The sequence below is a fragment of the Sciurus carolinensis genome, unplaced genomic scaffold, assembly GCF_902686445.1.
Source record: "Sciurus carolinensis unplaced genomic scaffold, mSciCar1.2, whole genome shotgun sequence".
NCBI classification, from domain to species: domain Eukaryota; kingdom Metazoa; phylum Chordata; class Mammalia; order Rodentia; family Sciuridae; genus Sciurus; species Sciurus carolinensis.
Window position 1 is genome coordinate 488902 of NW_025920187.1, and position 70422 is coordinate 559323.

Below are 70422 nucleotides of genomic sequence, written 5' to 3' on the forward strand. Positions count from 1 at the left end.
CCTGGGTGATCGGAGTGGATGACATCAGCTAACAGGATGCGACCTGGGTGATCGGAGTGGATGACATCAGCTAACAGGATGGGACCTGATGATCAGAGCGGATGACATCGAGTCTCTGTGGTGGCCGTCCTCATGCACTGGCACTGGCGAGACTGCTGTTGGGCCCCGAGCACCTCACGTTGGAAGGCCTCATGGTCACGTCTGAACCCTCATGACCTCTGGCGTGCCTGCCCTCTCTGGCTCACTCCATTTCCCAGGGGAACTCTGACTCCCACATCGGATGGCCCCTACCCCCACCCATTTTGGACCCCTTTCCACCCCTGGGCCCTGATGCCACCATGACCAGCCCTGACTCCCTGTTGCTGTCCTCTGAATTACTCAGGCAGGGCAGGTGGGATGGAGGAGCAGGGAAGAGCCCAGACTGTCTCTCTGCCACCCTGCCAACAGGCCATCCTTGCACATGGGTCCCACTTGGTCAGGAGGGTGCTGAGGCCAGAGTCGTGTCCTCTCCATGCCGCGGCCCAGAGGCCAGGCTTGGAGCCAGCACTGCTGATGCTGGTGGGCAGTGGATGACCAGGCGCCTGCTCTAATCCCCACCCAGATCCCCTCTTCAGGGCCGTCCTGGGCTGAGTGTCAGAGCCCCAGATGGCTCTGCCCAGGACGACTCCCTGGGGCCAGATGGGGAGGCAGGGCAGCCCTGATCCCTCCCAGCTGGGTGGAGGCCCCCAGCTGTCACAGCTGGAGAAGCAGGCACGGAGCAGGGAGCGGCCCAGAGAGGCAGGAGAGCCGGCCCAGGGCTGAGCAGCAGGAGGCTGGGCTGCCAGGCGGGCAGCAGGGCTGCCTGGAGAGGGGAGCCTGAGCCTGCTGCCCCATGCAGCTCCCCTCGGGCCCCGCCTGCATCTTCCTGAGGAAGGGCATCGCGGAGAAGCAGCGGGTGAGGCGGGCGGGCAGTGGTGCAGGGGAGAAGTGGGCAGCGAGGGCAGGAGCAGAGGCTCGGAACCCAGGGTGGCGCAGGATGAAGGCGGCAGTAAACTCAGGAGCAGGGGCTGAGGAGAGCAAACGGGACTGGGATGGGGTCGTGTTCCTTGCTCTGGACACGAGAGGCGGGTGAAGGTGACAGGGATGACGATGCTGGCCGCTTACGAAGTCCCTGCCATGTGCCCACTCTGTGCAAAGGCCTTTGTGCTCCTGCGTCATTTAATTCTCAGAACTGCTCCCGAGGCCCTCGAGACTCATCCCCTTTACAGGTGAAGAAAGGGAGGCTGAGTCATAAGCTCACCCAGGAGGAAGTGGCAGGGCAGGTGTGTCCATTCCTGGCTTGTGACCGTCAGGCAGGAAGGGGAGGAGGGGCAGGGCGGACAGAGAGGAGACTGCACGGAGGACGGCTGGAGACGCTGGGGGACGCAGGCAAAGGGACCTAGAGGGTGGCGGCCAGCTTGGGGGAGACTCCCAGGGTCTCTGCAGGTGTCCAGGCCTGGCCTGCAGCCTCGTCCAGCAGCAGGGAGGGCAGTGTGGAAGACATGCTCTCAGAGGGACAGGAACTGGTCCTGCTGGCACTCCTCAATGGCCTTCCTGACGGCACTGAGCTCTGTTCCCACCTCAAGGGATCCTCCCTCTTGGGAGGAAGGGGAGGCAGGTGGAGACAGCCAGTGGGGTGCCCTGGAAAGAGCTCTGACCTGGAGTCGGGAGCCCAGGACTCGCGCCCCGGTGCTGGACCTGAGTGGCCATGCCACCGCTCCTGGTCAGGGATCTCGTTTACGAGCTGTGTGACCTTCAGCAGCTCCCTTGACCTCCCTGTTCCTGAGCGTCTTCATGGGTGAGATGGGAATGACACTCAGCAGTTCTGAGGTCTAAATGAAGGAGCAGCCGGCAGAGCCAGCCTGACGTGAGCTGCGACAGTACGTGGCGCCTCCTCCTCTGGGGAGGCTCGGACACCGTGGCTGTTAGTACACGGGATGCGTCTGGGAAGGGGCAGATCAGGGTTCAATACGGGAAAGAGGAAATGAGAGGGGATGGGAAGGAAAGAGAGCAGAGAGCTGAGGAATGGGGGTCGGGACGGAAGGAGGCTGAGGGACAGAGGCCTGGAGGACGGCTGTGGGGACGGGGGCCTGCCTGGAGGAGCGCTGGATCCTGACCATCTCTCCGCCTTCCCTCCCCTGCATGGTTCCCAGGAGAGGCCCCTGGGACAGGACGAGATCGAAGGTAACGTCTGCCCCCCAAATGCCCTCAAGGCCCCCACGCTCCAGCTCTGTGCGTGCAGACCTCACACCCTTCCTGTCCCCTCAGCTGCAAATCCTTCTCATGGCAGTTGAGTGCCCGCGGGGTACTCGGCACATGCCAGGCCCGGCTCAGAAACCCGGGGTGAGACAGGAGTCCTCGTGAGGCCAAAGCTGGAGGTCCTTCTCCTGGGTTCTGAGACCCCTCCACCCCGCTGAGCATCGGGGTCAGCGAGCAGCTCGGGAGCCGCTCCCCTCGTGACGCGGGTCACACTGGCCGCCTTTGCAGGGTTTGGTTTTCCAGGGTGCCTTCCCCTTGAGTCTCTCACTGCCTCACTGATAGTTTCAAGGGCTGCCTCTCTTCCCCACTGGCTGTTTCAAGTTCCTCCACAGTTCTTCTTTCTTCACTTTCAGAGCTCCGGGAAGCATTTCTAGAGTTTGACAAGGACCGAGATGGGTTCATCTCCCATAAGGATTTGGGGAATCTCATGAGGACAATGGGTTACATGCCCACAGAGATGGAATTGACCGAACTGGGCCAGCAAGTCCGCATGAACTGTGAGACCAGGGATTGAATGGAATGACTGGGCTGGGGGTTGCTGAGGGAGAGACTGGGAAGCATAGGCAGGCAGACAGTCTATTTGGGGGTAGAGAGGTGGCACTGAGGGATTGGAGGTCTGAGGAGAATTGTCCAGACTGCACATAGGGAGGCAGCATTTGAAATAGTTGAAGGGAACTTTGGGAGACAGATCTTGGTTCAAGTCCCAGTTCTATTATTTATCAATGAAGGTCAGCTTGAGAAGTGAAGAGACTCTTGGGTTTCAGTTTCCTGGTCTTTGAGTGACAATATGACCCTCCTTACCTCATGGCACCATGGGAAGCGGATAAGGATACTCGGGCAGACAAAGTCGTAGTCTACAGCAAATTCTTATTAAGTGTGGCTTATCACTATCTCCATTAAAGTCTATCTGAGCAGTGCCATTTTGGAGCTGTGTTAGATGTTGGAAATGGACCTGGAGTTGGACCTAATGGTGGTGAACAGATTTGAAAAAAGGATGGATCTTTAGATGGAGGCCAAAACTGATTTTTGAGATTGAAATTGGAGTAAAAATGCTATTGGTTTGCTTCTGGGCCTGTAACTAAGTTAAGATTGAATTTAAGGTGACGATGGTGGGGTCAGCCCTGTGTGTCTGCAGTCAAGCAACTGCAGGTGGAAAAATAATTGTGTCTGTACTGAACGTGTTCAGGTTTTTTTTTTTTTTTCTTGTCCTTGTTCCCTAAACACCAAAGTATAACAATTACTGAGCATTTCTACTGTATCGGGGACTATAAGTCACTAGAGATGAGGCACAGAATATGGGAAGCTTGCATAGGTTACATGCAAATACTGCAAATAAACGGGACTTGAGCATCCACAGATTTTGATATCCATGGGGATTCCTGGTACCAAGCCCCAGTGGATACCAAAGGATGACTGTATTCAGATATGGAAGAGCCTCTGGGACACATTTAATTCATACTCCCTCTTGACAGATGTGTAGATGAGGGAACGTGGATCCTAACCATACTAAACCTTGTATGGACAACCAGTTCCTTTGCTACACACACCCTGCCCACCAGGTCCAGGTTAGGGGGACACAGGGCTTGAGTTGAGTGAGTAAAAGATAAGGGGTGGGTTCACTCACACAGAGAAGAATGAGGCTCTGGCATTCACTGGTAAATGGAGGGAACCGGAGGACACTGTGCTAAGTGAAAAAAGCCAGACTCAGAAAGTCAGGCAGCAAATGTTTTCTCTCATGGGGGGAAATGAGTGGGGTGCGGAACCATGAAAATAAAAGGGACATCAGTAGCATGGGGGGTTAGGGGAGAGGGAAGAGGAACGGGAAAAGGGAGGACCCAAGGAATGAAAATGACCAGATTACGCTATGCGTCTATGTGCACAGACCACCCTGAGTTCCACCTAAGACCATAGAGCACCAACCTAAGAAAAGGCAATAGGTACGTAGAAGAAAGACCAGTGGAGGAAAGGGAACAGGAGGAAGGAGGAGGGGAGGAGAGAGGAAGCTCTGGGGACCTAAAAGGAGCAAGTTCTATCCCATGCATGCATGACTATGTTGAAGCGAACCCCACTAGTATGTCTAACTCTAAGCCACTAACAAAAATACAACACAGAAAACCCTTGGAAGGCAGGGGTCTGGGGGCCGCCCTATTCCCTGAACTGACTGGAAGGGTGACCTGAGGGATTGGAAGGTCAAGGCTATGGAGTCCTGCTGACCCCTCCTTTTCTGCCTCAGTGGGGGGCCGTGTGGACTTCGAGGACTTTGTGGAGCTGATGACCCCCAAGTTGCTTGCAGAAACGGCTGGGATGATTGGTGTCCAGGAGATGCGAGACGCCTTCAAGGAGGTCAGTGAAAGGGTCCATGGTGCTGGGCATGATTCAGGGAGACCCAGGGGTCTGTCACAAGTCAGTACCATGGACAGAACCCAGCAAAGCTGTCTTTCTTTCTTTCTTTCTTTCTTTCTTTCTTTCTTTCTTTCTTTCTTTCTTTCTTTCTTTCTCTTTCTTTCTTTTTTTTTTTTTTTTTTTGTCTAACCGTAGTGGGATGGATAGGGCAGGGAAATAACACTTGAAATGGGTCAGGGCCTCTCCATATGTTATGATTTAACCCACAAACAGCAAGAATAAGCAGTCACTCATCATACAGATGAGGAAACTAAGACTCTTGGAGATCATAAATCTTGGAGATCAGAATCATGTATTCTCCCCCAAAATGTTAGGGTCTCTAATCTTGGAGCCTATGATAGGAAGGAACAGTTGAAAAATTTGAGATTGCCAGGAGGGATCTCAAAGAAATCATCTGATTTAAGTCACTTATTATAAAAGTGCTTAAAAGAGATGCTGGAAAGGTAAGAGGATTGCTTATAACCCCTGATAAAATAATTTCCTTACTAGGAGAGCTTTCAACTACATAAGACAAAAATGAAAAATATTGTAGCAGTTAGAAGCAAAGACTTTGGAACCAGCCCATTGTGTGCTCAAATCCTGGGAGATCTCCACCGACTAGTTTGTATGTTTCTCTCCCAGCTTGGTGTAAAGATTGACAGGTGCACCATTCAGATAGAACTTTCTGGAACCACAGAAGAGCTCTGTCTACAACAGTAACCGCTGGCCACATGTGGCAGCAGCTCTGGAGATGTGGCCAGTGTGACTGAAAACTGAATTTTTAATTCTATTTAATTTCAATGGGGCTGAGGCTGTGGCTCAGTGGTGTGGCGCTTGCCGAGCCTGTTCGAGGCCCCGGGTTCCACTCCCATTACCACTCACACCAATGATTACTTTCAGTGGATTTCAATTAAGTTCTTTGTTTAATCTCATTTATATTCAATTGACTGCCAGGCCAAGTATTGAAATACAATCCGTTTAAATGTACAGCATGAAGAGTCAATTCAATTACTGGAAAACTTTCATTTGGAACGACTTGGGTGTGAAAACCTGCCTTTTCAACCGTAAATTCATAATAAAACTTAATGCAGACTGAATATTTGTGATAGAAATTTAGTGTCCGAGTTGACAAATGCTGAGTGTGTACAAGGTGCCCTGGATCAAGACCTGTAAACTGGTGTAAGTGTATGTGTATAATTAAGTACACCTCTAAGCTCAGTATGTGAACTAGGTATATTCTAAGTACTTAGTAGGCTAAGTCTTAAGAAGTCCAGTGTGCATACAAATAAGTAAACGGCAGGTAGCTTATTAATGATTTTTAAATAGACTACATGCTGAAATGAGTTGGGATACATTGGGCTAAATAAAATTGATTATTTAAAATTAATTTCATATGGTTCTTTTAACTTTTTTGGTGCTGGGGATGGAACAGGGCCTGCTGCATGCTAAGCAAGCCCTCCCCTGCGCTGCTCCCCGAGCCCCTACATTTTTCTTTAGCGTGGCTACGAGAAAACTTTAAATCACCTGGGAGGCTTGCCATGCATTTCCCCTGGACAGAGCTGCTCTCATCCCGGTGAGGACGTTGCAGACAGCTGCATGCTCGCGCTCGGAGCAGCGAGGGCTGGAAGGGGCACAGCAGGGCACAGATGTGGTGGAGACCTCTGATCTGTGGCGGGCAGGGCCAAACCTTGGGGATGGACTGGGGTCAGCATTTGGTTCCCAGTGGACAGGAAACCACTGGAGGATTCTCGCTGAGGGAGTGATAAGATCTGACTTATCCCTTAAGTGACTGTGAACATGGAGCCTGATGTGTAGAGAAGAGACCTTTGCAGGAGTAGGATGGGAGCCAGGGGACCCGCGGAGACGGCCCCTGACTGGAGCCAGGTCAGTGTCGGCAGAGCTACGGACAGTTACTGGCCCCTCCGTGTGCTCTGGAGAGAGGATGCACTAGACTTTCTGGGAGATCGGTTAAGGATGGGCAGGAGAAGTACTGGAGGTCATTTATTAATTTGACAAACATGCATCAAGCGCCTGCCCTGTTGAAATGCTTGTCCTTGTGTGCCTGGGTTATCTCACCAGCACTGTGTCCTCTGGGTTGGCCACGTTGTTGCGTGTCAGCATTTCCTTAAGGCAGAACAACATTCCACCGTCCGTCTGTACCGCACAGGAGAGGTGTGCATGACTCCACGGACAGGAGGTCTCCAAAATGAACTCACAGGCGCAGGCTCTAGTGGGCTGGTTGCCAGGGACTGGGCAGAGGGACAGGTGGGCTGTCCTTCAATGGGTTTAAAAGTCTCATTTATGGAGATGACTGAGTCCCAGGGACCTAGAGATTAACAACCTGCATTGGGCACTCAAAAACTTAAAAGAGAGCAGATATCATGTTCATCAGACAACGAACAAAAAACAAAGCGGCACAGGGAATCTCTTGGAGGCGACGTCATATTCACTGTGCTGATCAGGCGATGGTTCCATGAAGGCATGTGTATGTTCTAAGTCCTCAGGCTGCAGGTGTTAAGCTTGCACAGCTGTCTGTACATCAGTTCTACCTCCATAATGCTGTTTAAACAGTCGTAAAGATGTGTGCGAGTCTTGGAAGAACCCTGGACCTCCAGGTGCTGATATTCTCCAGCACCGTGTGCCCGAAGCCCTCGGCTTGGCTCCTGTGGTCCGTGAACACTGTTGTCTTTGCTGCCAAGGTTGGTGCTACTCATCCAGCCCCTCTGCTTCTGTTCAGTTTGACACCAATGGAGACGGGGAGATCACGCTGGCGGAACTGCAGCAGGCCATGCAGAGGCTTCTGGGAGAAAGGCTCACCCCCCGGGAGATCTCCGAGTTTGTCCAGGAGGCCGACGTCAATGGAGATGGCACCGTTGACTTCGAAGGTGATGCACTGGGGTGGGCTCAGCTGGGATCTGCTTCTAACTCCCCGTGTGGTCTTCCAAGGAGGGTGTGCTTCCCCTCCTCTCCGGGTGTGGGCTGGGAGGTGGGCTGACCATGTCAGTCCTGGGACTCTGTGGAGTCCCTTGTCCAGAGGCCCTTTCCCCCATGCTCAGGACTTGCTGCCTCCTCTCCTGTTCCTCCCTGGCTCCCTGAGCACCTTGTGTCATGGGAAAGACGTGTCCCAGCAGGAGACGGACGGGCTAACTAGTAGCAGATATTCCTGACTCAAGACTCCTGAACTTCAAATTCAGGATTCTGTTTACGTCTGACCTTATCTGGTCTCTTACTCTCTTTACATGTGAATTTTCACATCTGTGTAATGAGGATAATGACAGCTTTCCCTCAAAGTCTTGGAGAAAACCAAAAGAAATCATGCACTAAATGCCACCATTTAAAAATAAATCATTACTCTTTTCCATCATTGCCCATGTTCTTCTTTCTGTCCTGAGCACCACCTCCTCTGTCCTGTGGCTCAGAGTTGGGCCCCTGCAATGTGCCTCCTGCCCGTCTTGCTGGGTTGTATCCCTCCTCTGGGCGCCCCCTCACACAGGGTGCATTTCTCTGATGTCACGAAAGCTCAAAGGACTTATCTCCATTTCCTCTGAGACCGTGTACTAAATCTCTCATCATTATAACCTCAGGTCCTAGCACAGAGCTCAACATGTGTGTCTTTAGTAATCGGTAAGTGAGAAGGATCGAGCCTCACGTGGTTGGGAATGGGGATCATTTCTGTGGAGGGCATGTTGGGCTCATGAGTTATAACGAGACACTCCCTCGTTCAAAGAGTTCAGAATCTAGGTGCCCGTAGAGAAAACCTTTCAGCCTGATATTCACGTGTTATTCAGCTCCAGTCCCCAGGAGCGTCCTCACATCCACACTCGAATGCTCTGGTGCAAACACCCACCTGCTGTGCGTCCTCCCCTATCTGCTCCTTTGCAGCTGATGCTGTGCCCACTGACCACACTTTAACCTTCCGCGCCTCCAGGGACACCTGCCAATTCATCCTTGCTAGAGGTTTCCCTTCACCTTAGCTGGCGGCATGACTCCCAGGCTTCCAGGAGTCTTTCTGCCCCTCTCCGTGGAAGCTCTCTTGTACTTTTCTCCAGGGTTGCGTCTCCTCCATCCAGGAGGCAGCGGAGGGCTTTTCTGTACCCACCTCTGCTGTATGAGTCTTCCTGCGGGTCTAAGAAGCCTCAGCCTGCAGCGGACATCAGTGAAACGGGGGAAAGATGGAGGACCAGGGTGGGAAACAGATCTGCAGGCCAACCATAGGCAAGAGGACAGGGTGACCTCAAAGCAGGGCAAGGCCCACAAGTTCTTCTGGGATCGATTCACTGTGAGGTCAGGTGCAAACCGTATCCTCTCCAGGGTTCTCCAGTCACTGTCCACCTGACTCGGGCTCAGGGGCTCCCTCATGTCCCCCTTCCTTATCTGTAAGAGGACTCCCTCTGAGACAGCAGAGTTTGAAATAATCAGACACTAACCATGGCTCTTCATGGAACACAGACTGTCCTACGAGCACTGTGTCATTCAACCCTCTTAACATAGGAAAAACTGTGATCCTACCACTCCCATCTTACAGATGAGAAAATGGAGGGTAGAGGGGTTAAGTAATTTCTCAAAGATCAGCACAGAAAGGACTCAAAAGCCCAATGTGGCTGTTTTTACAAAGAGGCGCCTCACCGCAGTTTTTCTTTGCAGAGTTTGTGAAGATGATGTCCCGCTGAGGATGTCCCTGGGGACCCAGATGCTCCCCACCGGGCCAACGTGGATTCAGTGCTTGCTGAGGACCCAATCCCTACGACCCCTTGAAGGATGGAGGGTGGGAGGGTGGGTAGTCAATGGCCTTGCAGCTGTATGGGTGGAGGTTAGACTGAAAGCAGCAGCAGAAATTCCAGAGGGTGACGACATCTTTTCCTTACACATAGTCCTAAATCCCTGTGACCTGCCAGAGTCTCTTCCCTAGTTTCTCCCTGGGCTAAGCAGCTTTCTTTCCTGTTGGGTTGTCCTCCCACCCCTCCCACCCTTCCGACTTCAACTTCAGAAGCCCTCATTCTGTGAGAGGGAGACATGTCAGTCGTGGGGCTAGAAACTGGCCTGTTGATGAGGCCGGGTGTGAGAGCGTGCCTTAGGGGGCACTCCCGGTGAATTCACGAGTTCCTGGAAGCACAGTTGGTTTTATTCCCCTCTGATCTCCCACATCCCCCTCCTGGTGTAAGATACTCTAGGGAACTGAATTAAATCACAAATCTGGATTATGGAGGTTTAGGCAAGCAGATCCCTGGGGAATTAATCCCCCACCAAATATCCAGAGAGAAAGAGAAAGAGGATCCCCCAAATCCCCTGCTCAGCCAGGTGACTGCAAAGCCATCTCTGGAAGCCCCCTGCCTCCTCGCCAGTCTCCATCCTCGAGTCCTGGCATCCGTCTGTCCGTGACACTGAGGACAGGATTCCCCTTCGCCTCCACCTGGGAACAGCTCACCTCCAGCAGCACCAAGGTCCTCAAAATAAAGGTTTCATGTCCAAGATTTTCTCGCTTTGACGTTTGTTGAGCAGATGCATGGAACGGGTTGTTCAAAAGCCTCCATTTATCCCATTGAAGAGGAAGTGGAGCCAGGCACCGTGTTTCCTGCCTGCTTACCTGTGTCTGCTTCCTCTCCCGTGACTTTGAAGCTTTCTGACCTCTCTTTCTGTCTTCCCACTGCCCCTCTCTTCTTTCTTTCCTCCTATTCTTCATATTTTCAGTAGCAATGTAGCCAGTGCTTGCTGCCTGCAGGTTGCCTTGGCAGGCGTGCAGCTAGAGCATCAGTAAAACAGACAAAATCGCCATGCCCCGGGAGCTTGCGTGAGAGCAACCCACCCGGCAGGAAGGCGGCACAGAGGAGCTGTGTGGGGAGGTGCCGCCACTCTCCCTGGGGACTTCGGGGCATTTGCTGAGCAGGAGGGACACGTCCGAGGGAGGAGTGTTGGAGACCCAGCGTGCGGCCCAGCGGAGGTCTGAGGTGGGAACAGCAAGGAGAGAGGAGTGACCCTGGGGGTCCGCGGGAGGGCTCAGTGGATCAGGGTGGAGTCAGGCAAGGATGTTCCTGGAGACCCGTTTAAGGACCTGGAGTGAAGGACCCAGCTCCCCTCCCTCCTGGGCACCTCCCCCTCCCATTGACTCACGGGGCACCTCTCACTGTTCTAGACAGATTGCTGGGCCCCTCTGTGCCCCGCGTTGTCCCTGGTGATAGGGTCAGAACGACAGGGCACTGACCCGCAGCAGCTGACATCCTAGAGGTCTGCAGTGCAACAGGGGCGTTGCCACCATGGAAATGCTCCAGATCTGCCCCATCCATCACGGCGGCCACTAGCCATGGGTGGCCACTGAGGGTTAAGCATGGGGCTGAGAACTGAGTTTCATTTCTTGTTTATTAAGTAAATAAGATTTCATTAATAAATAATCGATCTTATTACTTAAGTTGAATTTAAATAGCCCCATGCGGCTACTGTACTGGTCAGCTCAGATTCACAGTTAACCCGGCTTATTCTTGGGTCCTGGAAAGAGCTCAGGGATAAGATTTTTGCTTTCAGGGGAGTGACATTCCAGTTTGTGCGGAGAAGAAATCACTTAAGAGAATCTCATGCTGGGATGAATCCGTCCAGAAAGATAAAGGGGGGCGGTCAAATACACAGAGAGTTTGGGGACGGGGAAGAGTGGCTTATTAGAACAGCTGGAAGGGGTGTGTCTTGTAGATGGAGCATTTCAAGATGGGTTTCTGGGACTCCTTCCCCCTCTAAGGTGGGCCAGCATGTGGAAGCTCCCTCAGGGGTCTCCTTGGGATCAGAACCGTGAAGGGAAGGGAAGGAGATCGGGTGGGATGGAAGGAGCAGCTGAGCTACAGTGCAGGCTCCTGGGCCTTGGCAGAGCCCACGAGAGCTCCAGACACAGCTCTGCCGAGTCTCCACACCTGGTCTCAGCCAGGCTATGGACTGCCTAGGGAAAGGCACGTCTCTGGATGGGTGGGGTCACTTAGAAGCTGAGGACACCTGATTTGACTGACAACCAAGGCTGCACTTCCCAGAGCTGGGAAGAGGTTCTCTCTTAAAAGGGAGGTGGCCTAGCCCACCTCCTTCCCCATCACAGGGTATTGCAACCAGGACCAGATGCAGTAGGGAGGGGGGCTGCAGAAGACCAGGGCAGAGCATCCAGCACACGCAAAGGCCCAGAGGCTGGGTGAGCTTGGTGTGTTCAAGAGCAGAGGCAGGAAAGGTGGTAAGGAAGGCCTTAATTAAGCAAGGGACGGCCGTGTAGAACCAGGAGCAGAAGAGCGCTTACTAAGGCATTTCTGCATGCAGTCGGTGAAGATTTATCCTCTGCTTGCTCTTGAGCTAAAGAGAAACAGATCTCCCCTTCAATCTGCCCGCTTCTTGCCCATCTGTGCAACACCACTGTTATTAGACTATCAGGTAGGTAGAAAAGAGACTGAACAGCAAAAATCTACCACTGATACCTGGGTGCAGTGGTAGCAGTTGCTCAGGGTACTCTAGAAGGAGGGGAAGAAAGAGAAGGAGAGGGAGGAGAAAAAGAACAATATCCATTTGCATCTGGGTCACGAGGGATTCATCTGGATTCTGCAATCAGTTATTGATGTCTGCCATGGGCGTGGGGAAGGGACAGTGAGGCGTCTGCAATGAAATTCCTTCCCTTCATTTACTGATTTATTTATTAATAATCTAATAAATGCCTACAAATGCTCTGTCTAAAGCTGTGATTACCCAGAAAGAGAGAGAAGGCCACAAGTACTTCTAAGAGTCCCTGGACAGAGACTCTGATTCCCCCACCAATGAAATTCACCAACCTAGCCATCAACTTTTCCTTCCACCAAAACACATTGAGAAAACAGGAAAGGCAGGCCCCCAGGTAGATTCAGGATCCCTTGTGGGTTGACTAGGCCACATTTTTCCTCTGTTCTTCTCGAAGAACCGTGTGATTTAGCAGGATGATGAAGAGGCTGTTTTTAAAGGTGATTATCTAAGTTTGAAAGACGTGGTGGGAAAAACATGAAGCAGGTTTCAGCCTCAGTGTGGAGTCTTCCTCGGAAGATGCTTTTCTTCTCCTTAAAAATGGAATCAAAGGACAGAGTTCAGGGGATAAGTATGTACTGGCACAAAATAGGTTATGAATAAAAAATGACTTTGCATTGATATATATATGTGTGTGTGTGTGTGTGTGTGTGTGTGTGTGTGTGAACTGGGGATGGAACCCAGGGTGCTTAATCACTGAGCCACATCCCCAGCTCTTTTTAATGTTTTTATTTAGAGACAGGGTCTTATTGAGTTGCTTAGGGCCTTACTAAGTTGCTGAGGCTGGATTTGAACTTGCCATCCTCTTGCCTCGGCTTCCTGAGCTGCTGGGGTTGCATTGATTTTGAGACTTAGGTGGGAAGAAGGGGGAGACAGCTGAGCTGAGAGTAGTTAGACAAGACCAACCCCTTGCTTGCGAGAGCCCTGGGCCTTGGCTCTATGGCAATAGGTTTAGTGGAGGAAGAAGAACCTAAAAGAACCATAGTCCTGCCGTGATGGAAAGAAGGAGGACCTAGGAGGGGAAGGAAGAGGAGATGGAGTAACTGCAGCCACAAGCAACTGGAATTTTCATCTGGGGTTAGAGGGAACTAGATCCTGTAATCAATCATTGGTGTCCGCTGTGGGCATGGAGAAGGAATAGTTAGGCAACTGTAATAAATTGTGGAGTCTGGGTACTAAAAATATTCTTGGACCTAGCGGTAGACAGGAGACCACTGTGGGTGTTTCTTAATATCCACCCTGTTAAGATGGTACCGAGAGGCCCAACCCATTCCTTCTCCTCTCCTCTGTTCAGGATAGATGGTTCTTGCTGCCAAGCCATGACTCCAGAAGAGTCACGATTTTGGCATCATCCGTGATCCATGTGCATCATGAGGACAAACACTGCTAGCACCACCAGAATTTCCCTCCCTGGAGGGAGGGTAATGAATGGAGTCTTGTCCACACGTGGATGAAAGGGCTTTTCTTTAATTCTAGATTCCAGAATAATTAGGTCAGCCAATCCCTGCAGGAGATCCAGGGAGAATTTCCACAGGATGGAGAACCCTGAGGTGAGGCCAGGTGGTCAGGCAAGAAGAAAAAAGCACACTAGAAGAGATGGATGCATAAAGTTGGTCCTGTGGGGGTTGATGACCGCGGGCTGAGGTTGTGACCAAGGGAAGGGAAGCCAACTCCGCCTTTTCCTTGGCTATTCAGTGAGGGGTAATGCAGGAGCAATGTGAAGTCATGGCTTCTGGGGACCAGGAAATTAGGTTCCCCTTTGCTAGGTTGTCTCTTCCTACTGACTTCAGCTTGAGAAACCCCACTTTCCTTACCTTGCTTACCCAAAGTGCTCCAGTCTGCAGCTCGGAATGACACCTCTCAGTGTTTGAAAAAAAAAAAATCCCCCTCCATGCTGCCCCACTGATTTTCTCTCGCCAGTTTCCCCCAACCCTTCCACCGTGGGGAGTCTTCCAGTCCTCCTCCCACCCCACCTTATTTTGGAAAGCAGAGCCCGCCTCGCTGGGGGCCTCGGTCGCTGAGGTCCCTCCCACCTGGACGCACCCGGCGCGCACCCCTCCGGCCTGGGCATCGGCCGGCGCCCCGATTGCTCCCGGCCTCACCGCAGCCTCACCGCAACCTCAGCAGTACACCCAGGTGTGGTCCTGGTCGTAGTTGTGAGAAGTGGCGCACCACACGCGGTTGTTCTTGGATCCCTTCTTGGTGCAGTTGAAGTAGTTCTTGTTTTTATAGTTGAATGGGAAGTGGCAGGGGAAGCCCGGAGCCAAGGAGGAAATTCCTGGGAGAAGTGAGACACAGGTCATTCCTGGGCTCCACCCTGCGGCCGAGCAGAGCTTAGGATCGGGAACTGGTGAATGAAGAATGAGGCCTGGGTGGATCTTCATCACCAGGGCAGCACCCTGTCCACCCTGCTCCTCACCCTTCCCCAGTGCCCAGTGGGCTGTCTCAGGTGTCAGGCGTCCCCGGAGGCCGGAAGCCACCCCCGCCCACCCGCGCCTTGCCCAGCTTACTGCTGTCCGCACAGAGGCTCCACTTCCGGTCCTTGTCCATGTTCTCAGTGGTGGGGCACCAGAGCCTGTTGCTGTCATCCTCCAGGCAGGCGGAGACCACCTTATTTCTGTAGACCGAGGGGAAGATGCAGGGCTTGCCGAAAGAATTGCCCCCATACTCTGAAAAAGGATCCCAGAAAGGGGACGGAAAGGTCAAGAGGAGGCGGCAAAGGGCGTGTCCACTGTCCACACATGTGCTCTCTCTGCTGGCACCGAACCCGCGCAGGACCTTCTCTGTGATGCCATTACCAGTCCGCGGTAAGCGAGGACCGCAGCCGTGCACGCCCACAGCCCCGCCGCCCACGTTCACGCCCTGCTGTTAATCTAGGACATTCTGGCCTGGGAAAAACTACAAGTTGCAAATAGCTTTATCGTTGATTCCGAGAACTTCCTGAAAAACTATTAGCATACTGGGCCTGGCGTATTTCACCTCGCTTATCATACTGTCCTCTGGGTGCACCCGCGTGGTCACAAACGACAGCGTTCCCTGCTCCTTCAGGCTGCGTGGCCCTCTCTCCTGTACCTAGACCACATGGTAAGGATCGTTCATCCTTCCCGTTGTTTCCACAGCTTTGACTGTTGGAACTGTGCTGCGGGGAATGTTCCTATGGATATCTACTCAGAAGTGGGAATGCTGGGTCCCGAGGGAATTCTGTCCTCTGTTTTTTGAGGAATCTCCACACTATTTTCCAGAACAGCTGATTGTCCAGATGTATTGATTTACGTTTCGGGTGCAGTGCACAAGGGATCCCCTTCCTCCACATCCTTCCCAATGCTGGTTATCTTTTATCTTTTTGATGACAACCCATCTAATAGGTGTGAAGTGACATCTTGCTGTGTTTTTCTTTTCTTTCTTTCTTTTTTCTTTTGGTGCCAGGGATTGAACACAGGGGTGCTTAACCAATGAACCACATCCCCAGCCCCTGTTTGTATTTGATTTAAAGACAGGGTCTCCCTGAGTTGCTTAGGGCCTCACTAAGTTGCTGAGGCTGGCTTTGAACTTGCAATTCTACTGCCTCAGCCTCCCGAGCTGCTGGATCATTTTAATATGATAAAAATCAATTCATAAAGTAAAAAATGAAAGAAAATCAGACCACTTGATTTCTCAGGAGATGGTAGATTTTGGTAGATCACTTACTTTTAAGATTTTTGAACCCCTCTCTCAGCTTCCCACAACCACCAACCCTGCATGACTCTAGCCCAACACAAATCACATCCACACACTGGAAAACCTTAGGCAAGACCCCTGGACCTGTGCAATTTCCTGACTTTGCCCTCACGGCTCCGAGATGCCATCACAACTGTCAAAGCCGTCATCCCTCTTACTTCAATAAGCAATAGGCTCAGTGGTGCCTCACAGGTGGGCTTTTTCTGCTGGTATTACAGGGAGACTGGAATTTGGTTAAGGGGCAGGGGTTTCGAGGCAGTAGGACTAGTGATCCACAACACTGCTCTGAAGGACGACAGGCTTCCTGGGCTCAAGTCACAACTCGGCCACTTGGCAACTGAATTTCCGTGAGCCTCATTTTCCCCATCTATAAAATGGGGCTGCCAGTCAGACTTCCCTCAGAGCGGCTGTGGAGAGGGTCCATGTCATTTCGTGCGACGCTCCTAGGGTGCTGCCGGAAATGAGCAGTGCTTCCTCAGTGCTCCTGATGTTACGATCATTACTTGTATTATCTAAGACCACACCGCTGGTAAGTGGCCACAGCATGATTCCAACTCAAGTCCAACTCCAAGCCCACCTTTTGACTGGTGTCTCAGACCGTGGCAACAGCGAACTCCCATTTCTTAGGTACTTGGTATGGAATCATGGAAGGACCCAGGTGAAGTTCAGTGCCAATCCTTACAACACCCCGTGGAGCCAGCCTTACCCTTCTCCTTTTGCAGATAAAGTGACCAAGAGATTGAACAACTTTTGCTGTGTGATGGGGAAGCCAGAGCTGACGGGATCTTTTAGTGATTTATGCAGATTCTTACGTTACCCCCTCTGCTACCTTCTGGAGGGCCTGGGAGCATGGAGAGCATCAGGGATAAACAGAAGTTCAGTGTTAAGGTCCAAGTTGCAGCAAGAGGTGACTCACACCGAGAACTATGCACAACTTCATGACATTATCATAAAACTGTTTGCTCTATCAGTCCATCGACTTGTTTTAGGGTTTAAATATGATGAAGGTCGTGGGTGTGTGAATGACAGACTTCAGAGTCAAGGGTGGAGGTGGAGTTGAACGTGCATGAAGAGTTAGATTCAGCTTTAGGACAGAGTTACGGTGGGATTTAAGGGTGAGGCTGGCGTCGAGTTATGGACTCAGTGATGCGTAGCCAGGCTAGGAGAAATGAAGGTTTTATATGGGATTTGTGTGAATGCCGAGGGAAGAACATAGTTAAGATTTTCATGCAAAAATGAGTGTGCCTGTGGGCAAGTGCCTTGCGTGCATTTAATGAGAAAGCACGGACTTTGGAACCATCTGGACTTGATTCAAGTTCTAACTTCAACATAGCCTGTGAGCAGGACCACGGGAGATCTTAATTTTATGTGGACCATTTATTGAGCAGATGGGATGGGAAGTAGCATCTTCTATAGCTGCCATGGAAAGATTCAATAGAGGTTGTATATAAAGCTCTGAGGTCAGAGGCTAGTGCAGAGAGGCGCTGAGTGAATGTCGCCCATTTCCAAGTTGGGCTTAGGTGTGAAATTAAGATCCAGTGTTAAACTGCTTTGAAATACAGGCAGGATCAGTCAGGGAATCTGGTTATTGCCAGTTCGAGAAACAGAAACTCTCGACAAGCAACATCAGGACCACAGCCACCGTTTCAGTAGGGATACCTTCAGGCTGGCACTGGGGACCTGGGGGGACCCAGCTTTGGGACATCCCTGTCTCTGGTGGTTGTCACGGTGTCCTCTACGAAAAGACACTGGGTTCCTAGAAGCACTTCCCCTGGATGCCCAGCATCCCCTCGGCTGCCCACCCTCCTCCCTCTGCGCCGCCCAGCCCTCCTGCATGGCGTGGCTCACCACTCATCTCACAGTACTTCCACTGACGTATCTCATCGAAGTTGGAGGTGACTGAGCACCACATCCTGCTCAGCAAGCTTCCATCTGTGATGCAGCTGTTGTAGGGGATCCCATGAAAGATGAAGGGGAAGACACATCGAGGGTAATCTGCACAGAGAGGAGTTCGCAGGTGGCTCCACTTTCTCCAGCCAGTTAAAGGACAATCAATCCATTAAAGCACAGGACAAACACTGAAAGACGTCATGCGTTCCTTTCAGCAGGCATTTAATGAGGCCTGCCCCACCTTTATCCTCAAAGCCTCTCCAGTAGGACTGCCAGTCTCCACCCAGGGTGTCCCCCTGTTGAGCAACACTCCCCAGTCCTCACTGAGTGTCCTGTTGGTTATGATCACCCACAGACCCACAGGACAACATTAAGATTAAGAATCATGATGACCGGGCTGGGGAGAGAGCTCAGTCGGTAGAATGCTTGCCTTGCAGGCACAAGGCCCTGGGTTCGATCCCCAGCACCGCAAAAAAAAAAAAAAAAAAAAAAAAAAAAATCACGATGACCAACAGATAAAGTCAAGATCTTGATCTACCAAAAAATGTTGAGGTTATTAAAAAAAAAAAAAAAAAGGTCAGGGAAGTAAAATACAGTTATCATCTGAAGGCTGGTGAGTCTGAATTTCCCAGCCCAGAGGCACACCGTCCCTGACCACATATTGGTAGTGAGGGACATGTTTGGGGAGCGATGGAGGGGCTGACACCGGTGACACCAGCTGAGAGGAGCCAGTTCTAGAGAGGGAATAAAGGCGTGAGGAGTTCAGAGGCAGAAGGAGTTAGGGGTATTCGGGGAACAGGATGGTGACCACCAGAGCGGGAACTCACCAGGTAGACGGGAGCCGTCCACACAGGACAGCCAGATGCAGGCTCAGGAGAGCTCTGCGGACCCAGGTGAGGGGTTCTCAGGGTTCTCAGTTCCCAGGGCTGTGGGCTGGGAAGACACCCACCTTCATGTTCCAGAAGGGGCTCTGGCTGACAGTGAGGATGGACTGGAGGGGTGGAAACTGGACCGAGGGAGACCAGTTAGCAAATCGTGTGGCAAAGAGTTGAGGTGTTTGGGAAGGGTGGGAGGAGGCCAGGGTTTGAGTCTATTTTGAAGGCAGAGCTAACAGGTTATTTCGTAGATTAGAGGGAAGCAAGAATCAGGAATGACTTGTTTATCTGGTTTGTGCAATGGTTTCATCTCTACTGAGGAAGCTTACAAATCAGCAAAGGCCTCGCCTGTGCACACCGCTCTATTTCTAGTTATGTAAATGTCTTAATTTAACACTTGTGGAGATCGTCCAAGAGCGACCTGTCTCTGAATCTCATTATTACACTCGTGAAGTAAGTCTGGGAGAAGCAAGCACGGCCTGAGTTAGGACCTACTGGTGCCTCTGCAAGGCTAAGGGGAAATCATCCCACCTCTTCTCGAAAGTCGATGGAACCTGAGTTTGCATTTTTCTTCCTATCTTTCTTTTTTTAACTTTTATGTTATCGGGACATTTTGAAAGCACCATTCTGTTTCCACTATTTAAATGAATATTTTTATAATTAAAAGGGGCTCTTCAAAATCTGTTTTGAACTGGAAAGTATTTCAAAATGCAAAAGAGCATGTTTAAAAAAAAAACAAAATACCAAATTTACAATAAAGAAAGGAGGAAGAAAAACATGAAAAAGAAAGAAAGAAACAAACAAACAAACAAATCACGGGGGGAAAGGGAGAAAGCCACCAGTTATGTGTTCAGGTGTTGGTGCTTGGTTCAGAGACCAGAGCCACGGGGAAGGGATTCAAGAGGTAGCCTGCATCTGAACAGGAACCCTGGGTAACGTGGCTGAAAGGTTACTCCAATCAATGATGGAGTGGAAATGAGCATCTCTAGGCCCGATTGTGTCTGCACATGCACAGCTGGAAGTTTTACTGCCCTTGGAATGTGTTGAGAGTCTTTGGGGATGCTTTTACAGAATTGGGAGAGAGAGAAAAGTGTGTTTCTAACTCACTTTGAGCCACTGATCCTGACTTGCCTTGTTTTAACCAGAAGTGGTTTTCGACAGTGGGGACACTGCTCCCAAAGCTGGGTGGGGGGACTTTCCCAACGTGGGGACCTTTCTGTAATCATGTTTAGCTCTTGTAATTAAAGAGATGCTGCCTGGAAGGACAATTCTCTGGCTCCTTTTTACCATCTTAGAGGTTAATGCTTATTACTTTATTATAAATGACTTTCCTTTTACTTGTGACTTACAGGTAAGGAATCACGTTGATTTATTTTGAAATTATGGGTAGAGCTTGGTAGATAATTTGGAAATTTCATTTCGGGATAATGAAAGTGATGTGATAAAATATTTATTATAAAAGGCAGGGCATTTGATCTAAAAGGCTCAAGAATGGTGATACTAGGAAAGGTAAAACCCTAAATATTCAAAAGCTGGATATTAACAAGAACTATTCAAGTGTCCAACTCTAGGTTATTCGTTAATACAAACAAAATGTCTTTTGTCTCTGTGCACAAAATAAAAAAAAAAAGTTCAAAAATCATGTAATTGTCAAAAATGCCTCTGGCTTTGAGGAAAAGCTAATAGAACCCCTCAAACCTCCTTTTCCTTTACACTTGGTTTTGTTTGCCCTTATTAACTTATGTGACTGAGAATGAGGCAAAGAACACTATGGTTTGGTGGACCTGACTGAACAATCTTGAGCTCTCATCCAGAGAGCATGGTGCTCGAACTTGACGCTCGGGGGACACACTGAGACCTGGCCAGCTATACGCGTTCATGCACGCAGCAATTACAGGGAGCACAGGAGATCAGTTCACTACCCCCCCCAGGGCCTCCCTTCGGCCTTCCTGACAACTCCCTTTCCCCTCTAACTTCCACATGTGCCACTTGTCTTTCCTTCTGGCTTATTTCGCCCAACACGAGGCCAGAGGTCACCATCCTTAACACTGTCAATGTTAATGCCATGCTACTTCAGCTGGAGCGTCCCTAATCCAAACTCCCCAAATTTGAAAATCTAAAACGTTCCTGAAGTCACAGTGTTTCTAGCGCCAACGTGACTCCGCCAGTAGGAATTCCACCCCTGACCTCGTGGACTGGATCACAGGCAAGACACAGGCACACCAAAAATATTGTACAAAATTACCTTTACCTGATGCAAATGAGCTGTATATGAAACGCAAATAAATTTCGAGCTTGGACAGGGGGTCCCCTTCTCAAGAGGGCTAATTATGTGTATGCAAATAAATCTTGAAACATCCCAAGTCCAAAATATCTCTGATCCCAAGTGTTTGGGGTCAAGGATACTCAACTGGCGTTAGCCTCTGAAGCCTGGCCTCCTGGGGCGATTTTCCTGCACAGACACACATTATCATTTGTCTGCAGAAATACAAGTCACGTCATAGGCGTGCTCGGATTTCCTTTTGTGACCCACCCTGTTCTGAAGGCCAGTCCCAAAGGGACGAGACTGTGAGAAATCAGCACACCTCCCCAGGCTCTGGACCCGCCGCTCACCTTCGGCCGTGCAGTACTTCCATCTGCCATCAAAAACCGCCCTGGTCGCACACCAGTGGAAGAGGCTATTGGTTCTGGTACACGTGAAGTAAACAGACCCCATGTAGGTGAAAGGAAAGATGCATGCCTCTTTCTTTTCTGCAGGACAAAACAGACGGGGAGATCACGATGAAGGAGGCCAGAGGCCTCTTGGTTTGGTTCTTGTTTTGGTCTGAATGATTGTGACTTCCCAAACTCAGAGGCTGAAACCCCAACCCACACAGCGACGGCAGCAGGAGGTGGCTGCCTTGGGAGGGGACCAGATCACGAGGTCGGAGCCTGATGATGGGGAGTAGAGCCCTTACAAAAGAGACCCCCGAGAGCTAGCTAGCTCACCCCTTCCTCACAGGAGATCTCAGGGAGAAGGCGCCGTCTATGAAACAGGAAGGAGGGTCCGTCTCAGACACTGACCTGCTAGAGACTGACTTGGCCGTGGACATCTCAGGCTCCTGAACTTTAGAAAGGTATTTCTATGCTTCATAAACCACCCGGCCTGTGGCTTTGTGTTATAGCTGCCCACACAGACTGAGAGCCCTGTCCTGGAGGGCGAAGGCCACACATCTGGGCTGAGCACCCAGCTCCCTAAGTGTGAGTCCAGTTTACGTCTGGATGGAGAGTAGAGGGGGGCCTTTCGTCCACAAGGAAGGCGCCACTGCTTCTCTGAGCATGGAGCAGGCGCCACCAACGTTACACAGGGTGTGTCTCCATGGGTCACAAGATCAACTTAGATCAGGCAGGGACACACGTTAGGTAATTTTGAAAGAAAAAAATCCTTTCAAATGTTTTTTACAATCTTTCTGATGACACAAAAGAGAAGGCTTCAATTTAATGCTGGTATTTCTCTACCACATCTCTAATACATAATAATCTCCCCTTTTAGCCGAAAAGAGGGTAGGACTCAGGCTCAAAGCCTTATTTGGGTGGTAGTATCTGGTGGAATTTAATAGGATTTTTTCCACTGTGTTTACTTTTATTGGTTTTTCCTACATAAGGCAAATAGTACTGCTTTTTTTTATTGCAAAACTGATGTTAACTATTCTTTTAAAATGAATTTAGTAACATGAAGAAAGGGGGGTAAATTTTAAAAGAAAAATGTTGAGTACTGGTTTTGTTGACACGGTACACTCTGATGAATAAAGTTTAGGAAAATAACCCTTGATCTCATTCTTCTGTACGAAAGCAAGAGCTTTCTCTTTTAATCAGTGTATCCACAGAATACAGAATGGCAACTTGCTCATAATAGATGCTCAAGAAACACCTGACAGAATAACATAAGTTGGATAAACGCCGCATGCAACGAAGTTAAACAAATTTCTTTAATGAAAGACTTGCGGAAGAGTTAATATACAAATGAGGAAAGAAGGACAGACATGCGAAGTCATCCTATTTTTTTTTTTTCCACCACTTAGTAACACTAGAGACAACTAGTCTTTGAAACATATCTTAAGAAATGCTATTCTGGAGCTGGGCACAATGGCACACGCCTATCATCTCAGAGGTTCGGGAGGCTGAGGCAGGAGGATTGCAAGTTTGAGGCCAGGCTTGGCAACTTAGGCCTGAAGCAACTTAGTGAGACCCTATCTCAAAATAAAAAGGGCTGGGGATGTGGCTCAGTGGTAAAGCACCCCAGGGTTCAATCCCCAGTACCAAAAAAAAAAAAAAAAAAAAAAAAAAAGAAGAAGAAAATAGAAATGCTATTCTGGCCCCAAGTCCTCATTCCAAGAAGAACCACATATGCAAAGAATCAAGTAAATGCCTTTCCTGAAGTGGAATGCAAGGAGCCCAGCTTTCTTTTCTGCCAGCCCAGGGCCACAGTTTCCCTTCTTGCCTTCGTCCCCTTTATTTTCCTCCTTTCCTCCCTCCCTCAAAGATATCCAGGGGATTTTATAAGTAAGATACCGCAGTAAGTGACTTTTGTGTGTGGAAATGGTGTCAGCCATTTGCTGGCTCGAAACAAGTCCCAAGCAACCCTCCGTCTGCCATCTGAATATAAAGCTGTGGTTCTCAGGAGAGAAGGAGGGATGGTGACCCCCGGGGGAATTATGTGAAGGTGCATTCTTTTGCCTGGTGGTGGACGGAGGCTGGTAGCCAGTCTCAGGATCTACCAGGCAGAGGCCAGGGGTGTTGTTCAATGCCCACAATGTGCAGGAAGGCTCCCCAGCAGAGTCATGTGGCCCCAAATGTTAACAGGGCCAGGCTGGGAGACTCTGGGAATGAGAATGGACAGGGAACCTGAGGTCCTGGGGCTTGTGTGGGGAGGCACAGAGCGGACGGCCCTGGTCTCTGGCTCTCAGCCAAGTCAGGTTCCCACTGGTGGTTCGCCCTGAGCACCGGTTAGGCGAGCGCAGGCGGGTCGCTACAGCGGTCAGCCTTCTACCCACAGGACGGCCTCTGCCCTCAGGCCCATCCCCATGCTGGGTCAGCTTCTCCCCTGCAGAGCCGACACCGGCTGTGTCCGCAGGCTGGCACAGCGGGAGGCAGCCTCGCGATGGACTCGTAAATGCCCATCCTTGGCAGCGCCGCATTTCCTCCCTCATCTTGGTGAAGTTTAAGCCGGTCTAAATCCGGAGGGTGCTTAGGAGAGTACGGGTACGTGGCCTTTGATTAACTAATGCTAGTTGTCACCCCCACGTCACTGTCATCGTGTTGGTCAGGATCATCATCGTCACCACCACTGGGAACAGGGGCCCTGTGGCGAGGGGGAGGGCGGAGGCCCCTGCGCCGGGCATTAAGGTTATCCTGGGGAGTTGTTCCTGAGACGCAGCCATAATGAATACTATTAGCCATCTGCAAAGTAATCCGGCAGATGGCCTGATCCTCTTAGCTGGGTTTCAGCCCTGCCTAATCCAGACCCTGCTGGCCTGCCCTTCTCACTCCCTGATTAACATTTCTTTGACCTCACCCCTGCTCTCTCTTGTTTGGAGGGTTTTGCTCACGCCCACCCCCACGGCCCTTCCTCTCCCGCCGGCCTCACTCTCTGCTCCTCAGCCATGAAGACCTGGTTCAGTTTGCGCCAAGAATCCTCCACACTCAGAGGCAAGGCAGCCTCTGCCCATGCCCTGCCTCCCCGCTCACTGTGAGCTCTCTGAGCAGAGCGCCCAGGTTTGATTTATAGTTGGATTCCTGGTCTCTAACACAGTGCCTGGGACTTAGGGGTCACTTGATGAATGTGGACTGAATAAACTTGTTTGTCAATATGTGCAGAAGTGACCTGGGGATGCAGGACTTCCCCACAGGCACACACTGCTCCTAAGCTGAATAAAAGGTGGGTTCTTAAGATTTTAGGGACTTCTTTCTTTTGGGAATAGAGAACATCTCTCTAGGAAAATATTCACATGCCCTTATGCTTGGGAAGGCTGTGTGTTCATCAAAATAAACTTCATTTTCCTGCCAAATGCACTATTAGAATGTATTTCCCAGAGTTGCTTGTACCTCAGCATCACGTGAGTTCTGGCCAGTGGAAGTGAGAGGGAATAATGTATGTCATTTCCTAGCCTGGCCAAAAACAAAAACAGCAACAACAGAAATACCCCTCCTCCAAGAACTTTCAGACTCTCTTGACCTTTATTGCCTAGATAAAAGCAAAGAAGCCTCAGAGAACCCAGAAACCCCTGGTTGGAAGGAGCTTGGGTCCCCTAGTAACTGGGTGAAACACTGCCTGCTGACCAGGTACACCCTTGTTGGACTTTGCAAGAATCTTAGCAGATTTTTCGTTGCTATAACAAATAGCTGAGATAATCAGTTTACTAAGAGAAAAGGTTTATTTTGACTCACAGTTTCAGAGGTTCCACTGCCTTTGGGCCTGTGGTGAGGCAGCACATCATGGCAGGAGCACGTAGCAGAGCAGAACCACTCACCTCAGGGCCAGGAAGTGAGAGAGTGTGAAGGACTGAGGTCCCATAATACCCTTCATGGGCACACCCCTAGGGTCCTGGGGACCGCCCTCTCAGCTCCACCACCTCCCAGTAGCACCCCAGTGTAATGTACAAAACTGCTTCCCCACCCATAACGTTGCATCACAACCTAGTTTGTCAGTCTGAAAGCTGCTCTCCCCGCCCTTTCCATTGCAGCCATTTCCCCGCCTCCCAACTACTGTCAGTCTGTGAACATCCTAGCTAGCTATTGGTTCATCAGTCAGCTTGCAAGTATCCTTCTCTGTTATTGGTCCCCTGTTAGCCTGGTGGAATTCAACTGCTTCTCGGTAGCTACCCCATCTTTTCTTATGCTTTTCTCTCTCCCTGACTCACTTTCTTTCTCCTCCTGGCTTTTTCACTCTCTCTAGTGTGCACCCTTTCTCTTTCCCTTTCTTTTCTTCTCATTTGCTCTCTTACCCTGCAGGGAGACACTCTGTTTGCTTAATAAACTCTCTCATGTGATTTCCCATGTCTGGTGTGGTTTTCGTGGGATCTCTTACACCAAACCTTTAACAAATGGAGCCTAAGATCCAAACCACAGCACAGAGTCAGAAAAATATGTTTTCTGTTAAGCTCTGATAATTTTGAATTCATATGTTACAATAACTATCCTCACTATCCTGATAAATACACACATTAAAAAATACAGCATTTCATGGACTCTAACATTCATCCAGTGACCCCAGGACAGGCATCTCTGGAATATATAGTAGGAGATCTAGGGTCTCAACCCCAGGTTCATCTGAGATTTCCATTAAGCCATTCCCTCCCAAAGTGGTTCCAGGAACCCTGACTTTGGCCCATCCATGCTTTCCCAGTTCCTAAATCCTCTCCATCATTCCCCAGTATACTCACGTCCATAGGAATAGAGGAGGAAGGTTGCCCATCCCAATAGGTAACTGGACCATTGATTCATCGTGACCGACCTCTTCTCTCTGGACTGAAGGAAAACAAAAAATATTTGCTCCCACAGGTCTCCTTTCTCTTACCACTAACTTCCAGCTTTGATGTCATGACACCATTTTTCTTTCCATCCCCAAACAGTAACTAGCAAATAATTTATTTTTGGAGGAAAAAAAATACTGTCATATGGAGAGGAATATGTGACAAAAAGAAGAAATTAACCATTTGTCAAATAGCTGTGAGATTCCAGAGTAGATGTTCTTTAGGCCACTTGGTTCTCATAAATCCAGTGATAGAATTTTTAAAAATATACATTTTACAGATGAGAAAACCAATGCCCAGAGAGAATTGGATTGGTCACACCATGAGGGATAGCCTGGATTCTTATCCCCATATATGGCTCCAAGTCCATATCTATCACTGGAATCTGAAAAGCCTTCCATTCTCCTGTTGGATAAACACCTCTGGATTTTAAAGTCCCTTGGTAATTATTATTATTTTCTATCCTCATCAACCATAATTGCCACCAGCTCTATTTTCCTTCCTGCCATTTCTTCAGTGAAACAGAAGCATGCTATTCTCTGCAACAACAAGAACCCAGAGTTTGGAATGAGTGGTCTGAATTTACCTAGAGACTGAGTTACTGCTTCCATTCCTGGATCTCAGCTATTGAGTGCCTATTGCATGCCAGGTGTTTTACTTCTGACAACCTAAGAGGAAAACTGAGACTGGGGAGGTTAGGTAACTTCCCCGAGACCACCCATGGTAAGCTACACTTGGAACTCATGCCTGCCTGTTCATAAGTGTGAGAGTCTTCCTCAGTATGAGCCTCTATTCCCTCATCTGCAGTGTCGGGTGATCAGTCCTGCCTCTCAGGATGGTCAGGAGGATCCAATTAGACCCTGATATGAAAATGGTTTTCAACTGTAAATCATTAAGTTGTTTTTATGAATTATTAAAGCAAAGGTCAGGATGGCTCAGGGAAGACTTCAAATGGCACCAATAAGGAATCAGGTCTGAAGCCACTGACACAAGCCCTCCACAGGTAGGTGGCGCCAGGAGCACCTCCGGCAGATGGGCTGCCATACTCTTCTCCCTGAGTTGTTCTGGTCATGTTTGTTGATTGGTTCATGTATGTATATATATACACACATGTTTCTGATTTTTTCCATTTTGGTCTTTTTAAAAATTTTTGTCCTTTTATTAATCTTTTACTATTTAGTTTTGCTTTCCTAAGAGGTAGTGGTTTGTTTGTTTGGGTTTCGTGTTTGATACTGAGAGGGGAGGCGTTTTCTGCTCTACTTATTTGCTTGTTTTTTTACTCTTACTCTCTGTACCTCTTCTTCTGGCGTCAGAATATCTTGTTCTCTCTGTTCTACTTCACTTCCTTCTCTTTAGAGCCCTCATGTGCTACCTGGCCTCCACTTTGTCTCATCTCAATGTTTGAATGGTCTCACTTTTTGATTCTTGGTTTTATTTTTTTTTATTTAGGGGTCTTGGTAAAGAAGTTGGTGCCTGTGTCAACGTGATGGAGTGCTCACCCTGTTTTCTTCCAGCACTTGCAAAGTTTTTAATTCCTAAGCCTTTGATCCACTTTGATATGACTTTTGTGCAGGGTCAGATAGGATCTAGTGTCATTCCTCTGCATGTAGTTATCCAGTTTTCCCAACATCTTTTGTTAAAAAGGTTATCTTTCCTCCAACATACTTTTGGCAACTTTGTCAAGTATCAGATAACTGTAGCTATGTGACTGCCTCTGTGTCTTCTATTCCATTGGTCTTCATGTTTATTTTGGTGGCAATACCGTGTTATTTTTGTTCACATAGCTTTTTAATATAATCTGAGATCAGGTATTGTGATACCTCCGGCTTCACTCTTCTTGCTTTGACTATTCTCGGTCTTATCCTTTCAAGGGCATTTTAGGACTGTTCTTTCTAGTTAGTTGGAGAATGTCATTGGCATTTGATGAGGATTATTTTGAACTGGTGTATTGCTTTTAGTAATATAACCAGTTGGACAATGTTGTGTGGACAGTTGTGTCTCTCCATGAACATTGGAAGGACTTTTGATCTTCTAAGATCTTCAATTCTTTCTTCATCATTGTATAGTTTACAGTGTAAAGGTAATCTACTACCTTAATTATATTTATCTCCAAATTTTTTTGAAGTTATTATGTATGGGATAGTTTTCCTGATTTCTTTTTCATCAGGTTCATTATTGGAGTATAGGAAAGGAATTGATTTTTGTATGTTGAACTTATATCCTGCTAATTTGTTAAATTTGTTTATCAACTCTGGAAGACTTTTGGTGGAGTTTTTTGGGTATTCTAGATATGGAATAATGTCATCAGCAGAGATAATTTAACTTCTTCTTTTCCTATTCATATCCCCTTAATTTCCTTTTCTTTTCTGATTACTCTGGCTAGAGTTTCAATAACTAGGTTGAATAGGAATGGTGAGAGTGTACATCCTTGTCTTGCTCCTGATTTTAGAGGAAGTGTTTCAGTTTTTCTTCCAAAAATTGAAGAAGACTTTAGAAAATGGAAAGACCTCCCATGATGAATTACAATCATAAATAGTCCAAACTCACTGAGTGCTACACGCTATCCTAAATTCACTAGAATCCTGGTAGCAAGTAACCCAAAGAAATGATTACTATTAGGACTCCTCAAATTGCTCAGATGAAGTTCAGTAAACTTAAGCATCTAGTGGAGAATCACAAACTGTGACGGTGGTGGAACTTGCAGGTGACCCCAAAACTCTGACCCCAGAGCCCAGGCTCCTAACCACCATGCACATGGTTCTGCATTTGGGTTGAATGTGGGACCTAAGTACTCCTCAGTGTTATCCAAAATAGCATCATCACTCATAATGGACATGTCCAACCACACCTTCACTTCTGAGTGTCAGAATTGAATGTTAAACTCCCTCCAGGACTTAGCAGCAAAAAGCCCCTCAGGTAAAGTCCAAGATTTGGCTTTTGATATGTAGCCCAAAATACATACCCCCCACCCTGTTACTCCAATTGTTTAACAGCACTTGGTTCTTTCCAACCACTCAAGTCGTAACCCCAAGAGGGAAGCCTTGCTGACCTTCTCTCCTCTCTAGGTTCTACCAGTCATCAAGTCCACTTGGTTCCATTTTCTGAATAGTTCCTGGACGTATTTTTCTCTGACTCTGCAGATTTTGACCAGAGGTGACATTGAAAAGATAGAAAAAGCCTGACCTGTGTAAATACGAGGCTCTTCCCAAACTGCCCTCAACCCCTCATAAAAGTCACAAAGAATTGTTGTCTCTTATCTTATCTGTAAAGGCCAGGTGGCTGACCCAAAAGCAAACTTTGCTGGCACAAAAGTAAACTTAAAGATAATGATAACCCTCCTCTCGGAGATCAGGGTGACCCAGAACTTAAAATAACATGCTTTGTATACAATTTTATATGTTAACCAATTAAAAAGAACACTGTAAAACTGCTTGCCTTTTATTATAAAAACCCTGCTAAACATGGGCTCGGGGCCTCTTAGCGTCACCGGTTACCGAGTGTGCGGAGGACCAGGCTCGAGCTTGTTAATAAATGACTCTTTGTTGCTTGCATTGATCGTGGTCTCTGGTGGTCTTTGTGGGGTCTCGAGCCACTGGACACAACAACATTTCACCATCTCTGCCCTTCACCACTGCTGTTTCCCTCCCTTACATCTGGGCTTCCAGTCTCTCCCTGTCCCATTACTCTCTACAATGGGATCTTTCTTTTCTCTTAAAAAAATAGAAAAAAATTTATTTTCAGAGCATTATAATTATAAATAATGCTGAGGTTCATTTTGACTTATTTATAAATGCATACAACAGTCTTCTCCACTTCAATCCCCACCACTACTCCTTTTCTCTCTCTCTTCCTTCTACTTGATCCCATTCTTCTACTCTGTTGGTCTTCCTTCTTTTCATTTATGAATGTTTAATGGGTGCAGGAGAGTCATATGTAAAATTGGAATGCATTGTGGTGTTTTCATACAAGCACCTAGTATAATTTGGTCAATTCATTCCCCAGTTCTTTCCTTCCTTTCCTTCCTCCCTCTTTCCCCTCTGCTTCTACTATACTGATCTCCCTTCTATTTTCATGAAATCCTCGTTTTTCATTCCTTTCATTTTTCTTGTTAACTTCTGCATATGAGAGAAAACATTCAACCCTTGGCTGAGTCTGGCTTATTTCACTTAGCACGATGTTCTCCACTTCCATCCTACAATGGGATCATTTATGGATTCATGCAGGAACAAATGGGGCCCAGGGTTTGAAGAATGTACAGCAGCGTGTAAGGAGGTGTGGCCCCTGCTTCACGAGGCTGAGACAGACAGGAGGTGAACAACCCAGAAACAAGCACATAACTCTGTTGTGATCATGCTACCGAAGAAGAGAGCAGAGGCTGAGGTAAGGAAGGACTGGCTGCCATTGGAGGGGTCCGGGAGGCTCCTGTGAAAACACCACATATAAGCCAAGACAAGAGGAAGAGGAAGTGGGTGTGAGGGAGCTGGGGGAATGGGGGCTCATGCAGGCAGAAGAAACAGATGTGAACAGGGACTGAGGTGGATAGGACGTGTCCAAGGAAACAGTGGGAGCAGTGTGCCTGGGATGCCAGAGAGGTGCTGGGGTGGCTGGTGGCTGGAGCTTGCCCAGCTTTCCTGCATTCTAAATGCACCTGGAAGCCACTGGAGGGAGTCACGTGGAGAGAGGTGGCACTTATCAATTTGAGATCCTTCGCCTTCGCAGTGCAGCCACGCACCATAGAGCAATGCATCCCACGGCCTTTGCCCCAAAGCCCACATGTTCGTCCTGCTCCCCTCCTCGGTCGGCCCCAGCTGCCACCGGCCCTTTTACTGCCCACTGCACAAGTCCAGCTTGCTTACCCCACAGGACTTTTGCTCCGTCCTCTCCACCCAGGATGCTTTTCTCCCTAGATATGTGCAAGGCTTGATTCTTCATGCTGCACAGGCTTTTGTGAGAGACAAGGAATTGATATTAACCTGCAGGCTGGAATGTTAATGAGACGACCTGGGCCAAGTCATGGATATTAATAGCAAACGTTTTGGGGGTGGTTCAAGGTAATTATTAAACTGTGAGGCAAGCTCGGGGAGCCAGATACCCGTGTCTGGAACGTTCAGCTGAGGACCAAGCTATTCTCTGAGCACACTCAAACGCCTGGAGGACTCTTTGTCCCGAGCCGTGGGGTATTACGACTGGCACCCAGCCACTGCCACCCTTATGTGGCCTGGTGGGCTTTGAGGAAAACCAGGCTCAGACATGCATACATGCAGCTTTCCCAGCACCAAGAGACGCAGAGTAAAATCCACCTGAAGAGCTTATGATGCAGGCAGCAGATTCTGGAAAGTTCTTTGTTGATGGCAAAGGGGAGCATACAAACTCGGGATCGATTACCATTTATGGAGGTGGGAGAGAGACAAATGTCACCCCTTCCTCTAGACCCTGTACAACCTACAGCTTCATGCTTATACCCCAGCCTCATCCCCAACCCCCATATCCACACCTTAATGAATTCACTAACCTCAAACATTCATTTCTGCCTTTCCTCTCAAGATTCAAATTCAATGAACAACTTCCTGCTTAGGTCCTAGGATCCAGATGGCAGAACACTGCAGGGTTTAGAAGTGTCTGCTCTGGAGCTGGACGGCTCAGTTTTGAGGTTTTGCTTCTTGCTCCCTTTTGACCTGAACAAGGTTACTCCATGCTCTGGGTCTTAGTCCCTCACCTATAAAATGGAGATAATGATGGTGACCAGGTTGGGGTGGTATGGCGAGGTGATCAAAAATGCCTCAGTAGGTAGAGTAGTGCCCAACTCCCATCCTGGAAATCTGTCCTAATCCCTGGAACCCCTGAATGTGCCTGGTTATGTGGTAGAAAGGACTTTGTAGAAGTGACGCAGGACCTTGAGATGGGGAGTGATCCTGGGAGGAGAAGATCCAGAACATCAGAGGTAACAGCAGATGTAACAATGGAGGCAGAGGTTGGAGTTAATGCACAGGAGGGGCCTTTAGAAGACCCAGCAGGGGGTTCTCCCTAAAGTCTGCGGAAGTAACACAGCCCTGCGGGAACCTTGCTCTTAGCCCAGGGAGACGGCTCACTTACAGAACAACAAGAGAAGTGTGTGTCAATCTGCTTCAGCAGCTGCAGGAAACAGATGCACACAGAAAGTTCTCCGGACACTGCTCAGCACGTAAAATGTGCTTAATAAACACTAGTCATTACTATTTCATTTTCACTAGTTGAGTCAGTCATCCTGGAAGATGTCCAGAAAAAACAAATCCAGATTCTAGGCTGGTTGTGTGACTCTGAAGAGCTTATGATGCAGGCAGCAGATTCTGGAAAGTTCTTTCTTTGATGGCAAAGGGGAGCATACAAACTCGTAATACCCCACGGCTTGGGAAAAAAGAGTCCTCCAGGCGTTTGAGTGTGCTCAGAGAATAGCTTGGTCCTCACCTGAACGTTCCAGAGACGGGAACACATTTTCATGGCTCAGAGTCTCCATTCCTGTGACTGTTAAGCCTTGTGTTGTGTGGATGTGATCTCCAGCTGGTTCCAGTGACCTTGAGTTTTCATGGCTCAGAGTCTCCATTCCTGTGACTGTTAAGCCTTGTGTTGTGTGGATATGATCTCCAGCTGGTTCCAGTGACCTTGAGTTTTCATGGCTCAGAGTCTCCATTCCTGTGACTGTTAAGCCTTGTGTTGTGTGGATGTGATCTCCAGCTGGTTCCAGTGACCTTGAGCAGGAAGCAGAAAATGTTTGCTATCAATTTCCTTTTCTGTATATGAGACTACTGACTTCCATCCCATAGGATTGCTTCAGGAACTAAATGACTCTCTGTAGTCAGAGCCCTTGGTATCTGATGGGTGTTCAATAAATAACAGTGGTTCATGTTTACTGAGCATGACTGTGTGTGAACTAATTGTGTTTGTTTAATAATCTGTTTGTTTAATTACTATTTAGTTATCAGAAACTCTAAAGACATGCCAACTGCAGGAGACTATGAGATTCAAATATAGCTGAATGAGGTTATTTATAATAGTGATGACCAGAGATAAACAAAATGCCATTGGAAAATTGGTCAGATAAGTTTTCTTTCACCTACATGGACCAACAGCATGATGCCTTTAAATAGAAAGAGTTCAACAATAAGTGAACAATATTAAGTGAAAAATATAAAAAAGAGAATGTAACATGACACTCCATTTGTATGTAAAAATATGGCTACTTTGAAGCCATGGAAATAGTCATTGGCTCCTTAGATAAATATTGGTCCTATACCTCGTATGTGGTGCCCCCAGTAAACTGGGTGGGTGAAGTTCCTGCTCATCTGAAGCTGATATTTTACAAGGGTGGAGAACTTAATGGGCAGTTCATCTACTCCAGTTCCCTTTTCTTCTATTTCCCCAAATTCAGGATGCAGGAAGGCTCCATTAGCATTACATAATTCATATAATCTGCCCTAACTCACACCTCGAGCTTCTGAACCAAAAAAAGGAATCTTCCCTAAGGCCCTCTTTCCTACTTTCTCTCGCTTTTCCCTCCCAAATCCAATATGGCAGCCACTAAATACTTGAGGCTCTTGAGTTCTTGAAATGTAGAGTCCAAATTGTTCTGTGTTGTAAGTGGATTCTGAAATCAAGCAAAGGATGTAAATTTATCTCAATTTTTTTTGTATTCCTATGTGCGGAAATGGTAATAGTAGAGATATCAAGAATTCCATAAAGTATATTAAGATAAAGTGGACTTGTTCTGCCTTACTTTTTAAAGATATGGCTACTATAAAACTTAAAATCATATGCATGGCTCAAGTCACATTTTGGTGGACCTTCCTTCCCTATGTGGAGACCCTCAGATCCCACTTTTTCACACCCTCCCACATTTTTGTACCTTCAAGAGAGTCCTTCTTGACCCTAGATCAATCTCTCACTCTCTCTCCACAAATCCTCTTTAAGGTTCTGTTATCAAGATCTTCAGATTATGTGGGGATTGGTCAAATGACTCTGGCCCCAGTCTGTCTGTAGGACGAGACGGTGGCTTCCTCAGGAGGGTGCTCTCCGTCCAAGTGGTTACTATCAGAAGGCAGTTTGGATGAGATCACCTTGTGGTTAATTAACAATGCCTGAGATGCACTTGTGCATGTCTGTGAAGACATAAAATTCAACCATGTATACATTGATGGAGTCTTGCCGGGGTTGGGGTCAGGGGCAAGAATAATGAACAGAGGAGAGAGATGGAAAGGTTTTAGATGATTAATGAAAGACCAAAAGTCCTAGAATTTTCTATTGAGAAGGCAAGCATGAGGTAATTGAAACTAGGTTTCTGAAATATATTATCCAATTAGTTCTGATTTTAAAATAATATTCTACTATTTTGGAATTTTTAAGAGAATTCCATAGGCCCTTTCTTGGTTTCTTTCAGGGTTTACCACATTACAATTGATCCCAAATAGGACCCTTGGGACCTTACCAAGGTCCAAGAGAGAAATCCATGACTGCTCACTGATCATTGATGATTAACTTCATGGAAACCACTTGGATCTCATCCTCATGGGTCTTGCTTGCATGTATTTAGTGCCAGTTAAGTATTTCTTTTACGTATTTCTTACTTTTCAGGACTGATGGTTAAGTTTTGGGGGTGGGGGAGAGATAGAGACAGGCAGAGAGAGAGAGAGAGAGAGAGAGAGAGACAGATATACAGAGAGACACAGAGAGAGAGAGATAGAGAGAGAGAGAACAAAAGGAGAAGAGGAGGAGGAGGAGGAGGGGAGGAGAGAAGACCTTGGAGGGAGGAGGGGTGGGAAAAGGAAGAGGTGGTAGAGAAGAGGGAAATGGAGTTGGAGGGAAAGTGCCAAAGATAGATGAGGGGCAGAGGAGGAAGAGAAAATGGATGAGGGAGAAGAAGAGGAGGGAGGAGGGAGCTAAGGAACAGGAGGGCATTGGAAGTAGACTGGGGAGAAGGAGGAGACTGGGAATGATGGCAGGAGGTGGGAGAGAGGAGGGGATAGGGTGGAGACAGTGACTGTGACTGGTTCTCAGGGCTATAAGACCTCGGCGAAGGCTGGTTGCCCACCATTCCTGGGGAGGAGGAACATGGCCCAGTGCCCAGGGCTTCTGCTGGTGCTGCTCTGGGTCTTCCTGCCTCACTGCATGGCAGGTATTCCAAATGAAGGTGAGAAGCCATGAAGGTGGTGGGTTAGGCATTCCAGAACTCGAGTCCTGTAGAGCTGCTGCCCCATGCAACCAAATCTGATATGCCAGGAGGGTGGGAGGCACCCTGACTTCACATACCTTGAGAAAGAAAAGACGCTTTGTCTACCTTTCAGGCATTTTTACCTAGGAAACATGATCTACCAATGGACTTTAAAATAGGAATACACGACTAAGAAAAAATGAAAAATGCAAACAGAAATGGAAACTTTCTGTTGACAGACTGCTGTCAAGTAACTTGATAACGTTGTCTCTCCCTTCATCCTAGTAGATTTCAAAGGCCTTATGTGAAGGTAAAATGAAACTAATTTTTGTGAAGTCTTTTTTATTTATTTATTTTTTTAACAAAGTCATGTTGCCTTTAATAAATCTAAAGGGACAACAGGACAAGGGAATTAACATGGGGTTCATCTCTTACTGTTTGATGAGGATGATGTGAACTTGTGAAAACAGTTTTTTTATAGCATGGCCAGATCAATAATATTATATGTATTTATTTTAAGTATTCTTCAGGACATCTTTGCATTTAAAAATAAATGAAACAGTGCTCATAAATGTTTTTTAAAAGAAAGTAAGAAGGAGGAAGGAAGGAAGGAAGGAAGGAAGGAAGGAAGGAAGGAAGGAAGGAAGGAAGACAGGGAGGGAGGAAGGAAGGGAGGGAGGAAGGAAGGAAGGAAGGGGAGAGAAATTAAAAAGATGCTGTCCATGTAACTATGATAATTGCATGCACATCAGCTGGAATTTCTATTTTACATCTACAGAAAAGTTAACACTTTTTGACTTGGCCAGAGGTTTCTTCTGTCTTAAGTCAGAAATCACTTTCATATGTACATAAGAAAGAGAATGTATAAGTGAAAAAAGTTGGTTAAGGTGTTTCTAAAAGTTCTCCACTTTTGCTGTCTGGCCTCCTGAATGATGGATGTCTTACTTTCCTCCTAAATCTCATCTCTGTGCTATCCAGAGCCTTAGTGATAAAGCATTTCTCAAAACAACGTGTAAGAGAATCAAAACCCATTAGTCTTGGGCACCTTGGCCCGTGTTATAGATAACACAGTACTAGTCTGCTTTTCACCTGCAGGACACTGCTTATTCAAAAACTTCCTCTCCTCTCTCATGGGCCTCTGCTTCCTGATGTTACAAGAGACTTGTTGCCTTCTTTTATTATTACTTTTTTTTTTTTTTGGCACAGGGTATTGAACCCAGGGGAGCTTTACCACTGAGCTACATCCTCAGTCCTTTTTAATTTTTATTTTGAGTCAGAGTCTTGCTAAGTTGCTGAGGCTGGCTTTGAAGATGCTCCTGCCTTAGCCTCCGGAACCACTGGGGTTACAGGTGTGTGCCACTGTGCCTGGCTTAGCCCAGCTGTCTCTTGAGCCACTGAAGTGCACACTGCAAGTTTTCTTGCTGGTTGTATTCAGTGCGGGACATAATGACCATGTCCCCACAGCAACCCTCCTGAGATAAGTAGTTCCTACGTGGAGTGAGGAGCGTTCTGATTTTGGAGAACACAGACCGTGAGAAGTACTGTATCTCAGCACCTTAGCAGCAATGACTTGGTAGGTTTGGGATCTGCTAGGTGCACAGGATGTAGAGATTAAATGTCATAAATAGTTTCACTCCATGGCCACAGGCTAGCAGGAAGACAGAGGAAAGAGATCCTGTATGCTAGGGACTAAATCATCTACATTCCTGGCCCAGAAGAGGAGTGTAGTGATTGAACCGGCAAGATTTCACAGAGGACTCAGTTGAGTGATCTTGTTCCAGGGATGAAAATCTGCTGTGTACAAAATGTAATTTCTCTACTGTTCCAAGCTGTTAGGTTGCCTGAGGGACTACAAGAGTGGGGCAGACCCCAGTGTTCTCTGTGCACCCAAAATTCTGGGGTTGTCAACATTACCAGTAAACCTTTCAGGCTCCTGTGGGGTAGGACTGCCCACTTGTCAATCATTTAATTTCAGCAAAGGTTTGTGCTAAAGAGTGAGCCTTACATTATAGGAGCCTGTGTCATTTTATGGAGATGAAGAGGAATGATAGCTCAGAGCTCCCATGAGTCCCCAACTTCCCTCACCTCTGTTCCAACCTGCTCCACTCCAGACCAGCTCTTACAAGGTCAGCTTCTGTCTGGCCTCTCCTGGTTCCAACTGAGCTTCTCCTGTGACCCCAGGCAAGGTCTTGAGCCTCAGATGGCTCTTATTTCCTACTTCTGAAATAGGAGGACAATGGCTCTTGCTTGTGAGTGAGTTTCTGCCATTAATATGTTGCTATTATTGTTTGGTGAGTACTATTGCTATTTAAAAGGCAGGCTATGTATTGAGATTTAGTACAGGTTGAAATATCCTTATCCAGAATGCTTGGTGTGTGGGATACTTCACATTTCATATTTGGAAATATGTGCATATGTGTAATGAGATATTTTGGGGGTGGGAACCAAGTCTAAACATGAACTTCATTTATGTTTCATACACCCCTTACCCAATAGCCTGTGGTTTACTCCACATTTTTAATAATTTTGTGCAAAAAAAAAAAAAAAAAACCAGTCGAATGGTATGGAATTTTCCATTTGCAGTATCCTGCGGATATTCAAAAGTTTCAAATTTTGGATCATTTCAGATCTTGGATATTCAGACGAGTTATGCTCAACCTGTAGTCAGTATTCAGAGTCTGACTACTTCAGGTCTCTTACAGACATCACGCGATCCTTGCCCTCTCCGGCTGGCCTGTTTCACTTGGCATAAGGTCCTCTTGGTTCATCCAAGTTGCGATGGCAGGACTTCCTATCCTAAGGCCGAAAAATATCCCATTGTACGCATGTGCCACATTGGAGAAACTCCTTCGTCCACTGACTAACACCAGGTCCATTTCACACCTGGACACTTTGAGTGGTGCCACACGGAGTGCAGATGTGACGTCAGGGTCCTCACGCCACTTCTTTTGGATGTATTTCCAGATGTGGGCTTTCTGCCCCATCCAGTGGCTCTAGTTTTAATTTTTGCACTCTTTTTCACAGCGGCTGCATCGTGTACCTTACCACACTCTGAGCGCACCCTAACTCTTGGCTGTTATGAGTAGGTCCATGTTTTGCTGCTGTTGTTTTTCTTTTGAAAGAACACTGAAAACCTTCCTGCGCTGGACCCTCCCCAGGTTTCCACCCTTGCCTTAAACAGTCACCAGCCATGACCCAGGCGGCCTTGGATAGTCGGGTGGGGCCTTTTTTGGTTGGCCTTCCTCATGTGAGCCTCAGCTTCAGAAGGAACTCTTGAGAAAACTCTTGGCCCAGGGCATGGCATAAGAACGCTTGCCATTTCTAACACTCGGCTTGAAGGGGTGAAGGGAGCCTCTGGAAACAAGAGCGCCATATTTGGGCTGGTTGTCATGATGGGCCTGGGGATAGGTGGTGGGGGTCTCCTTGGGAGCATGGGTTAGTTGGGGAGTGGGGGGTACTTGTGTTAGTCCGCTTTCCATTATGATAGCACATACCTGCTGTAAGAACCCAGAAAACCACGCCGGACACGGGAATTGACATCAGAGGGTTTATTAAGCAAACAGAGTGTTTCCCTGCAGGATAAGAGAGAAAAATGAGAGGAAAAGAGAGAGAGGGCGGGCAAGAGAGAGTGTGAAAAGCCAGGAGGAGAGAGAAAGCATGGGAAAAGATGGCGGGGAAGCTATCCTTAAGTAGTTGAATTCCCCGGGCTCACAGGAGACCAATAGCGGAGAAGGATACTTGCAAGCTGACTGTTGAACCAATAGCTAGCTAGGATGTTCACAGACTGACAAGTAGTTGGGAGGCGGGGAAATGACTGCAGCGGAAAGGGCAGGGGAGTAGCTTTCAGACTGACAAGCTAGGTTGTGATGTAGCTTAAAGGGTGAGGGAGCAGCTTTCAGACTGACAAGCTAGGTTGTGATCCAGCATAAGGGGCAGAGGAGCAGCTTTGTATTACCCCTGCAGTAATCAGTTTCTAATGGGGAAAGGTTACTTTGGGCTGGTAGGGAGGCTCAGTCTTTGCTCCCGCAGCCCCTTCCTTTCAGCCTGTGACCAGGCGGCATGAGGAGGAGAGTGGTGGACCACAGCTTCTCGCCTCAGGGCAAGAAAGCGAGAAAGAGAAAAAGGCAGGGCCTGGGGTCCACTCTCCCCTGGGAGGACACCCCCCATGACCTAAGACCTCTTCCAGAGTCTCCTAATAGCACCAAGCTGGGCTTTTAATCCAGGGGCCTCTGGGGACACTCCAGGTCCCAAGTGTGGCGGTACTACTCGACCTTGTGGAACTCTCGACCCAACATCTTTACCTCCAAATCGCCTGGGATTGAATGGTCTCCCCCGCCACCCCAAATCAGGCCATCCAGAACCTGCAAGTGCGACTGTGTTTGGAATCAGGGTCTTCACAGATGTCGTTAGTTAAAACTTTGTCATGATAGATAAGGGTTGTCCCCAATTCAGTGACTAGTGTCCTTACGAGAACAGAAAGCAGAGGCGACAGAGACACACCCCGGGATGACAGCCCGTGAGGACTGGTGGCATTCTTTTATGGGACACAGCTTCCTGGTACCACCCACTGAACCGTCTCCGTAACAGTAGCATGGATTTCCCTTTCCTTTCCTAGGCTTTCCCTTTTTTTTTTTAATTAATTTTTTATTTGTTCTAATTAGTGTACCTGACAGCAGAATGCATTTATACACTTGGATAGATCATGCATACTGGAGTGTGATCTCTCATTTCTCTGGCCTGGGAGGAGGGAGAGAAATTAATCAAATATTAAACCTCCCAGTAAATCCTTTCCTAATAACAATAGGCGCTGAAGGAAAGGGACGGATATGGAATGCTGGACCCTGGACTTTGACCTTCCCCCATTGCAAATTAGCCCTAAATGGAGGCACAGCAAATACTGAAACTCTGGGAAACAATGAATCCCCAGAGAAAGAAAAGCGATGAGCAAGATTTGAGATATAGACTCCTCGGGATATAGACTCCTATCTTCCCAGATAACAATGAGCTTCAACCTTTTCACAACCACCTTCCTAAATTAAAGTTCTAACCTGTACCACTAGCCCCTGACTGTCTAAACTGCATATCCACAGTCTCCAATGAAACTATAAAAACCCAGACTCCTTCTGAAACTGGGGGCATCTTCAGACCCAGAAAATGGGCCTTCCTGTGCCTGATCAATGGACCTCACTGCAGAATAAAGGAAAGCTTGCTGATTCGAGGTTTGCTTCCCATCTCCTGCCTCTGTCCATTTGTGGCCCATGAGCTTACAAAATGTAAATTAGGCTGTGTTCCAAGTCTATTAAATTTGAATTTATAAGAGACTTGCTACTGAATCTAATAATATTAATAATCATTAATATTTGTAAAATACAGTTCAAGCAAAAGAAAAATTAGAAATCACATACAATCATTCTACTGAAAATAAACACTATTGAATTTTGATGCATGCCTTCAAAGTATTATCTTTTTTTTCTAGACTAAATTTTGGTCAAATATTTTTGTTTATGTTAAATTTTAAATTAAGTAAAAAGCTATTTTTTTTTCCAATTGTGTCTTTCAGATGACTCTTCACCAACTATAGGTAAGTTGATCATATTTTTTAAATGTTTTTAAATTTTTAAAAAGGTTCTTTTTAAACTTTGCAATAAAATTGTAGAGTCATTGAATATTTATTTTCCTGAAAAGAAATAATATTTTAATGAAAATATTATTTATACAAAAGTTAAAGTAAGTTTCATGATAAAATAGTTGAGGAAAAAAGAAGAGAGGAATCAAAATTTTATTACCAATACTTTTGAGTGATTAAATAGTTCATTAGCTACAACTTCAAAATGTGATTTTCTTTCTGCAAAAATTGGGTTTTATGGGACATAATGAAACAGAAAAAGGCCTTTCTCATAGTACAAATTTTACATAGTACAAATTTTCCATGTCTACTGCTTATGTGTTCATCTTTGTTGATGCCAGAACATTATAAAGCTCATTTACTTTAAAATTATCCAAGTGATTGATTTTTTAAATCGATCCCTCTCTTTGAGCTAATATTAACCATGCTGAAAAGCATTCTTAACCAGGAAAGTATAGGGCTGTCTATTGTCAATACTAGTTAGCATTATTGGGGTGGGACTATAATATATGTGATAATTAAGAAAGAAATAATCTAAAACCTGCATAAAATAATAGGCAAAATTATTTTATAATCGCATACTTTGAAAATTCTAGAAACGCTAGTTTTATTAACAGAATTATTAGGAGAATTACCAAGAAAATTTATTATTTTTATTAAGAATCTGGCTATGTGTCTGATGATAAATAAACATGCAATGATCAATACTGATAAGAAACAAATAGACATTAAGGAAAAAAGTAGAAAATCTATTTTAAATCAATGATGAAAATATTTTGGAATTAAGTCAAGAAAGATAGAGGACTTACATTAAGCAAATGATAAAATCATATCAAAACACATAAACCAGTTCTAAGAAATAGGAAATCATGTCATATTCTTGTACAGAAGACATAATTCAGTAACATCACCTCAAACTAGCATTTTTACTTGAAGCCATTTAAATGACAATCTCTTTAAAGTCTATAAACAGTAAAATAAATTTCACTTCAAATTTTATTTCTCAGATTCTGCAATTCAACTTCCAGAAGTAGCAGGTAAGTTGATCAGAAAATTTTCAGTATCAGATAATTCTTTCTTTTCATTTTGAAAAAATTGGGGGCATCTCTGATGTTCTTCTGGTGAAAAATTCTTTTTCTCTCCTTTTATAAAATGTAATCTTAATACCTTGTTAACAGATAAATAGATGTCACCCTGAACTTTGACCAGCACTAAATGTTTATACTCTTTAATTTCTGCCTAATAGAGAATACCAGATTTTAAAATTCATATAGAAAGAAATCCGATAATAGGAATATTATGAGCAGAAATAGTACTGGGGTAGAGAAGCATTTTTTCCCACCAAGTATTAAGCATACTGTAAATACTACATTATAAAAAGCATAGCACGCTCCCGCAAGGAGTCAAATAATAGCATTGACCGTGGGGAGTAGTGTTCTGTGACGCTTGCTGGCTCCAGAAAGTACCCATTTCCCCACCATGCTATTCTACAAACCAAACAACATGCAGCCTGCATTCCAGGATATGTCAGAATTCAATACATGGTTTTAAATGTGTATGTTTAAATATACAGAAGGCTTATTTCATCATCCATCTGTCATGATTAAATATCTGCTTAGAGGAAAATAAGTTTGCATTCAACTCTCGCATCATATACAAAACTAAATTCTTCATTAATCAAATTTTAAATGTAAAAGAAACAAAATCATTTGTTTAAGAAGAAAATGTAGGAAAACACAGGTATGACCCAAGGACCAGGATGACTCGTAAGACAAGACAGGCCATGCACAGAGAGACACTTCTAAGGCGCCTTCATGCTGTGCGCTGGTGAAACTCAGGAGAAAGAACCCATTGGAGGGAAAGAGGAATTACTATTGTTCCCTAAGGAAACAAAGCCGTCGCTGCTGGAACTTCATAGATCTCTTCCTAATGACCTTGCTTTGTGGATTTTTATCCACAAAGGGAAAAAAACTTCAATACACAGGGATTTATGTAGGTAAAATGTTGACTGCAGTATGTACGGGGAGAGAGTCTGAGCGCGGGAAACAGTGCATTGTGGTGAAAACCTTGTCCCGGAGCATGAAGCCGCATCAGAAAGGATGAGGCTGACCAAACAGTGCCGTGTCCCTGCACGAACAGACCACAGGGACTCCACCTTTGCACATCTGTGGAGGATGGATTTTACAGAACTGTAGGAGACCAGTCCAGTAGAAGAAGGGAAGAGGGGCAGGGGGGAGGGAGGGGGGGGGGAGAAGCACAGGACTGAGGGGGAGCAGGTTGTATGCTATGCTCGTCTGCTGATGTCAGGATGAACCCCAGTGTTAGGTATAACTATAGTGCACCAGTAAATGAAGAAGCTGATCTCACTACAAAACAGTGTAGAGAAAAACAGATTCCTGTGATGTGTTGTTAGAAACTTCAGTTACAGGTATAAAGTATGATTCATTTTGAGGGGTAGCAAAAATCTATCTGTGTGTGTTACATGGTTATATATATATATATGTCATATAGTTTTATACACACACTGTATGTACTGTAGGGGTTTACATATAATGCAGTTTTTATTAGTGCACTATAATTATATTTAAAAGTGGGATTCATTGTGATATGTTCATACATGCACATAGCAAAGTTCGGTCAATTTCATTTCCAACTATCTCCCCCTTTCCCTCCCTTTCTCCCTATCAATTATTTATCTCCTTCAGTATCCAGGGGGGATTTGTTTCAGCACCCCCCACAGAGGCCCGACCTGCAAATGCTCAAAGCCCTTACATAAAATGATGCAGTATTTACATAGAACCATAGAGTTTTTGGGTTCTTCCCGTATGATTTAAATCATCTCCAGAATATTTAAAATATCAAATGCCATGTCGCACTGTTGTTATACTGCGTTTTTAGGGACTAAGGACAGGGAAAGTCTGTGCATGTTCAATACAGACACGATTCTTTTCCTGAAAATTTTTGACCTGGGCACGGTTTAATCCACACGTGGATCCCAGGGATCTGGTGGATCAACTGACTGTGTAGCTGCGTTTGTGTGGTGGGGAGGGAAAGAAAGAAGCTGAAGGAAAGAGATACCCGGCGTGGGGAGCCCTGTTCGGTAGGTGAACGCGGGCATTTGTGTTTCTAGCCTAGGACAAGCTTCAGAGCCTGGGGCAAATGCTAAGCAAGACTGTGTTCACAGCTGGGGCGGTGGGCACGCCTGGAATCCCAGTGACCCGGGAGGCTGAGGCAGAAGGATCCAAGTTCAAAGCCAGCCTCAGCAACTTAGCGAGGCCCTAAGCAACCCAGAGAGTTCCTGTCTCTAAATTAAAAATATAAAAAGAGGTGAGGACGTGGCTCAGTGGTTGAGCGCCCTGGGTTCCATCCCCGGCGCGGGCGCGGTGTCTACAGACTGTGCGAGCCCCAGGGGACAATTAAATCATCCTGTTGTTACTGTTGCAAGACCCAGTCACCTTCGGCAAGCCCCGCAGGGGCCCTGATCCCAGGAGGCGGTCTCTTCACTTCCTAACCCCCCACTAACGCTCGCAGAGAGGTGAGGCCCTTTGTTCTCTCTAGATGGCGAATGTGTCTTTCCATTCTGGTATAAGAATAAGAAATTCTACGACTGCATCAAGTTCGGCGTGAGGCACGATTGGTGCTCGTTGAACAAGACCTTCCAGGGTTACTGGAAGTACTGCACCGCCGCAGGTGAGTGCCGGCCTCGCGGCCCCGGGCGGTGGGCGAGGGCCGGGCGTGCCCGCGACCAGCCTGCGGACCCCACCCCGCTGTCGCGCGAGGTGCCCTGGGAGCCCCACAGGCGCTCAGAGGGTGGGAGAAGCCAAACTTTACCTCACCGGCGGACCCAGAGCAGATCGGCCTCCACATTCTGAGCCCCCTTACGGTTTGCACGGCATTTATAGGCAATCTAGGGTCCTACGTTTTCCAGTTCATAATCTAGGATTGCGTGTAAGGGTTTCCAAGAGGGAAGCAGTGCGACAAGGGAGGCTGGCTCCTCCTACCAGGCCTTCCTAAATCTCCAGCCTTCAGCCCGCGCTGAGCCTTCCCAGGGCCTTTATGCTTCAGAGGGACGTGGTTAGGTCCCGGGAAGGTCCTCTCCAAACCAAAGGGAAGGAGAGAATGGTGCTACGTAGGTCCCCGAAACCCAGCGGGCGGAATGGGGAGGGGATCTTCCTCCCTAGTGGACTCTACATCCAGGCCTGGGGCAGGTACTAGAGGACGCAGGTTCCTGACAGTGTGGAAATCACGTAGCCCCAAGACGCAGGGGGTCCTCCAACCCAGGTCTGCTGGAAAGATGCTAGAACGTTAGCAAGCTGGGGGCGCGGTACCCCGAGTCCTTCCGCATGTGCAGCTGGTGGAATGGGGCAGAGTGGACGTGAGTGTGTGTGAGGGAGTGTGTGTGTGAATGTGTCAGAGTGTGAGTGTGTGGGTGTGTTGTGAGAAGGTGTAAGTGTGTGCGAGTGTGTGTTTTCTCTCCCAACCGCCTTGTCCTCCGCAGACTTCGCCCCATGCGTGTTTCCCTTCTGGTACAGACGTGTGATCTACTGGGAGTGCACCGACGATGGGGACGATATGGGGAAGAAATGGTGCTCGCTGACCAAGAATTACAACAAGGACCAGGTCTGGAAATACTGCTGACGACTGTGAGAATCACCAGGAAGAGGATGAAGTTCAATCTTTCTCGTTGGAAATAACTTAGAGCTTTATTGGGATAGGAGAAAGTGGGATCCTCTTTTAAAAATTTGTTTTTCATTTTTACAGGCTGCATTTTGATTCACTGTACACAAATGGGGTACAACTTTTTCATTTCTATGGTTGCACACAGGTAGATTCACACCATTCATGTGATCATACATGTACATAGGGTAATGATGTCTGTCTCATTCCACCATCTTTCATATCTCCCCTCACCCCCCTCTCATTTCCCTCTGCATAAGCTAAAGTTCCTCCATTCTTCTCTCATCACTCCCACCCTGGTTATACATCATCATCCACGTTTGAGGGAAAACATTCCGCCTTTGGTTTTTTGGGATTGACTTATTTCACTTAGCATGATATTCTTCAGTTCCATCCATTTACCTGCAAATGCCATAATATTATTCTTCTTTATGGCTGAATAATATTCCATTGTGTATATATACCACAGTTTCTTTATCCATTCATCTGTTGAAGGGCATCTAGGTTGGTTGAGAGTGAAAAGACTCAGAAACTTCCACCACTGGACATGGGAAGCTGTACCTGGAGGACTACATCATTCAGAACCCAGCATGAACCTGGACCACCATGGGCTGGGCCCCCAGGGTAGCAAGGGAACCATGATAGTCCTGTTGAGGGTGAGACGGGTAGAAGTGGAGGGTTGACAGGGCGGCAAGCCCCAGATTCAGAGTTCCCTCCTTTGGATCCCAAATAGCAATCTTCATGCTCAGTCAGAACTTCCAGTTGAGTGATTCCCCCCAACAGGCAGAGACTCCCATTTAGCTCCTGAAAGGAAAGTACCAGAGATCTGGGCCTTAGAAGTCTGTGCTCTTTCCTAATCAGGAAGTGAAGGCACCAATTTATTGGCCCAGAAAAAGTGACTGGGCTGATTTGAGTCAGGAGTTAATGTTCTCACATTGCACAAAACAAAATGGCAGCCTGGGTCTCTATTCCACAGCTCGGCTTCGCTGTAAATGGGTTCACACTGAGCCCTTCCATTCAACGTGGGCCATTGCAACTTTTAAAGACCATGCTGCAGAGTAAATTGTGTTTTCCCATAGTGGGGAAAAAAATGTTTTCTCTTGGCTGGGTTAAGAAACAACCTTGAATTCACCATAGGCTTATGTAATGATAATTGATTATATCAAAAGCTGCCTTCCATCAGAAAAGCAGAAAATACAACAACCAGGTGTCAGCACAACACTGAGGGATGAGGATAGAGTACATTTAAAAGAAAGATAATGATAGGTGCAGCGTCTATTTCCTGCCACTCCAACACTTGACACGGTCTGTTGGAGTAGAAGACTCAACACTTGACACGTTTCTGTTGATCGTCCTCCCTCTTGGGGGCCATAGGCGGGGCATGTCTCCATGTGTAGTTGCTTTTTAATATTAATAATCGATATATCATTAGAAACTTATTGGAAAAACATTGGGAAGGTTTTACTGTATTGGGACACAAAATAGTGCACAATGAAAATTTAGTAGTAATACATAGATAAAAATATATGAAAATAAACAATTGTAGCTGTGCTCAAGTTAAAAGGAGCCTGTGATTGCGTTAGTATAATAATAGATGGATAAAGAGGCATTCCTCCGAGCTTGGTTGTGGGGTTTAGCCTTTGTTGCTTTCCTAGTTTTAATAGTTGATTCTAGAGAGACTTTACATAATAAAAACATTTAGGTTAGTCGTAAGTATAATTCGTGCTTTTCCTATGTTTAGTCTAATTCTTTGAGAATCAGAATAAGATTATAGTCTGCCATTATATGAATTAGAATAGACTAAATATTAACTATAAGTTGATTTCTTTGCCCTTTAATAATAGTAAAAACTTTTCACTGTTACACACTGGAGTTCATGGTGGGGGTGGTTTCTCAGAAAATCTAGTGATGTGTTTGTTCTAAAGGTTAAAGGCCGGCAGGTCGTGGTGCCCTCAGTTTAGCTGGGAGACAAGGTTGTTTTAATTTAACTGGGAGACGAGGTTGTTTCAATCTAGTTAGGAAATAAGTTGTTTTGCTCTGGGCTCTCATACAGAGAGAATGTGTATTTTGAGAAGAAGCATAGATTGTACTTTTGAAGGTTTTTCTTATTCTAAACTAACCATAAAATGATATAATCATTACTAAAGGAAAATATCTATTAAAAGGCTGGCAGAAAAAATACAGATTCAACCTCAGAACGCTTGGTGTCTCTGTGTGCTGTTTCTCCACCGCACCGACGCCTCCCTTCCACCGAGGACCCCAGACCCCTGCTAGGGCTGGACCCCAGCAGATAGGCGTGGACTGCGTGCTGCTCACTGGGGGAGGGCTGCCTGCTTTACTTGGTACAGCGACTCAAACACTGACCTGTTTTGAGAACATCCTCTCGGATACACCTGGAAATACTGTTTTGCTGGCTATCTGGCATCCTTCACCGCAAACACGTGGACCCATAAAATTAACCATCGCCGCTCCCACACAGGCTGGCTTCAGAGCCCTTGCTCCCAGTCCCACGAGAACATCAGTGGATGGTAGAAAGAGACGGCAAGGAGAGGAAGCTTGTGAGTCTTTCACCAAGAACTTCAGTGGGAAGGAGGTAGGGACCTGTGACGGATCCAGAGAAGCAGCAGCTGAGGGTCCTGACCATGGAGTCGCGGGATTCTGCAAGTGCCTCATTGTGTGAGTGGACTGGGAGAGGGACCAGGAAGGGAGCAGCTGATAAGACTCACCCTCCCTTTGGACCTGGTTCTATGACTTACTCATCTTCCACATTGACAGAATGACCATGGCGATGACTGCTGGGCTGTGGTGAAGGCCGACCTCAAGCGTCATGTGGCTCTGGCACAAACCCAGCAGATGGGTTGGCCTGGTGCACTTCCTTCCCTGAGCCCTCGTTACCCCAGAAAGAGGTACAGACGCAGACGGACGAGCAGGGGTGACATAGGAGGGGCACGCTACTTCCCAGTTACCCACCTTTCCTTGGGCAGCATGGTTTCGTGGGGCTTCTGTGAGCATGTGGGGTGCGGCGGGTGCAGCTGCTCGTGGGAGGCACGTATCAGGGCTGTGGCAGGAGCTGTCCCAGGAAGTTGCATCAAAGCATGGATAATTCTGTTTGCCTTTTGCACTGAGAGAGGGAGCCCAAGAACCATCTCAAGACCAACCATGCTGCTACAGTGATGCAGCCACATCAATGTTTATAGCAGCTCAATTCACAGTAGCTAAGCTATGGAACCAGCCTAGGTGTCCTTCAATAAGTGACTGGATAAAGAAAATGTGGTACATGTGCACAGTGGAATATTACTCAGTCATAAAGAAGAATGAAATTATGATATTTCCTGATAAAGGGATGGAAATGGAGGCTATCATGCTAAGTGAAATAAGCCAATCCCGAAAAACCAAAGGCCAAATGTTCTCTCTGATATATGAATGCTAACAAATAATAAGGGGAGGGGACAAGAATAGAAGTTCATTGGCTTAGATAATGGGGAAAGAAGGGAAGGGAGGAAGGATGGGAATAGGAAAGACAGTAGAATGAATCGGACATCACTTCCCTGTGTTCATATATGAATACACAACCAGTGTAACTCCACATCATGTACAACCACAAGAATGGGATCCTAAGTAGGATCAGTTTTACTCCATGTATGTATGATATGTCAAAGTACACACTGCTGTCCTGTATATCTAAAAAGAACAAATAAACATAAATTTAAAAAAAGACCAGCCATGCTTTTCCACTACCTAGCCTACCTCCTGGCTCTTCTCCCAGGGGAAGAAGTCGACAGGACGTTCCATGGTGGGTCTCGCTACTGTTGGCCATGTTGGGGAGTCCTGCTCTGTTTCAGGAGGGAGGCCATGGACAGAGACACGGACCTGAGCCCCGCCAGGTTCCCGTGTGTTTTTTGAGGTGCATTATACTTATTTTGATACTATGACATATTTGTACATGCAGGGAATATAATTTGCTGCGTTTCCGTTCCCGGGACTTCTTCTTTCCCTCCTCTCCTCCTTCCCAGTGTTCTTCCCTGTTCTACCAGTCTCGCTTCTATTTATTTGTTGTTTTTTTAAATGGGTGATTTATAGATAAACATGCAGGAGAAACTCGCGGGAGTATGTGGATGTGTTCGCATCAGGACTCAGTCAGTTTCTTCCTGCAGTTCCTTTCTTCCCTGTCCCTCCTCCCTGGCCCTCAGTCTCCTTCCTCTTCTCCACCAACCCCCCTTCTGTTTTCAGGGGATCCCTGTCTTTCCCTTTGTTCTGCTCCAGCTTCCACATGGGAGAGAAAACGTTCAACCGGTCAGCTTTTATTCTTCTCTCTTCCACGATACCACATCCACTTCATTGGCTTTAGCAACACTGAAACACGCGTCAAATGCACCCACCTGTCTCCAGTTGCCAATAGCAACAAGACAATAATAGTCTGTGTAAGGAGCAAGGCTGTAGCCATTTCTCCCCTGATTCTGCCCCCTCCCCACACACCATATTATAATCCAGATTGTCAACTTTCTTGTCAGTCATCGGTCCAATTAGCCCACTGACTTTCACTATTTAAGGGTGATTCCCCTGCTATTTTCTCTTCCTTCCTATCTTTTCTCTCTCAGTCACTCACTGTCTCGCTTTCTCTCTTTTTCGCCCTTAAGAGCAGACAGTCTGCTAGTTCCTCATGTGAGTTCCCGTGTCTCGAGTGGCTTCTGGGGACTTCCAGTCTCCAAACCGGCTTCCCTGTTTCCACTCAAACCTTTCCCCTCCCCACTCCCTACCGACCACGGGATGATTCTCAGTGTGATGTTTGTATCATTTCTTCCTAAAGCTATCTATAATCCCATGAGCTTCCTTAAGTCTTCCTTGAACAACAGGATGGGGAACGTGTTTGCAGCCCTGTCTGCACTGCTCATGAAGGGCACTTTTCCCTCTTTCCCTCCTTTCTTTCCTCCCTCCTTCTTTCCTTTCTGATTGCCTTGGTCCAAAATGTTTGGAACAAGTCTTCACAACAACTAGCTACATAATCATAAAATTAATAAACTCCTGTTGAGAACGGGGTGCCGTCCGTGCAGCCCTCTTGTATAAATAAGCTATTTCGTGAACTGGGCCCCCAGGAAAAGGTCGTGCAAGCACCAAGGATCCAGCAGCTGCAGTGGCGCCTTCAAGGGCCAATACAGGTCACATGGGATGTGCTGGACCCCAGGTCTATCAAGGCTGTTCAGAGATATCTATCTGAGGAATGTGCAGCTGTCCGGAGACCCCATCTATCAAGGACAGGGGAACCTAGCCCCGACCCCTCTCCCTCATAATTCACTCCTTCCCTCCTCCCTGCTCCCTCCAGGACCCTTCAGTTTTGGCGGGACCCAATAAGATCCAAATAAAGTGGAGGGACCAAACCAAAAGAGGACAAATAATTAGCTGTCTGAATTTTAACCAATAATGTACAGGTCCTTGTGTATGAATGCTGAAAAAGCTCTTAAATAGAGCGCTTTCTCGCCACTCGGGGCCGCTTCCCCCCCTCAGTCATTGTATCGGTCTGAGGGGCTGGTCGCGGTCCAGGCTCGAGCTTGCTTTAATAAAACCTCGTTGTGTGATTTGCATTACTGTGTGTTCACTTTGACTCTCCGGGGATTAGTCGGAATGGGACCCTAACACTCCAAAATCGAGGACAATTCAGGTAATAGAACCAAAGGGGAAGTTAGCACTATCCCGGCTGCATGCTGACTCTGGGTCACCTGAGCTGTGGCCACACAGTCAAGGAAGTAGGAGCACGTCGTCTTTCCATTCGTGACGTCATCCTTCATGTGAGGGACCTCTCTCAAGAGAGGATCTGCAGAGATTTTTCTCACTCTTCTTTGCAAAGGGCGTTCAATTTTATGTGTGAAAACAACTTTCCCCCTCCTGTCGCACTTCTGCATCGAGAGGTCAGTGACTGACAGTGACTACAAAGGACAACCCAGGGAACTGGCGTGCCAGTGACGCTTCACCCCTCTGGACCTGCTTTCGTATCCATACAAGGACATTTTGTAGGAAGACTCCCATAACTGATTCGTCACGTGATTATGAAGATGGCGTGGTCACTGGACTCACCTCACACAGTGGGTATAAAGTCCAAACCAGATTCTACAGAGCCTGTTACTGACTCACAAAATGTTTTCCTTCACTTCAATTTTCTCTCCCCCTTCCCGCCTTACTCTTCCAATCTTTCTATGAAGAGAGATTTAGAGTGGAGTGCCTCATGATATAAAATACAACATAATGTCAATTAGAAGTGGGGGAAAGCAAGACAGGGTGGATGGGGAGTGGAAGGAGGACTGCCCAGAGACTGACAGGTTGATGAGAAAGCAGAGTCTTTGTTCATCTGCTGCAGGTGACAGGTCACACACTGAACCCTGTGTTCTCAAGTTTCTGTGGCTATGACAAAATACCTGGGGTAAATCAACTCAAAGGAGGAAAAGTTTATTATGGTTCACTGGTTTAGTTCATGGTTGGTTGATTCTGTTGCTTTGGGGTCTGTGAAGCAGAACTTCATGGTGGGGAGCACAGGGTGGGGCAAAACTGTCACCTCATGGCAGCCCAGAAGCAAAGAGTGACAGCAGGTCAGGGTCTAAAAACCCTGCCAAGGGCAGCCCCCAGCTGGCCTGACGCCCTTCCACCAGGTTCCGCATTCTAGATCCCACCACCTCCCTCAGCACCCCACCCCAGGCAGGGGACAGCACTTTGGGTGACATTTAAGATCCAAACCAGGACTCCTCATCAATAAGCTGCCGAGCCCACCACTCAGAGACCTCCACGTGTGGAGTTTCCATTTTGCAGACAGAAGATGGCAGACAGCTGTGCAGAAGGGACGCGAGGAGGTCGCACTGGTGGTGAGGAGCAGCGGCAAAGGCACCTTCCGCGAACCCCCAAAGGCACGATGAAATGAAGTACTAGAAAGAGAGACGGTGACGAGAAGGTCCCACGACTCCGCACTGCGTGGAGCGGGACGACCTCAGGAAACACCAGCTCGCTGACTTTCTGCTCTTTCAATGAATGAGCTCGGGGCAGTGAACTCTGCTCTGAGCCCCGCCTTCACGGTGTCCCGTGATTTTGGTGTGTTGTGTCGGTCTTCTCATTTACCTCTAAGTATCTTCTCATTTCATCCTTGATTTCTTCTACTATCCTTTTGTCATTCAATAGTGTATTATTTATTCTCCACTTGTTAGAATAGCTTCTATTTTTTATTTTATCTCTGATTTCTAATTTCAGTCCATTATGATCTGATAGAATGCACGGTATTATCTTCATTTTTCTTTTGTATTTATTGAGTTGCTTTGTGGCATAAGATATGGTCTATTTTAGAGAGGATCCATGTACTGCCAAGAAAAAAGTGTATTTGCTCTTTGTTGGATGAAATATTCTATATATGCCTGTTAAGTCTAGATTATTGATTGTATTATTTAGTTCTATAGTTTATTTAGATTTCGTTTTGAATATCTGTCCAGTAGTGAGAGAAGAGTGTCAAAGTCAACCAGGATTGTTGTGTTGTGGTCTATCGGATTCTTGAAATTGAGAGGGTTTGTTTGATGTACATGGATGCTCCATTGTTTGGGGAATGGTTATTTATGGTTGTTGTGCCTTGCTGCTGTATAATCCCCTTCAGTAGAATGAAATGTCCTTTCTTATCCCTTCTGACTAACTTTGGCTTGAAGTCCACTATATGAGGCTGGAAACACCTGCTTGTTGATGGGATCCATGTGAATGATTTTTCCCCCATCCTTTCACCTTTAGGCCGTGGATGTCTTTGCCTATGAGGCGAGTCTCTTGGAGACAGCAGATTGTTGGGTCTTGTTTTTTAATCCCATTTGCAATTCTCTTTCTTTGATGAGTTTAAACCATTGGCATTCAAGGCTATTACTGAGATATGACTTGTATTCCTGGTCATTTTGGTTGATTTCTGGCCTTTAATTTGATTTAGAGTCTCCTTTGACCATTCCTTTAGTGTAGTTCCTCCCTTTGCTGGTTTTCACTTTTTTTTTTTCACTTCCAACAGTCTTTTAGAAAAGAAAAGGATCTATTTTTTCTTTTTCCACATTTTTCTCGGTGCCTTACAGTCCTGCACAATGGAATCTGTTGTAACATGTTCATGTTTGCACATGATACACTTTGGCAAGTCACTCCTCAGCACCTCTCCCCTTTCTGCCCACCTCCCATCCCTCGTGAAAATGATCTTAAACATTGTATTTCTCTTGGTAGCTTCCTCAAATGTTTGGGTCCTTGTGACATGCCTCATATACTCCTGATAATTACGTAAATGCCTGTGAATAAATTATTAACAGATATGTGGTTTTATTTCATTATAATCATGAGAAGAGATACCTCACCTAGTGTGCTGAGGGAAATTATTCAAAAATTGAAAAATATATTTGACACTTCCTTGAGGGTCGGGAAATTCACTATGATGAATCAACTGAGAATTTTTTAAAGGCTTATAAAATAATACTAATGTATTCAAGTGAGAGGATCTCATTTTAGAGGGCCCAACTAGCATTAATCTATGTACCTGCTTCCTGATGTCAGGAAGCCTGAGTACTTAAAAATTATTGCTGTCAGCAGGGCACGGTGGTGCACGCCTGTAATCCCAGCGGCTTGGGAGGCTGAGGCAGGAGGATTGTGAGTTTAAAGTCAACTTCAGCAAAAGTGAGGCACTAAGCAACTCAGTGAGACCCTGTCACTAAATAAAATAAAAAATAGGGCTGGGGATGTGGCTCAGTGGTCAAGTGCCCCTGAGTGCAATCCCTGGTACACCCCCCCCCCCAAATCATTGATGTACCTGTGGAGGTTGACATTATGTGTCAGTTTGACTGGGCTAAGCACGCACAAGGAGCTGCAAGCATTCTCTCTGGGAATACCTGTGTGGTGTTTCTGGCAACCTTAGCATTTGAGCAGTGGACCGAGAGAGGAAGATCTGCCCTTGGTGTGGGTGGGGGCCAGCTGGTCAGCTGAGGACACAGAGAACAAACCACAGACCAGGTGGACTCATGCTCTCTCTCATGGAGCTGGGCACCCTTCTTCTGTCCTGAGACATCAGAATTCCAGGTTCTCAGTCTTTGGACTCAAAAACTTGCCCCATCTCCTCCCCAGATCTCAGGACTCTGGTCTTGGACTGAGAGTTACTCTGTGAGTCAGTGGATCTGAACCATTTGGATTTGGACTGAGCCCACTGCCAGCTTGCAGAAGGCCTATCATGGGAATTCTCCATAACTATGTGAACTGATTCCTCTAGGAACCCTTCTCTCACATGTCTATCTCTGTGTGCATGTGTTCCTTTATTTCTGTCCTCCTGAGAACCTTGACTAACACAGTACCCAAAGACATTTTGTTGATATGGGTTACATTTATCAATATTTACTGTATGTTCTGCTTCAAGATTTCATCTCACTCCACTTAGAATGGCAATTATCAAAAATACAAGCAATAATAAGTGTTGGCGAGGATGTGGGGGGAAAAGGTACACTTACACATTGTTGGTGGCACTGCAGATTGGTGCAACCACTATGGAAAGCAGTATGGAGATTCCTAAGAAAACTTGGAATGGAACCAACATTTGACCCAGTTATCCCACTTCTTGGATTATACCCAAAGGACTTAAAATCAGCACACTACAGAGACGCAGCCATATCAACATTTACAGCAGCTCATTTCATGATAGTAAAACTATGGAACCAACCTAGATGCCCTACAATGGATGAATGGATAAAGGAAATGTGCATATAGGAAATGGAATATTACTCAGCCTTAAAGAAGAATGAAATTATGGCATTTGCAGGTAAATGGATGGAAGTAGAGAATATCATGCTCAGTGAAATAAACCAATCCCCAAAAAACAAAGGTCGAATGTTTTCTCTGATAACTGGATACTGATCCATAGTGGGGGGAAGGTACGGAAGAATGAAGGAACTTTGGATTGTGCAGAGGGGAGAGGTGGGGTGGTGGGGATGGGAAGGACGGTAGAATGAGACAGACATTATTACCCTGTATACGTGCATGAAAAAAAATTTAAGAAAATTTACTGTGTTTGAAATGAAAACAAGAACAATTTAAAACCCCAAGAATGCCAGGGGAGCATGTCTTAGCCCCCAAGTGATGATGTCATCACATGCCAAGTAGCCCCAGGGAAACCCCCCTGAAGGCCCATGAAAGAGTGAAAGGACCAACAAGGCTTCATGAGATGATGGAAATAGGACTGACCTCACAGACCTTGCGAAAATATCCTTCCACCGACCCTGGCCCCGCCTTGAAAACCACTGCTTGCGAGAATCATTATCAGATGTGGGAAACTACCTCCAACAAAAGGGGTTTAGCCTGAACACCTGTGTTTCTTCCAGGTGGATGATGGCGGCAGTTCCTGTGGATGATCCTTGGAAAACTCTATGCCAGGCTAGCAAGAGGCAGAGTCGGGGGAGGAGGACTCCCCGCTCGCCCGGCTGTTTGGAATCACAACGACAGGAATATGGCTTCATCGTAAAGTGAGTGTCATAAGAAGAATTTATAAATCAATAATTGTCAAGATTCAGAGAAGCCAAGAGTGGAGGATGCAAAGAAATACCCCTGCGGCCGGCAGAGGCAGCGGTGCTGTGTCACCACGAAGGGAAGGGACCACACAAAGGGACTTAGAGTGCAGACAGGTCTGGCGTGTGGGCGCCTGTGGAAGGCCCGCTGGGCCCCGCCGATGTGAAGGCTGCACAGTGGGCTGGGGATTAAAGTGTGCCCGAGCCAAGCGCTGAGCAGATCTCGCTTGAGGAAGTTTAGCTGGATCTCGTTCCTGTGGGGAAGGAGCAGACACTTCCACTCTGGCCGCGGGCACTACTTCTGCGTGACCGAAACTGCCCCAGTCAAATCACGATCCCAAAAGACTTGTGGAGAAGAGTGGATCCAGGAGGTTCCGGACGGCAGAACGGAGGAGGATGCAACCTGCTGTCCTCTGAGCCCTGTGGTGCAGGCCACCAGTGAAAACAGGATCAGGGAAATGGGTCAGGTGGTGTGATGGCCTTGGTGACAGGAAGGCAGCCCCATATCCTTTTGAGGTCTCTGGAGTGAACAACCAGCTGACAAAGATGGAGGGAAATCGATCACACGGGTGTGATTACATCCAGGAAAGGAGACTCGGAGATTCATATTTGGTAGTGGGGTAGGGGTGTGGGAAACGGGCTATGCACCATCCATCCAGAGAGGTTGGTCACCGTGCCCTAAGAGTAGAACTCAAAAGAGAAGCTAGAAACCCATAAGTCCAGCTGAGTTGGCATCTGTCCCGCCCTGGGCTGCCAAGGACTGAATCACCCTGGAATAGATACCAAACAAAGGTTCAAAGTTCTGTTTATTGCTTATTTCCAGCAGGGAGAACTTCCCAAAGAGATCTATGCACTACTCCCAGTCAGGAAAAACAGCAGTCTAGGGCATTTAAACCAAATCCAGCAGAAGGTACTACCAGTTCCATCTCCCCTGGACAGGTGAGCAGAGAAGCTGAGAGTCGTTTCAACCAGCACCATTTCCAACTGAATCCATCAGGCAGTGTGGTGAATATCACAAAGGAGGTCAGGTTAAATATTATCCAGTCCTAGCTCTCTAAGAGGCACAGAATCCAAGAAGCAAGGGACAGAGGTTGATCTGCAATAGGACACAAATACTCAACTTCAGCTACCTTGGTGGAAAAATTGAAGTATTTTTATTTAAGAATGTTCCCTTTTTTGTTTTTATTATTAATATTTTTAGATGATATTCTGGCTGTATTTGCTGATTGGCTCATGTATATACACACACACACACGTTTCTGAGTTCTTTTTCCTTTTTATCATTTATTTTCCTTTTATTAACCTTTTACTTTTTGATTCTGTTTTTCTAGAGATAGGGATTTTTTTTTTTTTTTTTTTTTTGCTTTTAAAAGGGTTTTGTTTGTTTGATGTTGGGGTGGTTACTGGTGGTGTTTTTCTTGCTTACTCTCATCTCTTCCTCTAATTAAAACTTAACTTGTTCTCTTTCTTCACTTCTTCACTTCCTCCCTCTTTAAGACCTTTATGAACTACCTAGCTTCCATTTTCTCTCCTCGCACCTCTTGAATATTCCAACCTTCATACCCAACTTCTTTACTCTCCTCTAATTTTTTTTTAATTTTTAAATTTATTTTTATTTTTTATTATTTTTTGGTTGATTGCATACAAATGGGGTACAACTTCCATTTCTCTGGTTGTACACGAAGTAGAATCACACTGTTTGTGTGATCATACATGTACATAGGGTAATGATTTTTTTCTCATTCTATTACCTCTCCTTCCCCCCACCCCCTCCACACTCCTCATTTCCCTCTACACAATCCATCCTTCCTCCATTCTTCCCTTACCCCCTACCCCCCATTACATATCATCATCCACTTATCAGAGAAATCATTCAGCCTTTGGTTTTTTGGGATTGACTTATTTCACTTAGCAAGATATTCTCCAACTCCATCCATTTACCTGCAAATGCCATAATTTCATTCTTCTTTATGACTGAATAATATTCCATTGTGTAGATATACCAAACTACCCCATTCATAATAGCCTCCAAAAACAAAACAAAACTTGGGAATCAATCTAATGAATGAGGTGAAAGACCTCTACAATGAAAACTACAGAACGCAAAAGAAAGACATTAAAGAATACCTTAGAAGATGGAAGGTTCTTGGATAGGCAGAATTAATATTGTCAAATGGCCACACTACCAAAAGTGGTATACCAAAAGTGCAATTCCAATTAAAATCTCAATGACGTACCTCACAGAAATAGAGGAAGCAATCATGAAATTCATTTGGAAGAATAAGAGACCCAAAATAGCCAAAGCAATTCTTTACTCTTAATGAACTACTTTTTTAAAAATATCCTTTCAATCCATGCATTTTATCCCTTTGGTGAAGGGAATGAGGTGGTTCAGAGAAAGTCACGCTATCACAGCCAGGCCCCGTGAATGCTTCAGAACAGCACTTCAGCACCTGCACACTGGTTCTACAGAGCTGAGAAGAGGGAGGAACTCCTTCACTTGAAAGAGGTTGTCTGAGCTCCAGGAAAAGGAGCCAGGATGACCCCAGGGCTGGGGCAGAGAACGGAGGCCAGTTAAACTGACAAATCTGGTGATCCCTGAGTCGTCCCTTCCAAGCCTAGACAGGGCTGGAGAAGGAACTGAAGCACTCCACTCCCCTCCCCACGCTCATGGTCCGATTCCCAGAAAGAGGGCTGTGTCGGAGCTGGACAGTCAAAAAGCCAGTGGAACCCTGAGGTGAAACTCCACCTGCAGGCTTTCCCCATCTTAGTTTGACCACGTGGGATCAGGTGAGAACAAACAAACTGCGCCATCACCGGAACCCGAGAAATCACTCTGTTTAAAAAATCTCAGCAAGATGGGGAGTGAGATTGGCCAAATCATATGGTGTACATGGGCAGATAGGGAACAACAAATCCCATTGATATGCACAATTACGATGCACCAATAAAAAATGAGGAAAAAAAAAAAAACCCAGCAAGAAATATAAACAAACTGAGTCCCAGAAAATGGTGGAGGGGAAAGACTAAGCCTCCTCTTTTCCGCAGGCCAAAATCACATCGGTGGGACAACAACCAGATGTGAGAGATACGGTAGGAGAGATGAGAGAGAAAAGCGGAGGAAGGAGGAGAGGAAGGGGAGGGAGAGAGGATTGAAATAAAATTCCTCATAGGTATCATTATATCAAAAGTGACTCAAATACTATGTAGAAATACAGTGCTCTAATACAAAAACAACTTCACATTTCTTACTAGAAAATTTCTCAACCAATTCAAGAAAATGACTCCGATTTACCACTCAGATTAGTGGACTGTGGGAGAATATTATCAATAATTTTTTTTTTAAATCAGTTGGCATAGAGTGTTGTTCAAAAGTGACTGTGATTACTGAGGATTAGTATTTCTACTGACGTGGTGTTGGAGTCTTGACGTAAGAGCAAGTTCAGAGTCATGACCCTATTGATACCAGGACATTTGCCCCACCCGACACGTGGTAAAGAGAAAGTAGCTCACTAAAACCTCCCTCATATAATACTAGAAGAGGCGATTATCCCAGAACATGAGTAGAATAGTAACGATGTGAAAATATCAGGATGAAAAGTCACCTCAAATAGCTCACAGTGTAACTGACCCCATTAATATGACAGTGGAGAAAATGCCAGAAAAAGAATTTGAAAAGTTGATGTTTAAAATTTTCTGTGAACTAAAAGAAGAGCTAAGGAAGGACATGAGAAAGAATATGCAGGAAATGAAAGAACATTCAAATGAAGAAATAGATATTCTGAAAAAGAACCAAACTGAGATCCTGGAAATAAAAGTCTCAATAAATCAAGTTAAAAATTAAGTTGGAACCAACACCAACAGATTCAACTACTTGGAAGACAGATACTCAAGCCTTGAAGAGAATGCCTATAATCTCAAAAATAAAGTTGACCATAAATAAGATATGTTAAGAGATCATGACCAGAATATTCAAGAAATATGGGATTGTAGCTCAGCAGGAGAGCATGTGCCTTGTACGTGTGAGGCTGGGTTGGATCCCCATCTACCACTAAAAAAATTACTAAAAGAGATTCATATCAGAAAATGCTCTAATAAATTCTCCTTCGTGTATTTCTCACTCTATCCATCTACCTGTCATTCTATTGATTTCTCTCTCTGGAGAGCCCTGATGATACACTAGTGACATGTAAGTAAATCAAGTCCTAGTCCATAAAATAAAAGAAATATGGATACGATTAAGATACCAAATATGAGAATCATTGGTATAGAAGAAGACAGCAAATTACAAACTAAAGTTACGCACAAACTTTTCATTGGAATAATAACAGAAATATTCCAAAACCTTGAAACTGAGACAGAAATCCCAACACAAAAGGCATTTAGGACTCAAATAAATAAGATCAAAAAAGATTCTCTCCAAGACAAATTATAATGAAAATGCCTACTATACAGAACAAGGATAGAATTCTAGCTGTAAGAGAAAAAGTTAACTACATTTAGAAGTAAGCTAACTGAGTTCTACTGATTTCTCAGCCCAGACATTTTAAGTCAGGAGACATGGAATAATATATGCCAAATCCTAAATGATAACAGGGGTCAACCAAGAATTCTGTATGCAGCAAAACTATTCTTCAGAATTTAAGATGGAAGAAGAACTTTTCATGGTAAGCAGAAACTAAAAAAAAAGAAAAATTCATAACCACTAAGCCAGCACTACAAAGCAAAAATATTTCATGCAGAAGAAATGAAAAATAATTATCAGAGCAGGGTATGGATGAATCTCACTGGATGAGTAGTCAATTACAGAAGAAGCAAGTCTGAATTAAGCATTAGAAACAAATTAATGTGTTAGGAAATAAAAATCATCTCCACAATAACACTGAGTGTAAATTTTCCAATCAAAACACATAGACTGGCAGAATGAATTAAAAAACAGGACCCTACCATGTATTGCTTATAGAGAGCCACCTGACAGGTAAAGACATCCACTAAAGGCTAAAGGTGAAAGGATGGAAAAAGATATACCATGCAATTAGAAACCAAAAATAAACAGAGGTAGCTAGTATCATCTGGTAAAATAGATTTCAAGACAAAATCAGTAAGAAGAGACAAGGATCACTCCATATTGGTTAAGGGAATCTTCCAATGACAAGATATAAAGATTGTAAACATCTGTGCATCTACATACACAAAACATTCCTGACTCAATATAAAGCATCATATAGACCCTGATACAATAATACTGGGTGATTTCAACATACCTCTCTAACCAATACATAAGTCATTGAGACATAAACTAAGGAAAGACTCTTCAGAACATAATAATATGTATGCTATATACTATATCAAATGGACCTAACAGACATCTCTAGAATATTTCCATCAAAATTTTGTTTTTCCATCAAAAACAAAATTCACTTTCTACTCAGCTGCACATGGAGAATTTTCAGAATAGACACAACACAAAGTAAGTCTTGGCAAATATTAAAAAAAATAGAAATTATTTCTTATATCTTTTAATTGTATAAATTTAAAAATCAAGAAGATGAAATAAATTATTTTAACATCTGCAGATTAAACATTATACTTCTGAATGAGAAATGGATCAAAGAAGAAATCAGAGGAGAAATTAAAAATACCTTAAAACAAATGAGAAAAGAGATACAACATAAAATCTCTGGGACATTATGAAAGCAGTTCTAAGAGGAGGGTGTATAGCATTAAGAACCTACATCTAAAGAAATAGAAAGATTCCAAATTATCTAATGTCAGACCTCAAAGGAAGAACAAAGTGATTTCAAAATAATTAGAAAAAAGGAAATAAGATCAGAGCCCAAATTAATGAAATTAAGAATAAAAATAATACAAAGAATCAATACAACAAAGAGGTGGTTCTGTGAAAGGATAAACAAGATTGATAAACCTATTGGTACTAACCAAAAAAGAGTGAAAGAAGAGCTGTGTGCGGTGGCACACATCTGTAATTCCACAGGCTTGGGAGGCTGAGGCAGGAGGACCGAGAGTTCAAAGCCAGCCTCAGCAAAAGCGAGGTGCTAAGCAACTCAGTGAGCCGCTGTCTCTAAATAAAATACAAAACAGGGCTGGGGATGTGGCTTAGTGGTCAAGTACCTAAATTAGAGATTAAAAAGAAGATACCCACACAGACATTTCTGAAATTCAGAGGATCAGTAGAAACAATTTGGAAAATTTATAGTCCAACAAACTGGAAAAATCTGGAAGAGACTAACAAATTTCTAGACAATATGAACTACCCAAATCCAGACATGAAGATATAGAAACCAATATCAAACAATGAGATTGAAGTAGAAATGAAAAGCTTTCTAAAAAGGAAAATCTCAGGACCAGCTATATTCTCAACCAAATTCTATAGATCTTTTAATTAAAATCTTATACTATTTTTTTCTCATATTATTCCATGAAATAGAAAGGGAGGGAACACTCCCAAATTCATTGTATGAAGCCAATATCCCTCTGATATTCAAACCAAAGACAAGTCAAGGAAAGAAAATCTCAGACCCATTTCCTTTTCAAACATAGACACAAAAAATTCTTAATGAACTGTTAAGAAAGTGCATTCAAAACAAATTAAGAAGATGGTACACCATGATCAAGTGGGTTTCATCCCAGGGATGCAGAGTTGGTTTAACATACATGAATCAATAAGTGTAATTATCCACATAGCAGAATGAAGGACAAGGATTAAATGATCATCTAACGAGCAGGAAAAGCCTTTGCAGAATCCAGCTCCCGTGCATGTTTAAACAATGCTAGAGAAACTAGGAGATGGAAAGCAGAACAAACAATTGGAAATATGCTTGCTCCAAACCACAGTCTGCTCCCAAGTGTGTTCCCAGAGATGGGGAAACAACACTCACCTGCTCATGTGGAATATTTTTCTCAACTGTCACTCAGGAGACCCTTAAGCCCATGATTAAGTTTCCAATTAAATGTTGTTATCAATCAACATGGTATTAAGAGAATCCTTGGAATACCAATAAGGTCATTTCATGGTGGTTTGTGGTACTTTCTTCTGGAATCTTCTGTTTGGCATGTTTGGACCACCCAGACAGAGGGACTGAACAGGAAGAACCAATGGTAGACAGACAGTACAGTGAGACCTCGTGTACCACCAAGGAGAACTGCAGACCACCACACAGCATACACTCGAGGGGCACTGGGGATAACTGTGGCCAGCGAAGCATTGACTCAGGAGTCACCCAGAGTTTCCCATTACAGAGCAGGGACTTGGTTACCACTGGGAAAAAGTGTCCTACAGAACTGGACTTAGGGTCACCCAGAGATCACTGTAGTGCAGTGGATCCTGCAATGTGCTGTCCCTCAGACATCACAGTGGTCCAGGACAGGACAGAGACTGATGGTCAGTAGTGAGCAGGGATTCTGTCAACATGTGTAAACCAGCAGAGAGACTGCACTTGAGCCACACCTGATGACTCTGTAGGCAGAGGGTACTTCAAAGGAACTATATATAAGGATCACCACACTCCTGACACATGGACTCATTCCAATAATGTTAACCATTTTACCAAAAAACTGAACAGACATTTCTCAGGAGAAGAAATACAAATGGCCAACAAATATATGAACACAGGTTCAACATCCCTAGCAATCAGGGAAATGCAAATCAAAACTATATTGAGATTTCATCTCACTTCGGTCAGAATGACAATCATCAAAAACACAAATAATAAATGCTGGGAGGATGTGGGGGAAAGGGTACATTTGTATATTGTGGGTAGAACTGCAAATCAGTACAACCATTCTGGAAAGTAGTATGAAGATTCCACAAAATAATAGGAAGGAAATCCCCATGTGACCATCAATCCCTCTCCTTGGTATTTATCCATCTCTAAAATCAGAATACTATAGTGATACAGCTGCATCAATGCATACAACAGCATAACTCACAAGAGCTTGCTCAGGTACCCATCAATAGGAGAATGGATTAAGAAAATGTGGTATATACACAGAGTGGAGTGTTACTAAGTCATGACAAAGAATGAAATGACAGTATTCGCAGGTAAATGGATGGAACTGGAGAACATCATGCTGGCCAAAATAAGCCAGACTCATAAAGCAAGGGGTTAAATGTTTTCCCTCATTACTCAGCAAAGTAAGAGGGAAAAGTGGGAGGGGGGCTGTGATATCATAGATATAGAGGGAAGATCAGTAGAGGAGAAGGAGATGGAGGGGGTTGGGAGGGAAGGGAAGGGAAAGGTGAGGAAATGCAGAAGCAAATTGCCAAAATCATACTGTGTGCATGCATAAATACACCACAGTGGATTCCCCCTTAATGATGTCTATAAAGCATAAATCAATAAATACTCATAGGTAGAAAAGGGAAGAGAGGGGGAGGGAAGCAGAGTCACTGGGGACAAAAGTGGAGTAATTTCCATTCCTTGCATGGATGATTCCTTCAAAATGAGCCCAACTATTATACACCCCATAGTGCACTAATAAAACCATAGGAAAGCTAAAGATTTGGCTCTGTCCAGTGGGTGGGGTTCAGGACTTCCTCACCAATTCATGGGTTTGGTGGGATGATTTCACGGACGGCATGCACTAAGTGTTTGGAATGCTATAGAGATGTGTCAGCCCCCATAACTATTGGACATTCACAGTGTCACTGTGATTGCCATGACTCTCTGGAAATATTGAGCAATACTAAGAAAGAAACAAAATTCATGAATCAGTTTCTCTTTTATAAAAGGTTACTCTTTCATCTTGATGTGCATCATATTCTGTCTGTCCAGAGCACATGTGGTCCCTGCAACTTTTCCTGATTAAATGCCACTCTTCGTTCAGCCAGAATCATACTTGTGCCCCAATTGTTGGTCATTCTCCCCAGGATGCACACAGAAGCTGTGCCATGTCAGATTCAGATTCAGTATCAACAGCTGCCAGTTGAATACACAAGTGCTCAGTCTAGTAATACACCCAGCAATTAGCAGGAAGAGTGGAAAGGGTTTTTGCTCCTGATGACCAAACATTCTACATAAAACACCATTGCCTTCAACATGGGTTGACATCATTCATCAAACGGTTCTTATTGGAGGTGACAGAAGTCCATGGGAATTGATAAAAATGCATTTTTAAAGCATTCTTGGCAACAGTAGATTGCTGTTTATGGGCTCCCTGGATTTGGCATGTTGCTTGAACATGTGAAGTTCTTCGCCCCCAGAGTCCACTGGGAACTGAAAGTGCTAGACCAGGGATGGTAACAGAGCTTCCATGGATCATTGATGTGGTAGGTATGAAAATTCTATTACCTCAGTCCCTAAATCCTGAGAGCATGAGACCCATTTCTCTATGTCAATCAGAAGGTTAGGAAGGACTGGACCCTGCAGTTCACTTACAGTCCACCCCCATATCTTTTGACTCTAAAGCAGGTGTGTGTCCTTTAGCCTCAAAGAGTCTTCAGTTCACAGTTCCTCATCATCCTTCCAGGGTGTTATTGCTAGAGTGTATCAACTGGTTTCCTGTAAAAGTTCTTTTCTGAAAACTCTTCATAATACAAACAAAAAAGAATGGCTTTCTTCAGGTCCCAGGGATTGCTCAGTGGCATTATTTTGCAGCACTTGCTGTGGGATCTGCCCATGAACTCATGCTCAGATCATCCTCATATTCTCAGAGTCCAAAATTGCTCAATACCATGAAATTTTGAAACATCAGTCTCAATTTGTTTATATCAGTCAGTTAATCTTACAACAAGAAAAGGTTAATGATTCTTTGGACCTTCCTTTAAAGTATAGTCTCCCAGTATCTCCCACAACTTCCAATGGTGGCTGCAGCTGGACCCACAACACCACACACACAGAACTCCTCACCATGACAGATGACTGTGTGTGGTTTGAAGGGTTACCTTTCTCTCCTGTTGGTTATGCTCTGAAGTTATAAAAGAAGCATGTACTAAGTTTGTGATAAAGGATGAAGATACAGTAATCGTGTCTCACCCTAAGTCAGGTAAGGAAAGAGGACAGGAACCACCCATGAGAAAGGTGAGGACTGTATCCCTTGCTCACTCAGCAGATGGACAGAATGTGCTCTAGATGCCAACGAGCCTTGCTTTGAGGGGACACGGCAGTGGTGCCCCATGGCACTTCCATTCAGACAAGTGCAGTGTGACATGAGTGCTCAGCAGGGATCATCTGAGGATTTGGAGGAAGATGTAGGAGTGCATTATGAGCAGGTTCAGGTGTTTGTGTGGTGGCATGGGAGAAGGGGTGGTGAGGATGACCAGTGAAGACCTATTAGCAAAAGAGCAGCTCAAGAGAAGTGGAAAGGCTGAAAGGGCGGACATTGGGGAAGAGGAATATTGTAGAGTAGGAGAGTCAGCATGGACAATGGCTGGGAATCAGAAATGAGGCAGGAAAATGCAAGGGCCTGAAAGGACATGCATCCTGCACCTATGGGAGTGAGCCTGGGAGCAGGAGCAGTGCAAAGTGGGTGAGGATTGAGACCAAGGCATTGGCAGGGCAGGGCAGGTGCTGGAAGTCAAGGAGAGTGGGGACTCATAGAAGGATCTCAGCAAAGAGCCAAGAGGTGGAAGCAACCTCAAATCCATTGACAGGTGAATGCATAAACAAGGTGTGTCACATTGATACAATGGAATATGATCAGCCTTAACAAGGAAAAATATTCAGACACTTTCTACAACATTGATCAATCCTAAGGGCATCATGCTAAATGCAATATGTTGTGCACAAAAGGACAAATACGATATGGTTCCACTTGTGAAAATACCTTGTGTAGTTAAGTTCATCAAAACAGAACCCCAGGGTGGATCCAGGAACTGAAAGGTAGGATAAGAAGGGAAATGTTATTATGCAGATTTTCAGTGGTTCAAGATGAACAGTTCTGAATATTGGCTGAGCAACAACAGGAGCATGCTTAACACTGCTTAGCACTACCCAAATGCATGCTTAACGTGGGCATATGGTTATGTTTATGTTATGGATTTTATCTTAATTTTTGTTCACAAGTCAGGTTGAAATGAGTGACCATCACTTTTCCTTCCTTATCTGGGCACCAACTGCTTGATGGAAATTCTCTGCCGGATTCACTCCAAAGGGGATACCAAGTGGATTCAATCTGTGCCTATCTGGGAACACTCACCCAGATGACAGATGTGGGTTACAAATTGCTAAATGAGACAGAGGGCCCACGGTTCCTAATGTCTCACCCTCCCTTCCATCTCTTCCTCAAGTCGTTATTCACTTCCAAGGCTAAGGTCAGTGCCTAATGTTTCATCGATACTTTTTGAACTTCCATGTGCCTATGTAACCCCTGCAGATCTTGCTGGGGTGTCTGCTCATGGGGTAGGTTGGGAGACACCTGAGATTCTCAGACACTAGGTGAGGTTAATGAGGGCACAACTCAGACCACACTTGAGTGTAAGGATGTGGACCATTGAACACATTACCTAGCTTGAATTCAAGGGTAACACAACTGGCTAAGGCCAGAGTCTTAGAAAACCACATCTCATGTGCAACAAGGATTTATAACTGCACGTACACTAAACTATCCCTCCTTCGCTGTTCTTGAAGATGTTAGCCAATATTAGTTCAATAATCATCTCCAACCAGGGAGGTGGAAGCACCCAGTCAGTGTTGCCTGTGTGGGGAGCAGAGCATCCATACAATGTAAACGCATGAATCCTAGGACTGCTCAGGAGCCTGGCTCACTATTCTCACCACCTCAGCCCACTGCATGGCACTATGCTTTGTGAGCAGCAGCCACTCCAGCCTCCCTGTGACTGATGGATCATCAGCACAGACCATGGGTATTCAAGATCTAAGGTGCCACAGACTATTTTCAGAAACATACTCTCTAAAAGTGTCGACTTTGGAATTTTTCATGTTTTTGTTTAAACAACACCAGGAAACCTAGATTAATAATCTCCTGTCTCGTAAATGTCATAATGTTCCTCACAGTGAGATGGCTCCAAGAAACCAATTTCCATGTCTCTGGTTGTGTTTCATTTCTCTCTGCCTGGTTAAACAGAGGCCTAAGGAGACATACGACCTCCAATAATAACCACAATGGAGTTGGTGTAAACACAACATCAAATTCTGATGTTCCAGTACCCAGTGGTGTGTGTATATGTGTGTGTGTGTGTGTGTGTGTGTGTGTGTTCAATAATCTTAAGCAACAGCCTCTTAATATGTACATATGTACAGTAGGCAGCTATCACCCAGACCAGACTTAGAATATTTCTACAGTCCAGAAAGATTCCCCATGCCCCTTCTACCAATTAGTGCCCACAAACTGAGTGAAATACACCCTGGAATACAGCTACAGGATGAGTTTGCTTATTCTTGAATTTTTTGTAAATGCATTCATGTTATATGAATGAAATATTTGTGAAATTCCTCAGTGATCTTCTATGTGTGAATGATTGTATATTGTTCTGAATCTGAATACACAATTTTATTAATCTATCTGCTGTTAGTGATCATTATGGGAAAGCACACAAATACTTCACCACTTACCATTTAAAACTTTCCAGCAGCTTCTCATGTTGAGTAGATTAATATCCTGGAAAGAAAAGACAAGGTATTCTTACATTCCTAGCATATGAATATGTCATAGGAACTTTAAAATGTCTCTTTGATTAATAAATGCTATAACTAATTCTTTAAGAGAACCCACTGAACTTTACTAAGGATTCTGTAAGAACTGCATGGGTAAAGATCAGTATCAATGACTGAGACTGATGTTTCATTTTTTCATTTTTCCTTACTTTAAGGTGCTTTATATCATGAGAAACCCCAAAGATGTTCCTGTGTCTTGTTATTATTTTTGGACTACGTCAAAACTTTCAAAGAAACCAGAATCACTGGAACAATGTTTTAAGTGGTTCATCCAAGGAAACGGTGAGTGTTCTGTGATACATAGATCTGCTTCCTCTACTCTACTGGTGTTTCTCCTCATTTCTTGGTATCCCTTTTGTATTATTTTTCTGTATACTTTCCACATATGAGAAAAAACAAAAAACTGTTGACTTTGTGAGTCTGGCTTCTTTCAATTAGCATGTTGTTCTCCAGTTCCATCCTTTTTCCTGCAAATGACAGAATTGAGTTTTTCTTTATGACTGCATGAACTCCATCATGTATATCTACCACATTTTCTGTATCCGTTCATCAGTCAGTGGACACCTAGGTAGGTTCCATAACTTAGCTGCTGTGATTGAACTGCTATTAACATGGGTATGCATGTACTGCTATAGTACGCTGACTTTAATTCTTTTGGATAAATACCAAGGAGCTGTATGACCAAGTCATATGGTGGTTCCATTCCTCGTCTTTTGAGTTAATTCGATACTGATATCCATGGTGGTTGTACTAATTTTCCGTCCCAATAGTGTGTAAGTGTTCCTTTCCCTCACATTCCTGCCAGCATTTATTATTATTTGTGTTCCTGATGATTACCATTCTAAATGGAGTGAGATTCAATCTCGAGTAGCTTGTATTTGCTTTTAGCTGATTATTAAAGATGTCAAATTTTTTGTCATAAAATTGTTGACCATTGAATTTCTTCTTTTGAGAATTGATTGTCAGTTACCCATCTATTGATTGGATTATTTGGATTTTGGTGTTAAGAGTTTTGAGTTCTTTATATATTCTGGATATTAGTCCTCTGTCACAGGGGTACCTGGCAAAGATTTTCTCCCATTCTGTAGACCCTTTCTTCTCTGTCTCGTTTCCTTTGTTATGCAGAAGCTTTATAATTTGATGCCATTCCATTTACCAATTCTTGGTTTTGTTTCCTGAACACTAGGAGTCTTATGGAGGAAGTCATGCCTGCTTCTACACATTGGAGTGAATGCGCTGTTTTCTACTAGTAGTTACAGTGTTTATGGTCTAATTCCTATGTTTTTTTGAATCCACTTTGAGTTCATTTTAGTGCAGGATTTAGTTTCATTCTCCTACATGTGGATATTTAGTTTTTCAAGCACCATTTATTAAACAGGCTGTATTTTCTCCAATATTTGCTTTGGTGTCTTTATTAAAGTATCAGATGATTCTGTGTGGCTTTGTCTCTGTGTCTTCTTTCTACTCAATGGATCTATGTGACTATTTTCATATTAGTTCAATCTTTCTTACTGTAACTCTTTAGTATAATTTGATCATGGGAAGACTTTGGAAGGTAGTACCTTCAGCATTATTTTTCAGTTTGCATGTATGTTGGGGAGGAGACTCAGGGC

The 70422-nt window shown here is 45.5% G+C and overlaps 4 protein-coding genes across 7 annotated transcripts in view; 3 read left to right on the forward strand and 1 right to left on the reverse strand.

Moving 5' to 3' along the window:
• Positions 1-871: 871 nt before the first annotated feature.
• On the forward strand, positions 872-10180 carry Cabp5 (calcium binding protein 5). The gene is made up of 6 exons (XM_047537825.1): positions 872-934; positions 2172-2202; positions 2631-2774; positions 4511-4620; positions 7397-7544; positions 9304-10180. The coding sequence occupies exons 1-6, from the start codon at positions 872-874 to the stop codon at positions 9327-9329; spliced, it is 522 nt and encodes a 173-aa protein (XP_047393781.1). The 3' UTR covers positions 9330-10180.
• A 1826-nt stretch (positions 10181-12006) lies between these two features.
• Positions 12007-31152, reverse strand: Elspbp1 (epididymal sperm binding protein 1). Of its 3 annotated transcripts, XM_047537826.1 has the most exons (7): positions 31018-31152; positions 26072-26156; positions 21264-21401; positions 17734-17880; positions 14679-14837; positions 14282-14446; positions 12007-12701 (listed from the first exon to the last, which is right to left on the reverse strand). In XM_047537826.1, the coding sequence occupies exons 2-6, from the start codon at positions 26130-26132 to the stop codon at positions 14289-14291; spliced, it is 663 nt and encodes a 220-aa protein (XP_047393782.1). In that variant the 5' UTR covers positions 26133-26156; positions 31018-31152; the 3' UTR covers positions 12007-12701; positions 14282-14288. The 3 variants fall into 3 exon arrangements, with proteins under 3 accessions (XP_047393782.1, XP_047393785.1, XP_047393784.1); XM_047537829.1 differs by lacking the exons at positions 26072-26156; positions 31018-31152 and adding an exon at positions 25077-25327; XM_047537828.1 differs by lacking the exon at positions 12007-12701 and having other exon boundaries at positions 14267-14446.
• Positions 31153-35201: 4049 nt separating this feature from the next.
• LOC124974869 (binder of sperm protein homolog 1-like) lies at positions 35202-45726 on the forward strand. The gene is made up of 5 exons (XM_047537830.1): positions 35202-35321; positions 40903-40923; positions 41976-42005; positions 44527-44658; positions 45467-45726. The coding sequence occupies exons 1-5, from the start codon at positions 35243-35245 to the stop codon at positions 45604-45606; spliced, it is 402 nt and encodes a 133-aa protein (XP_047393786.1). The 5' UTR covers positions 35202-35242; the 3' UTR covers positions 45607-45726.
• Positions 45727-66095: 20369 nt separating this feature from the next.
• The window catches only part of LOC124974882 (sulfotransferase 2A1-like), a 10037-nt gene continuing 5710 nt past the window's right edge, over positions 66096-70422 (forward strand). The window contains exons 1-3 of one of the 2 annotated variants that reach the window (XM_047537848.1): positions 66096-66179; positions 67203-67446; positions 68965-69091. In XM_047537848.1, the coding sequence (XP_047393804.1) occupies positions 67336-67446; positions 68965-69091 (238 nt within the window). In that variant the 5' untranslated portion in view covers positions 66096-66179; positions 67203-67335. Of the gene's footprint in view, positions 66180-67202; positions 67447-68964; positions 69092-70422 lie in introns of those variants that run through there. The other variant, XR_007106826.1, reaches the window with a different exon arrangement.

Coding starts and splice junctions, on each gene's coding strand:
- Cabp5 (XM_047537825.1), top strand. CDS start 872: ATGCAGCTCCCCTCGGGCCCCGCCTGCATCTTCCTGAGGAAGGGCATC. Junction 935..2,171: donor GCATCGCGGAGAAGCAGCGG/GTGAGGCGGGCG, acceptor CATGGTTCCCAG/GAGAGGCCCCTGGGACAGGA. Junction 2,775..4,510: donor CCAGCAAGTCCGCATGAACT/GTGAGACCAGGG, acceptor TTTCTGCCTCAG/TGGGGGGCCGTGTGGACTTC.
- Elspbp1 (XM_047537826.1), bottom strand. CDS start 26,132: ATGAATCAATGGTCCAGTTACCTATTGGGATGGGCAACCTTCCTCCTC. Junction 21,402..26,071: donor CCTCCTCTATTCCTATGGAC/GTGAGTATACTG, acceptor TTTGTCCTGCAG/AAAAGAAAGAGGCATGCATC. Junction 17,881..21,263: donor GAAGTACTGCACGGCCGAAG/GTGAGCGGCGGG, acceptor CTCTCTGTGCAG/ATTACCCTCGATGTGTCTTC.
- LOC124974869 (XM_047537830.1), top strand. CDS start 35,243: ATGGCCCAGTGCCCAGGGCTTCTGCTGGTGCTGCTCTGGGTCTTCCTG. Junction 40,924..41,975: donor TGACTCTTCACCAACTATAG/GTAAGTTGATCA, acceptor TTTATTTCTCAG/ATTCTGCAATTCAACTTCCA. Junction 42,006..44,526: donor TCAACTTCCAGAAGTAGCAG/GTAAGTTGATCA, acceptor TGTTCTCTCTAG/ATGGCGAATGTGTCTTTCCA.